Genomic DNA, 72,089 nt, shown 5'->3' with positions numbered 1-72,089 from the left:
TCTTTCTCCGTATCAGGACTTGTTCAATTCTTTAAGTTAATCCATGAACTTTCATTCATAGATTATGATCTTCTTGTTCAACTAAGAGATATTTATAATTCATTTCAATTATCCAAGAGATTTTTTTTTATATAAATTTCCCCTCAATTCATCGATGAATATTCATAATGAGTATCTTCATTTGATTCTTCTTTCATACTTACTCTTCTCAGTCGAGATTGTAAATATCTAACAAATTGTTAAAAATATGGATGATCTAATATCCATATATTCCTCGGGAATCCTTTTCTTCTAATCGGGATGAAATTATATATTGAACTTTGAAATCATAGTAAGGGTATCAATTTGATATTGGTATTCCGAATTTAATTCTATTTAAAGATCCGATAAAGTATGTGAACTAAGGCACCTTGTACCCTTTATTTGGAAAGAAATAATTGATAAGAGGCTATCGATTGTTCCGATGCCAAGACCACTCGATTCATAGTTATAATTGTCTTTCTCGGCCCAAATTTAAAAACTCTTTATTTCAAAATCGTCATCCAGGTAGCCACAATTTCTTCAGTGGTTACGATGTTGAGATTTTTTTTACAAACAAACTGAAATATGCCTAGTTGCATATGTTCTCATGAATGACTAGTTAATTATCCTAACTAGTCAAAATTTTAATTAATACGACGAAAGCCTAGCTAATCGTCCTAGCTACTGGCTATGGGCCAAACCAATTGTGCTGGCCATTTTCTTAGCCGGTTGATAATATTTCTTGATATGGACTAGCTATTATTTTGCTAGTTCCACTTCCAATCAAATTTTTATTATTTCATAGTGCATTATATATGCAAAATTTAATTGTTGACGAAATTTTCAAAGAATGATTTAATTGAGACCTAACTAGGTCGCCCACTCAAACGAGAATTCATATTCAGTTTTATGAAATATTTTGTTTAAGAAATATTCTATTCTTTCGTTTATATAAAGAATAACCAAATAAATTTATAAAGTGATTGAAGAACAATATACTTCCTTATTTGTTAATCATTGAGTAAAATTCATTCCTTCAAAATAACATCATTTTGAAACCTCAATGATTAACCTTTGGTTGAGAATGTTATCTCAAATTTCCTTCGTTATTCGAAAAGAAAAGTATTCTTTCAATGGGAAAATCTTACAAGTATCATTAGTATGATGTTATTATTCAGCAATCATTGCTTTCAATGGATATTCTCTATAATATCACAATATAAAATTTTAAGGACATGGAAGGATAATCCTTGTTATATTCTTCCTTCCAAGTTATAAATTTTCTGAGTGTTGTGACTCTTTTATTCAGAGCTCATTATTTGTTCAGATGTTAGATTTTGAAATCTTGTTAAGATTGTCTAAATTTCATCGATATCGTGAAAATCATTTTTCCAAGGCTAATTACCTTCCGAACAAGGAGATGTATAATTGAGAACCGATTATTGTAATATGAGACTGAAAGCTCAGTGCTATGTGGTGCAATCAGAGCATCGTGATGAGTAAGTTGCTTTAAAAAGGGAATACCATGTTTAGTTATTATCATAAGGATCTTTAACATGGTTATAGAAGAACGATAATAGAGATATAACGTGATTAGTGAGGTACGCTTCTGTGAAACACTATTGGGATAAGAACTAATGAATTCGGGAAAGACCAATCATGTATGAATTCGAGGAATAAGACTTTCAAAAAGTGAACATAAGATTAGTAATAACCTCTTGTTAGAAATACTCGGCGATAAAAACAGGATTTTGTATGAAATGTAATAATACAATACATCTACGCAGCTTAAGGACCGTGACATAAGGCATCCTAATAATGATCTAGATTGTGATAAGATTCGCACTGAAAGGAACAAGGTGTTTTCTTATGAGAAAATTTTGGAATTTTTTTTCTTTTTTTTCTTAGACTGAACACGAGATAGAGGCTATAGTCAAATTGATCAAAGGCGATGATTGAGAAATCTATTATCATCAAGGAAAGGCCAATATGGTGGCCGACACTTTAAGTAGGAAAATATATATTGAGGATGATAAATCTCAGAATAACTAATGAGAAGGATCGCATGAAAAGAACTCTTTATTACTTAACAGGAAGACTTAAAGATGTCTAAAAACGTAAAAGATATTGGTCATGACCGAATAGGAAAATGGATGTTATTGACATGGTTGAAAATGAAAACGGAATGCCGAGGATTAAAATTTTGGCGATTGCGGCCTGTAAATGACCCGAATGGGGGTAAGAGTTTATTATAATAAATTCTGGAGGAGGGTTATCAAGAACCAAGTAGGCCGTCGTGCTATTTTAGGATTTTTAGTAATACGGTAATTAAGACCGCTTATTTTATTATGAAAATGATAGATCTCCGCTCTATAAAATTGTTATGAACGCAGAAGAGATAATTGGTAAAAGAGAGACCCCGTGATATCGCACCACGCAAGGACCCAAGATATTTTGCGAGAAGGGATGAACAGAGGCACGACTTAGAGTTCTTAAATCGACAAGTAGAATGAGAGGACTATCCGGGCCATTGAAGATACGTCTAGCGGCTTACCTTTTATTTGGAACGGTTAGGGGAATCGCTTATTGTTGACAGAAAATTCGTGTAGATATACTTACCACACGAGCATACGAAAAATAGTCGCCGATATCCCTTATGAAGGACAACATGGAAGAATGAAGGTGTCATTGTCAGAGCTGATAGAAGGAAAATAAGATCGTACACGCCCTATAAAGGCCACAGATAGCAGGTACCAATAAACGTGAATATGTCTAAGGCGCTAGCGATAATAACAAGTATGACCCAGAAGGTATCGTAGTACCATAGATATCATACGGGGAATGATTAAAGAAGTCTGAACGATGACGGAGGCTGAACGTTCCACGATCCTAAAATATGTCAATCAATTGTGTATAAAATGGTGCTTCCTTCAAGTTGGCAACCGGACGATGATGTGCCTTACATTACTACAGGAAGAAATGTTAAATCTGACACTAAGCATGTAACATGAGACGAGCGTGTAGAAATGCGATGAGAACTTCATACATAAAATAATCGACAGAGATGATGCGCCAAAATGGGAAAACGTTAAGGAACGAAGCTCTAGCACTAGTAGGAGCGCTGGAGGGGGAAACGAATAAGTTGAAGCATGATTCTAAACAAGATGCGCTAATCGTCCACATTATAGATTTTAAGGGAAATGAAGCGACCAGTTGACATTAATCGAATTATCGACAATAACGAGTTATCATGCGTGCATTGGAATGGCTACAAAGCTTTGTATGGAAGAAAGAATCGTTCTCTCTTAGGTTGGGAAGAAATTGGTAAGCGGAGGATACTGGACCATAGTTGAGTCAACAGACTAAAAGAATTCCTAGAACTTATCAGAACCCGGCTAGTGGCAGTCCAGGATGAACAACATAAATATACGGACTAGATCTATAAAGACGAAAAGTATGAAGTAAAAGACCAAGTATTATTGAAAGTGCCTCCCGGGGAGGGAGTGATGAGATTCGAAAGGGAAAGAATGTTGAACCAAGGATTATTGGACTGGTTGAAATCTATAAAGGAATAAGACATTTGGCGTATAATTAGCACCAACATCGAACAGTCACCAAGTTAAAATGAGTACCCGGAAATATATTTGACGGATGAGTGGAAATTTTATGAAGAGATCCAATACTGTGAAGTTAACGTGAGAACTCGAGGTGGTCCTGTGAGAAGGGTGTCCCCGCCTATTTCTGAACTGATTCCGGGATAGAATCCTTTTAAGGGGGAAGACTGTAAGAACCCAAATTTTTTACGTTAGTAAAAGACCTTTAGGAATAGTAACCTTGCGGTTTATTAAAAACTTTTGCGACCACAGCATATACGAGTGTTTCATTTAAGTTTCCAAGTTTATATTGTGGTTATACGTACTAAATGAGTGTATGCAAGAGTCGTGAGTTTTTGAAGAAAACCAATAATCCAAATGATATTATTTTACGAGCCATCGAGGAACAAGAGAATTATACTACGACCAAGAAAATCTTGAGAATTATAATTTCATAACTCATAACCAAGTACGAGCACTGGAAATGGTAATGATTTACGATTAGCGGAATTCTTCGATGTAGCATTTACGGGAATCGATTTAAACGTACGTGAACGAAAGCGAGATAATGTAGGATGACAAAATCAAGTGATAACGTAGGAAATTAAGTATTTTATAAATTTATTCAACAACTAATAAATTAGGAAGCTAGTTAAAAAATTAATAAATAATAAATTTTGATAAACATAAATTCAAGGAGCTTATCATGCAAGCTTTGACAAATGAGACACCTAGCTAAGCCTAGCCTTTGAAAATTAGATGCACCTTGTCCTACACACTTTCTAAAGTCACAAAATCCTATTTCCACCACATTTCCAAGAAACAAGCAAGGCAATTCTCCCTCTCTCTCCAAAAACCCAATGCTAATTTCCAAGAACACCATGGGAAGAAAAATTCATATCTCACGATCTATTCATTCAAAAATCACCAAATTTTAACCAAAGCTTCATCATACCATATACAAGGTACGTTCAAAATTTAATGGCCATTGAATTAGTATAATAGTCAAATCCTTGCTCAAAATTGGTGGTGAATAGTAACTCCGAAAATCACTAACTTGTTTTCTTGATTTTTCATGAAAGTTTAAGGCTCCTAAAGCTATACCAAGGCTTCATCAAGGATCTTAGGACTTTATTAAGTATTAACAAGATTCAAGAAAGGTATAAACATTCGTCCAAACTTTGTTTAAGTTTTAAGTTTCAAGAAAAGTAAGGATCTTGGATATAAGTATGGTTTTGATGATTGATTTGATATTATCTTGATGTTTAGTTAATTAGTTTTAAGGTTAATGATTGTAACCTCAAGGACATGATGTTATTGAGAGTAGTTAGTATTTAGATGATTATTTGATGATTGTTGATGGTGGTATAATGAATTAAGTCGTAAACGAAACTCGAATCGTAATCGTAACCTCGTTAAAATGAACAAAACTCAACTTAAGTTTCTGCAGAAGTTCCTAAATGTATAAGCTGTAGTTTCCTAAAATTTGAGACTTGATTATGATAGATAATGTTATGAGGATTGTTTAGGCTCTTGAATTGCTTGATTCCGATTTACGGATCAAAAGTTATGACCATTTTAGTAAAAGGGATTTACGCGACAAAACTACTACAAATTACGAACTTTGTAAATATAAATGATCGACTTAAAAATATTTAAAAATTATAAAATTTTTACAGAGAGAACGAAATAGAGTTTATTATCTGCCATAAAATTTTCAAGTAATAATGTTGATTTATCAATTTTATAAAAATGTCGGAGCCGAGGTCGCGCGGAGTACGAATGTCAAAAACAACCCCCTGCAAGGAAACTGCCACTTCGGGATTTTGACCCCTGTTACCAGAAAACCATTTTCAAAAATTTGTTCTAAATTTTTTCTAGATCGCGCATGCGGTGGCTCCAACGAATGTCCTATTCTTCCAATTAAAATTGTGATGCAATACCGTAACCCGAGCCTAGGTGTTGGGTTTACCATTAAGGTATTCGCATGATAATAATCCATTAAATTTTTTTTTTCAAAAGAAGGCGTGTATCACCAAGGAAAACTATTTTTTTGAATAAAATATATTTATCATATATGACGTTTTACTTGAGTTTATCATACAGTCATTTTATACTATACATTATTATGTTGGGCATTATAGCTCACTCTTGCTTTCTTTTAAATGACACAACACAACAGACAATCAGTATGCCGGTGTGGGACTTAGTCGCTTGCAGTAATGGGGAGAATCCCTGGCAGCTTTGTCTCGGGTGGGCAAGAGTATCAGATAGGTATAAAATATCAGTCGTAATTATTATAACTTCATGTAGAGGTTATGAATAATTGTTTGAGATCCTGTAAAGTACATTTGAGTGTAATAAAAGAAGATTACATTTTGTACATCGTTTCTAAGGCTATAACTTGTGTGTGTGTGCATGAGACTGGGGTCTGTTGGATTATTGAATCTATACAGGTTACACATGAGTGAAGGATGGCGTGACGACCCAGATTCCTGACCCCGGATTTGGGGGCTTTACAAACAACTAGGGTTCATTAGTATTTAATGCTAGGGCTGTTAGCTTCGAGTTTGAATGGTTGTTCTCGCGGTCGGCTCTGGTTGTCCTTACAAGATGCCTACGTATCTCTGTGTTGTAGAGAATCAAGATAAAACGTAGTTTTAGGTTGAGTGGTACAGTCCTTTATATAGAGATGAGTCTAGGGTTAGACTTGTGTTGGGAGACTTAGTGGACAAGTCTCCAACTTAGAAGATAATTAGGACTTCTGTAAGGCAAGGGATTTTAGATCCCTCCTTATAGGAATTTATGTTCGTGTTGGACACATGTCTCGCTCTTCTAGCCATATTGGGCATAGTCTGTAAACAGCTCATGTTCATGGACCTTGACGACCTCTGTTAGTGGGCCTTGACCACTAGGGCTTGTCTTTATTCTGTTACGAGCCTAGACAGGCTGGTCTGTATTGGGACTTGAACAAGAATTTCAAGTGTAATTAATGTGGCATTTAATGTATCTATAGAATATATTTTTTATCCATATCAGACATGTTAGGACTGGGGGTCACGTAAAATATAGAAAAAAATTAGAAATTAGATAAAATGTTGGACACACATGTATAAAATGTGTATCATCCTCGCTCAACTTTATTCTTGTTAATTTTTTTACAAATTACTCATTTTTCAAATGCTTATTAGTAATATCAAGTTTGAAATCAAAAATTTTAAATTCTTGTCGCATAATCTTAAAAAAAATGGTTTTTTTCATTTTTCTACCAACACGCGTCCCCATAAAATTAGAATCAAGAGTGAAGGAAAATTAATATTACGTCTTTTGAATACAAAATTAGATTACAACCCTGCAATGCACGATTGTAATATTTTTATGTTAAGATAGTGAGATAATAATTTTTATTGGTTTACACGAAGATGATCAATATATAATAAAAAAAACATGCATGGTTGAATTTTGACTTTTTTAACAGCTGATTCCATTTTGCTAACTTTCTCTATAGGATGTTATATTTGTATGGGTTGAATTGGAAATAAAACATTTGATATCTATTTTGATACATAATAAGTTGTATGTTGATTTTTGAGTGTTCGTTGGAGAGGGAGGTTTTCAGTCGTGCTGGTCTGGATCATGTCATTCCAGACCTGGCAAAGATAGACACACAATTCGCTATGTAATGTGTAAACACTAATTATTTACATTCCTCTTTCATTAAATATATATAATAGGGATTGATATAACTTTTTCCAAATCTGTATTCCCTATACTGCCCCACCTGCCCACTTGTAGAGTGTTCATTAAATCTGCTAGAATAGCAGCCCTGACTTTCTCAATCCTCAAAGCATAGACTATTTTGGTTTTGGTTTTTTCTTAATCAATGATATGCTGACTCAAACTTTCTCACCTATAATATACCATTAACATTAATCTTAGTTTCATTTATTTTCTTACAACGAGAGAAAATGGAATCTCCCATTAAATTTTAAGCATGCCCGTGAATTATTTATTAGGTTGTGGAAAATGATACTTAGTCCGATCAAAAACTGGTACAATAACACCAACAACAACAACTGATTACCCGATAAGATATCGATTTTATTCACCATCCTAAATGACATAATTATAAATTGTTTAAAATACCGCTTTAACAAATAAAAAATTGAGTTTAGCAAATTTTCGAGAACCACAAATTATTTTTAAAGAAATTATTATCTCATTCACTATGTTGATATGCGGCAATAAATTTTCAAAGATTAAACAATAAAAAAATACCTATATCATTATTCAATTATGTTTAACGGAGACAAACACATCGGTTTGGTTAGTGACAAATAATCGAATATAATAAAATAGGGTTTTTTTTATGTATCTTCCCTATAGTGTATTAAGATTTATATAACCTTCGATTACAATCCAATTAAAATATATACGGGTTTTTTTGTTATTTATATTTTTCGGATTAAATTATATTCATATACATGAATTCAAATTATAACTGAAATAGAAATTATTAAGTAAATAAAAAATATTGGAGCTGCGTGATTTCGAGATACCGCGGAAAAGCTATACAATTTTTTGTGGTGACACATTGTAACTAATAAAATTTTGAGATAACCCTGCAAACTTTCGCACCATGTAATAGGAAAATTATATAAAATGTACAAACTTTTGCAATGACGCATACTTAAGTAATAAAATCACGAGATATCGCGTGAAAACCAACCTAACAAATTTTCGCATTGACATTGTAGTAAAAAAATTAATGAAGTCCGCTAAGTCACCCTCTGTGTAAGGCAAGTAAGACATTCACTCACCCAAATCGCAATTTAACCTAACCAAGGTTGAATCAATTAAATGACAACGAGCATGCCCTAGGCCCACACAAGCAATTTGCTTATTCTAGTATTTGTAAAAAAACAGACATTCACTCAGCGTAATTTAACCCAACCAAGGTTGAATCAATCATATGACAACGAGCATGCCCTAGGCCCACACGAGCAATTTGCTTATCCTATTATTTGTAGTAAACATTAATAGTGTGGGAGGTTTCAAATTGTATAGCAAAATTTGGTCAGAAATGATGTGGTATTGGTAACTTGACAATTTAAGATGTTTTTATCGATGAAATTTATGTGAATGTAAGGGGTTCTGTGATGTCCTCCAAATTCGGGGTCTAGATTTGGGATTCAGTAACTGATAAATAATACTATAATATGCACAACAGAATAAAATAATAAATATAACATCTGCATACAACTGGATCGATCACAGGTTATATTATTGAACATGCACTACTGCAAACCATGAGTTATTATAAACCATAAGTCTATTTAGTTTTACAAACTATTCAAATTTTATTACAAACCACTATACTAGTCAATCGTCTCAAAACAGTCTACCTAGGAAGGTACACCAAAAACTACTTACATGCAAACGACTCCTGATCAAAAACCTTCTCAAAATGAAGGAACTCAAACCTGCTCTGGCCTAGATGAAAGATCAGAATAATAAATAAGTATGAGCGAATGAAATGCTTAGCAAACAGTATAAAACTTATGCTTGTAAAAACAACAACAATATATCTGAAGAATAAAACTGAAAAACAATATCTGAGCAAAACCAAAAGTTAATATTAGCTTTAATGTTTAAACAACATTTTAATTAAACTTAATTATACACTATGTTGTTCCTGATGACCAGTCCTGAAACAGCACTGGTATCCCGTAGTCATACCGTAAATATAGGGAATCCTAAAAGGCATATATCCGCCTTGTAAGATATTATATTTTCATATAATAACTCACGTTGGACTGGTGTCTCGGCCGTTTACGCTAACCAGTCACCAATTCGTAAAACATTTTTATTAGCTGAGTCGTATCAATGACATCCTTATCAATTTAACTCCCCATTTCACGTGATCCGGACTAACCACAATAACTGATGGCGAAATAACTAGAATAAATGGTTATTCGTTAAACTCATAACAAAGTTCCACTGTATAGAGTATCTCTGGATAGTATAGTTATTCACTATCTATCAAAATGGAAGATTCGTTCTAGCAGAACAATTACTAGAATAAAAGGATTTTAATAAATTACTGATTGTCTCCAGGTAATGTATTACAAGAATATTTAAACAATTCTTACAATTGGCATATATAAAACATTCATCTATTCTGAAATTAGAATAGAAAATGGGTACTTGCATAATCAGTATAAACATTTTACTTGCATAATCAGTATAAACATTTAACTATTCTTAAATTTAGAATAGGGGAGAATACTTGTGGTATGCACAATAACTATTCAATATAAACTCATCTTACAACCGTTGGCTACCAACTCAGTCTAAAACCTGACAGCACTTTTGGCCACTCGATTTTATAAACAAAAGTACTATTTTAATCAGCCAAACAAAACTCAACCGACGTAACAATACGTCTCGACGTCTACCCGACTACTTATATCTAATAATGGCATTTAAAGCTGTTAAACCAAATAAACATGATTCATATAACACGTAAACACATAATTCATGTAACATGTAAGTCAGATCGTCAAAAGAGAAGATTCAGTATCTTTGAAATCAAAATTAGGTCAAAACATGCCTTTTTTTTGGCAATTATCCGACTCAGAACGACTTGAAACATAAGCGACCTTTCGATACAAAAATATTTATGTCTCGAAAGTATTTTTATTAGAAGCGGAATATTTTTCCGAGTCTAGACGCGCTCGTTTCGTATTAAACGGATGAACGCTCTATTTATTACGAATAAAATATGAATAATTAAATTAATAATAATATTAATTGAATATTCAATACCTTTATATTTTTTTAAAAGCTCAAAATAAGTATAAAATATTATTTGGCTCAATTACAAATAATTATATTTCATTTAACTGTTTATAGATAAAATTAATTGATTAAATGAATTAATCAATTATTGAAATCATAAATAATTAATTAAGATAAAATTATAAGTAATTAAATCAAATTATGATTTTTGAAAATAATAGAAAAAAAATATTTTAGGGAATTAAACAATTCAGTTAATTATCTAAAATAATTAGTTAAAATAAATCTGGAATTAAAAACAATTTTTGAAATAAAAGATATGAATTTTTAATTTATTTTAAAAACAGAATTTGCACAAACATAGTTTTAAAAATCATTTTGGGGCAGGATGCATAAGGGGCGGGGATAAGAAGAATAGCCACCGGAGTTCTTAAGAGCCACCGGAGTTCTTAAGATCTCGCCGGAGAAAAATACCCAGATTCCGGTCGTTGTTCCAGAACCCGACCAAACTTCGGGACCTCTGCTCTCGACTAAATCAACTCGTTTCGACGAGTTTTTGAATCCAAATCAAACAATCAACGACTCAGCAATAATATTAACACAACTCATAACTAGAATAATATCGAATTCTTTCCTTCCGGTCAAGAATAACGCAACCAATGGCGAATTCCCAACGAAACTTAAACTATACGGTTTCTTCACCAAAATCGATGATTAATATATGCAAACGAAGCTGTGAATCATATGAACATATTACTCTGATCAAAATTAACAACAACAATTTCTATAATCAAGAACATTGAAAAATAAAATGATTAAAAATTTTAAACTCGAGTAATCAAGTATGGCAATCAAACGATGCGATTTAAATCATGAATCGACTTTAAACAATGATCTAGACTAATTACAACATCATATCAGTTGGATAAACAACATAATCGCGACCCCCCTGAATCAGAGAAAATTTGAAAAATACGATAACTCGATTAAACAATCTTAAACGATGATTCTGGTATGAAAACAAAGGTCTCATTGAGAGCTTTAAATTGCTACCAATAACGTTAAAAACGGTTGATTATAACTCTCTGAATCAACTGATTACCCTCAAGAACGAACCCTTGGTATAATTTTTTGATAATACAGATTTTTCTCTAATTATTCAGGATAATTATGAATATAAAAACTGAAAATCAAGCTATTTATAATTTCAGAAAATTACTATCCTTAAAATCAATTAAGGGTGTTTTTATCACTTAATTAAACTAATTAGACCCAAAAATGATAATTATGGAGAATAATAATAAAAATAATATTTTCAAATAAATACAATATTAATGCCAAAATTTCCCAAAAAGTATGAATGTTTTAAAAATATAAAAATAATGGATATTTGAAATACCCCTGATTTTATAAAAATAAAAACATGAATTTTGTGGCTTTGACGTACTGGTAGGGTCCGGTCCGTTATTTTTTAAGAAATCAAAATATTTTATAAATTAACAATAAACCAAGAAAATACATATAACGCATGCAAATATATGTATAACGAGATAAAACATGTAATTACATAATAAACACACGTCCATATCGCTTATAATTTCATATGATTACATTTTAAATACGTAACAAATAATTAAAAACCTTTTTGGTTCTTACGGGACTGCAAATAATAAATACTGCATGACATATCATGAAAATAAACATTTTTAGCCTCCAAGGGTTGACTCAAATATTTAAAGAGAGAATAATTATCTTATTGGTCACAGTTTCGAATTTCACGGAAGGAGAATTTATTATTATGTCTTCAGAGCCCGAGCCTGCCGCTTAAATGCGGTTTACCTTGATTCACGTGATTTGCAGGCTATTGCGTGAGCCCGTGGGATTTACCCAGTGCGCCCCGAAGGGTAGCGGCTGCGGGTTCTCTACGATAAAAAAATAAATATTTTAAACTTATATAAACACATACTATTTATTTATTTATCACAAAATAGTTACAAAATTTCCCCGGTTATTACAAGCATGCTATTATTAATTAATTTGTAGTCAATGAGACCACAATACATGATATTTGTGATCCATTTCGGCACAAATTTGAGATCTCCAAAATTATTCAAAAAAATTAACATGAAATGCAATACAAACTCATTATTTTTCCTTAACAATAACGATGTAGGACATAATCCAAATAACCTATTTGAAGCAAACATTTTTTTTAATCGTAGGTAACCCGCAGCCATTACCCTTCGGGTGCTCACTGGGTAAATCCTACGGGTTCACGCAATAGTCTGCAAACCACGTGAACCAAGGTAAACCGCATTTAAGTATCAGACTCTGACTCAGGAGGCATAATCATAAATTCTCTGTAATGAACTCACTACGTAATTTAACAATAACACGTTGAATTAACCGATAACACAGAAATACTCGGTTTTAATTGAAATGAAAAGTACAAAATAAATACTGAACATTCGAGAGGTCCAGTGCTCTCCTAGACATAACGTAAAAGATATTAACACAACTTTTCATAACCTAACATCTGACTCTCCTCCTTTTATCTTTTCCCACGCCATATTTCTATTGTAAGGACTAATGTACCCTTCTATTTTAGAATGACTGTCTTGCCCTTCTTTTGACGTCTCTCATACATTTTCATTACTTGAGGCGCATGTTGATGCATCACATTACCCTGCCCCCAAAGAACCACCTTATCCTCAAGGTGGGAGTGAGGGAATCTGGTTTGAAATGCCGTGCAGACTGATAATTGGATTTTATATCCACTTGGAACGCTTTATTACAAGCTTAAATTGGTGTTTTGGACTCAAGTTGTTGGTATTTTGATGTGTTTTTGTGTTATTGCATTTCAGGTATCAGTTAAATGAAGAAAAGAACTTTTAAAGGAAATATGATGAAAATTGATCAGAATTGGAAGCCAAGGCTATTGTCAAGTTGTAGAGAATCTCAATAGCTTCGCGTGGGCAGTTGAATCGCCTAATTCTGACGAGTAGAACTCAAGTTATGGCCAAAACAAGTTTCATCATAATAGTTTTTCCAGTCAGTAGCTGCGCGCCCGCGCAAAGAGCTGCGCGCCCGCGCAAAGAGCTGCGCGCCCGCTCAGCGAGCTGAGCGGCCGCTCAGGAGGCGGCTGGTCGCTGATTTCGCTGAAAAAGCCTTTTTTGAGTAGAATTTGACGATTTTAAGGGTCCAGGTCCACTAGGGGCATATATATACTTAAAAAAAAGGGTTTTCATCATCCGGGAAGATTGGGATACCAAGGAGAAGACCTAGAAGCACAGAACAACTCTGAAAAAGAAGATCTTGTTTTCAACTTGTGATTCTTTGAATTAGTTGTAACTTTGGATGCTCGTTTTCGTTCTTGTTGAACCTAGATCTCGTTTATTCATACTTTGATTATTATTTAGTTTATTAAGACCTTGTTTATACCATGCTTTCATTGGAACCCATGGTGACGATGAGTTCGATTATGGGCTAATCGTTGTCATGGGATTCTAGCGGATTTACTTATGGATTTCAATAGTTAATTGTTTCGATATCGTGGTGTGTGGTTATTGATTGATATCCTAGTATTGGTTGTGCTTATTCGTCTTATGTGCGTAGCTAACATATAAGATAGTGTGTTAATCTCTATTGAAGCGACAGTGAATATAGAGGTTTAGAACTTGCCATGCTAGCATAGGTTCTTGTATGTGTATACATGATTCGTAGGTAACTCTAACCGTTTTACTTGCCCTATGTAATCAAGATAGATAACTTGTTCTTAAACCGTTATGTTGTCAAATTCTATAGACATATAGGGTCTCAATATAATTGGTGCCTATTCAGCTTCTATCTCTTTTGTGGATGTCTGGTAGAATGGTACTCGTGCAACGAAAGTTGGCGTTTATCAGTTTCGTGTTATCTGATTAGTGTCATCACTATCGTATGCTAAGGTTAAAAACAATAAGGCTATTGAATGAAGTATTTAATGAAGTTAGGATCCCATGTTTGTCATATATAGTAATTTAACTTCAATTCTCTTAGTTAATGTTATTTAGTATAATCTCTTAGTTTAATAAAAACCCAATTTGTTATTTGTCTTAGCATTGAGCGATAACCATACATTATTGCATAGGTGCATAAATTGAACTTAACCTAAACTAGTCTCTGTGGGAACGAACTAGAAAATATTCTATACTACTTGCGAACCCGTATACTTGCGTGAATATTAGCGCGTGTTTTCGCCCTAACAAGTTTTTGGCGCCGCTGCCGGGGACTCGGTGTTAATTTTTAGTTTATGTGCTTGTCATCAGTGGTCGTTAAAGTTCACTGACTCGGATTCTTTTACTTTCACGATTTATTTGTTTGTGTTTCAGGTACTCATTACAATGGGAGATCCAGCAGCACGAACGAAAGCCTTGATGGATTTTTCTCAACCCAAGATCAATGACATTCAATCTAGTATTGTCTGGCCAGCTATCACATCTAATACCTTTGAGATCAAGCCATGCATAATTCAATGGGTACAGACTTCAGTCCAGTTTGGGGGTTCTCCAACGGAAGATCCCAATACACACATTAGGGATTTCATTGAAATATGCGACACCTTCAAGTTCAACGGTGTTTCTGAAGATGCTGTGAAGCTGAGACTGTTCCCATTCTCTCTGAAGGACAAGGCTAAGAGCTGGTTACACTCTCTACCAGCTGGTTCGATTACTACTTGGGAAGATCTTGCCCAGAAGTTTCTTACTAAATTCTTCCCTATGGCGAAGACAGCTGCACTCAGGAATGCTATTACTCAATTTGCGCAGTAAACGGGAGAATCGCTAAGTGAAGTGTCCTCATCATGGAGTGCCTGATTGGATGATCATCACTTGTTTTTACAATGGGTTGGGAGCACAGTCCATACACATGCTCGATGCATCATCAGGCGGAGCTTTATGGGCAAAGAGCTATAAGGAAGCTTATGATCTAATTGAACTGATGGCTGCTAATGAATATCAGTATCCAACCCAGAGATATCCACAGGGCAAGGTAGCAGGAGTTCTTGAAGTGGATACAGCTACGGCTATCACTGCTCAACTAAAGGCGTTGTCTATGAAGATCGATTCTCTGCTAACAATGGTGTTAAGCAGATAATTAGTGTTTGTGAGCTGTGTGCAGGTCCGCATGCGACAGAACAATGCGCTATATCTAGTGACTCAGCTCAGTTTGTGAGCAACTTTCAGAGATCGCAGCAACCAGTTCCAGACACTTATCATCCTGACAACTGGAATCATCCTAACTTCAGCTGGAGCAACAATCAGAATGCGATGCAACAGCCATTCCAGCAGTTTGCAAATAAGCTATTTAACCCTCCTGGTTTTCAGCAACAATTTACACCAAGACAACAATTCCAACTTCAACAACAAACTAATGATGCAGGTTTATCTTCGAATGAAAAATCTGAATTGGAGGAGTTGAGGCTTATGTGCAAAAACCAGGCTCTTATATGCCAAAGCCAGGCTGTTTCTATCCAGAATTTGGAGAACCAAATAGGGCAAATTGCTAATGCCTTATTGAATCGACCACCAGGAACGCTTCCTAGTGATACAGAAGCCAATCCAGGAAAGAGGGAAGTTGAAGAACAGGTGAACGCCATCACCTTAAGGTCTGGAAAGGTCGCAAGCCCCCAAATTCAGCAAGACGAAGAGCCTGAAAAATCTCAAGATTCAGAAAATGCAGTTGTGGCTGAAGAAGATGTGCAGAAGGAAGTAGAGGTGGAACCAAGGAAGACTACTGTGGAACACACTCCTCCTGAGGGTAATACAGGGGAGAAACAAATCTATCCTCCACCTCCTTTCCCTAAAAGGCTGTAGAAGAAAAAGCTGGATAAGCAGTTTGAAAAGTTTCTGGAGGTGTTCAAGAAACTTCATATCAACATACCTTTCGCTGAAGCTCTTGAACAGATGTCTAGCTATGCGAGGTTTATGAAAGGTATTATCTCTCGGAAAGTGAAGCTCGATGACTTAGAGACCGTTGCTCTAACGGAGGAATGCAGTGCTGTGCTGCAACAGAAGTTGCCTCCGAAGCTTAAAGATCCTGGAAGCTTCACTATTCCTTGCACCATCGGAAACTTGTCGTTCGACAAGTGTTTATGTGATTTAGGAGCTAGCATCAATCTGATGCCCTTATCTATCTTCAAGAAGCTTGGTCTGCCTGAGCCGAAACCAACATACATGTTATTGCAACTAGCTGACCGTTCCATCGCTTATCCACGAGGTATAGTGGAGGATGTCTTGGTCAAGGTGGATAAACTCTTCTTCCCTGCTGACTTTGTAATTCTTGATTTCGAGGAAGATAAGAAGATTCCCATTATCTTGGGAAGACCATTCTTGGCTACAGGCCGAACTATGATCGATGTGCAAAAAGGAGAGCTTTCGATGAAGGTTTACGATCAAAAGGTCACTTTTAATGTGTTCAAGGCAATAAAGTTACCCACAGAAAAAGAAGAGTGCTTTAAAATAGAGCGGGTCGACTCAGTTTTTGAAGATGAAGGAGTAGTGGAGCAACTGCAGGTTTTGAATGCACCTCCGTGGAAGAGGAAGTTGGATATGCCATTCGATTCTCTTGGGTTAGCAGAGCTGAAAATTTCTCAGGAGCGTTTTGAACCATTTACTCAAGAAGCTCCCACACTTGAGCTCAACCCACTACCAGATCACTTGAGTTATTCATTCTTAAGTGCACCCCCTGACAAGGGGTTGGGATATATCTTTGATGTTGTAGAGGGTAGCCGAACGGATCCTCCAGTGCCTATAGAGGGTTCTTCTCATGTGCAGCAGGTAGTTGATAGGATTGGTGTTGGTGATGAGCAGTACAGGCGAGTAACTAGGCGTATGGAGGCCATGCATGACATTCACCATCATTTTACGACATATTTGACACATGCTTTCGGTACTGTTGTTCGAGACACTGGTGGCGAGGTTGATTGGCCACCTGATCCTCCACCCGAAGAGGGTGATCTGTTCGACGACTAGGTATGCCTGAAATCCTTATTATTACCTTCAATGAGGACATTGAAAATTTTAAGTTTGGGGGTGATAATGTAAGGATTAGTAGTGTGTGTCCATATAGATTCATATAGATTCATGTTGCATGTTTAGTTATAGTTCATTCATATTTTTGCATGATAGTTCATTTAGGACATATTTGTTTGTTTTTATGTAATTTCAAATAGTTGCATTTGCATGCATATTTAGCATGATCCCTTAAGATGAACTATGATATTTGATAAGTTGATGTTGATTTGAGTGTGGTGATGAGGAATAGAGGGATGTTTAAGTCCTAATGAATTGATTTGTATGCCGGAAACAAATATTTTCACAAAGTCTTATAGGGTTGCTTTTGATCTAGATCATGATCATACTTGTTTGTTGTTGAGATTTAATCACTTGGTTATATTTAGAATTTGTGATATTCTCGTAGTGACATAAAAACACTGATTCTTTTTATCTGGAGAAAAACTTAGATTTCATTGCTAGTTGTTGTAAGGCTAGGTGTCAAATGGCTAGTAGCCGGCTCATATTTTTATGAGTAGTCTAGGGTTGAATGAGATGGAGCGAAACACACTCATTCAGAAATTGTTGAAAAAAAAAGAAAAAAAAAGAAAAAAAAGGAATAAAAGAAAGAAAAAAAAAGTATGTGTTTATGCATAATTGATCAAGAGTGAGCTCTTTAATACTCGAGTTATTAAGTTCTAGGGGACTTTGTGCCTAGTGACCTAAGGCTTTTATAGTCTGGGATCCGCTAACCTAACGCTCGCTACATGGGTATTATTGTATAAGTCTTTTGGGACCTCATTCATTGCACGATCAAATAAGCATCTTTGCTATGTGTTCAATAATAGTGTGAATCCTTGTATAACTCTAGTAGAAAGTAGGTGTTGTGAGTCATAATGCGTTTATTGTCTATTCTGTTTATAAACTTTTGATTGTTTCGATGATAGATAAGTTATGGTTATTGATCTAGTATCGAGAGTATATCTGTTAAGCATCCACACATGCACGTTTCTGGTTTGTGAGTTGGTTTGTGGGATTTATTCGAACTCTATTTCAAGTTATTGCATTCTTAGAGGCATTGGTTTATTCATTTGGTTATGGTTATTCTGAAGGGATCGATTGCATTATCATTTAGTTACATTCACATAGTTGCATTCATACATTAGGTTTATTTTGTAGTTTTGAGTCTGTTTATGCTTGAGGACAAACATCGATTCAAGATTGGGGGTGTGATAAGTGGATTTTATATCCACTTGGAACGCTTTATTACAAGCTTAAATTGGTGTTTTGGACTCAAGTTGTTGGTATTTTGATGTGTTTTTGTGTTATTGCATTTCAGGTATCAGTTAAATGAAGAAAAGAGCTTTTAAAGGAAATATGATGAAAAGTGATCAGAATTGGAAGCCAAGGCTATTGTCAAGTTGTAGAGAATCTCAATAGCTTCGCGTGGGCAGTTGAATCGCCTAATTCTGACGAGTAGAACTCAAGTTATGGCCAAAACAAGTTTCATCAGAATAGTTTTTCCAGTCAGTAGCTGCGCGCCCGCGCAAAGAGCTGCGCGCCCGCGCAAAGAGCTGCGCGCCCGCGCAAAGAGCTGCGCGCCCGCGCAAAGAGCTGCGCGCCCGCTCAGCGAGCAGAGCGGCCGCTCAGGAGGCGGCTGGTCGCTGATTTCGCTGAAAAAGCCTTTTTTGAGTAGAATTTGACGATTTTAAGGGTCCAGGTCCACCAGGGGCGTATATATACTTAAAAAAAGGGTTTTCATCATCCGGGAAGATTGGGATACCAAGGAGAAGACCTAGAAGCACAGAACAACTCCGAAAAAGAAGATCTTGTTTTCAACTTGTGATTCTTTGAATTAGTTGTAACTTTGGATGCTCGTTTTCGTTCTTGTTGAACCTAGATCTCGTTTATTCATACTTTGATTATTATTTAGTTTATTAAGACCTTGTTTATACCATGCTTTCATTGGAACCCATGGTGACGATGAGTTCGATTATGGGCTAATCGTTGTCATGGGATTCTAGCGGATTTACTTATGGATTTCAATAGTTAATTGTTTCGATATCGTGGTGTGTGGTGATTGATTGATATCCTAGTATTGGTTGTGCTTATTCGTCTTATGTGCGTAGCTAACATATAAGATAGTGTGTTAATCTCTATTGAAGCGACAGTGAATATAGAGGTTTAGAACTTGCCATGCTAGCATAGGTTCTTGTATGTGTATACATGATTCGTAGGTAACTCTAACCGTTTTACTTGCCCTATGTAATCAAGATAGATAACTTGTTCTTAAACCGTTATGTTGTCAAATTCTATAGACATATAGGGTCTCAATATAATTGGTGCCTATTCAGCTTCTATCTCTTTTGTGGATGTCTGGTAGAATGGTACTCGTGCAACGAAAGTTGGCGTTTATCAGTTTCGTGTTATCTGATTAGTGTCATCACCATCGTATGCTAAGGTTAAAAACAATAAGGCTATTGAATGAAGTATTTAATGAAGTTAGGATCCCATGTTTGTCATATATAGTAATTTAACTTCAATTCTCTTAGTTAATGTTATTTAGTATAATCTCTTAGTTTAATAAAAACCCAATTTGTTATTTGTCTTAGCATTGAGCGATAACCATACATTGTTGCATAGGTGCATAAATTGAACTTAACCTAAACTAGTCTCTGTGGGAACGAACTAGAAAATATTCTATAATACTTGCGAACGCGTATACTTGCGTGAATATTAGCGCGTGTTTTCGCCCCAACACAGACCTTTGCCTCCTGCCACTTTACTAACACCTCTGGAGCTCCGGGAAGACCTTTAACTTTTGAAGTAACATTTAGCAAAGACTCGGGAACACTACGACATAAACGGCCTTCTACCGCATAATTATGTGATGTTGCCGTAGATAATGTTGCAGCAGCTATATAAAATGTACCATACTGCAACATGTTTTAATTATATTAGCATAGGTCTCGAAAAGTGTTGCCAGTACATATATTAATAAAAATATTCAATTTTTATTAAAAAATAAATAAGTAAATGCTGATGTGGCAGAGCTGGTCCCCACACTACTGACGTGGCAGGTGGTCCCTGCTGACGTGGCATGTGATTCACCGCATGTGGGTCCCACCTTGCTGACGTGGCAGGTGGACCCCTGCTGACGTGGCAGGTGGCCCCCCATGTGGGCCCCACTCTGCTGAATAATAATTATTAAAAATTATTAAATAATAATTTAATTTTAAAATTATTTATATATATTTAAATTTATTTATTTATCAAACAGTAAGAGGTTTGAAGATAAGTTAATCAATAGTATTAAATATTAATTAAGATTTTGTTTTATTAAATTTAAACTTTATAAACTTTTTTATGTTAAACTTGAAATGAAGATTTATTTGACTACACAAAAATGATTAAATCGCATAAAACTATACAAGTAATTAATATTTTTTGAAAAAACAAAATATTATTAGATAAATGATTATTACATAAAATTTTAAATTAAGTACTAGTAAAAATATATACTTATTAAATTTAAATTTATTTAAAAATATATAGAAAACAATAATTTAAACTGAAAATTAGAGAACACATCAGGAATTGTGGTCATGAAATGTTGGAGCGGCAAAAACCCGCTCATTTTTTTGCTTTATCTTTATTAATCCGCTCCGCCGCTCCTTATTCACTCTCCAGTAACTCACCTCACCCCTATCTCTTTCTCACCACAACGGCGGTCTGACTCCTCTCTTCAATTCCACCTCTCTTCAATCTCAGCGCACTCTCTTTGCTGCCTTACCTTATATTTAAGGCTCAATTGATTAAGACTTCTATTAGGGTTTTTAATTTTTATTTTGGGTTCTTCAAATCACGGCTTTGATTTTGAGTTCTAAATATGTGCTTCTCCAATTAGGGCTTTTATTTACATAAATTCAACTAATCGCTCTCTACTTTTATTTGCAGGGCTTCTTTGGGTTTTCGATTTAAGGTATTTTAGCTCTGTTTTTATTGTTTTAGTTTTAATTTGATTCTTGGTTTTGTATCTTGGTCTGCGTGTAAATTCTGGTTTGGCTTTGACATGATTTTCAATTTTTGATGGATTTATGCTCTATATCTCTGTAACTTAACTAGTCCAATGTTATTATATGCTCTTTAGAAAATTGAATCCAATGTCTGGTGTAAAGTTTGTCCAATATTTTGACTTACTTGTTCACTTGTTTTTGTTCATATTTGGACAAGTTAATATTTATTGTTTATGGATTTTTAGAGTTAAAGGATATATGTTGTTTTTATAAAGTTATTGTTCTGTTGTTCATTGCCCTGATTTGCAAGGCTGTAAGTACATATTAACAACTGTATATGTTTTGCATTGAGTACAATTATTTAGGGGTTGTAGAAACTTATCATTAAAAATTACAAGTTTGATTTATATACCCCAGGGAGGAGAACAACCTGAGCACGCAGTGTTTCATCAAGATATTTACCACGTACAAAATATAATAAACAATAACTAAGGAGCATTATTAATTTACACCATATTTAGCAACTAGTACATAAAATTAATCAAGGAAAATCACCTGCAGTGTGGACATGAGAAGTCCCATGGCATCTACTGCAACATAATGCCCATGGTTTATCTAGGAAAGGTATAATAGCTCAACTGTCTTCAAATGTGGCTATTTTATCATGTGTCTTATTGGTTACTATCTTAAAGGAACATGAAGCTAATAGAAACAGTGCTTTCAAGCCTGCAATTAGGAAACTCATGACAATTTAAAGTCGAGACAGAAGTGTAAGAGTTGAGAAAAATTTTGGTGATTAAAAGGAATAAATAGATGTAGGTACAAAATAGGTAAATACTTGTTATTGTAAGAAATACCTATAATGATATGTAAATAACCAAATAACAACAATACCTTGAACAATTCCAAAACAACTGAACTACTTAATACATTCATGGAAAACCCAACTTTTTAGGCTGAAAGAGATATATAATATATGTACAAAGCATCATGCTCGTATGTATGACACTTAGCAGTACTTCAATTCTTTCTTTGGAATGTGATTAGATGTTGATTTATGTACTGATTGTAGGAGAAGTATGGCAGTAGTATTGCTGGTAGCAGAGAATTTGGTAATCTTTTGCAAATTAAAGGATTGTGTATGTGATTTTCTTTATATATTATGTTGAAAGGCATCAGGCAGACCTTCATGTTACAGAGTATGTGGGATTATAATATTATTCGGACGATAAAGCGAAACTGATATTTAGTTATATTAATTTTTTATATATGCATGGCGATTCACCATGGCACTTCTCATAAATGCAACATTTGACTAGTGCAGGAGGCACAAAATTTGCAAATTGCTTCATCTGTTCACAAACTTTTTGCTAATATAGTTTATCTGGACTCTTGGTGTCAGTGAGAAAGAGTCAGGGTGCTATGATGTGTATGGTTTAGATGAAGAACTCCTGGAAATGGTACCCAAGCCAGTTCTTGCAGTGTTGTTTCTCTACCCCTTAACATCTCAGGTTTGTTGTTTACGACATGGAAATGATTTCCCCTATGTGAGTCTGGTTTACAGGATCTTGGTTTAGATTTAACATGATATCCTTTTGCAGAGTGAACATGAGAGAATACAGCAAGACGCGGTCACTAAGGTCAGTCTCATAAATCATCTTTTTAATCGTGTACAAGTGGCAATTAAGATTCTTTTGAAGTTTATAACTCAGAATCTAAATAATTTGTTTAGTAAAATTGTCTTTGCATCTTATTAGATGGCCTTTTGTAACTGCATTTGCTCCGAAGAAGGGGAAATCGAGTGTGGTTATGTAACTGCATAGGGATCTTTTAGCTTAAAAGGCATATGCTCATTTTCTTATTCTTTTTTGTTAAATAGATAAACAGTTATAGTGTTATAATGTTTCAGCAAATAGAGCTATGTCTGCTGAGGCACGGTTAGCAAAGGTCAAGGTGGATTCTGATTTTATCTCTCCTTGTGATACTTCCATCCTTTATCCTACTGACGGGGGTAATATGTGAAGCTAGTGTTTAACTTAACTTTAAATGCAGTGCCTTCTTTCGAAATTGTATTGACGTATTTGCATTATTGATCTCTCTTGTTCTATATTTTCTACGTACCTCAAAAATTTAGTTTCTTTTATTTTGTGATTTTAATCATTAAAATTTAGATCCACCACTAATGTTGGTCGATTTTCCTGGACTGGAAAAAGGATATCTTGATGATTCATTGGTGAGTTTCTGCATTTGACAATAAACTGGATCTTTTTTCTTGACTTGATGACTTTATATTGAAATTGCAGATGGTTATAATTTTCTGCTAAACGGGCGCAAAACATATCTTCTGCTAAAGCCTTGGGAATTGTAAAGGATTCGATAAATTAAATAGTCCAAATCAGATGAGGTATGTAAATTAATTAATTAAATTGTTCATTTACATCTCACATTTGCAACTTTTGGTTAGGAAAATTAAACTTTTGATACACTATGTTGAATGCAAGAGTTCTAGTTATGTGCTTACATAACTTGTACTAACGTAATAACACAGATTTATCTAGTGAACTTTACTTTACAGGGAGATGTCAAATTTCTGAAGAAGTATTGTATCTCTGAAGTAATTGAACGGTGTAGTGCTGAACACAAGGCTTATGCAAGCCAAAATATTGTAGTTGATAACAAGGTAAAATAGACCAAATCCAGATGGATTCTCTTGCTTCGGATAGTGTTTTCTTTTCATGTGGTCTGATTTACTTGGTAAATCTTGAGCAGTTTTTTTTAAAATGGTCAAATCTTTTGGGTTTTTATTTCTGCATTATTTACATGTCATTATTCTGAGTTGCGTAATCATTTCTTATCTTAGCTGAATATATACGTGAAATTTCTGTGATGTAATACTTCTATGAATAAAGCATGAGTATTGTTTTCACACCTTTCTCATCCAAATCTTGTTAAACTGGTGGGACAATCTCATTGTCTTCTATGCTGCAAGAAAGGCAATAGTAAGTCGGCCTTTGTGTCTTTAACCAGAGTCTGACAATCTCATTGTCTTCTATACTGAGCAGGAGGATGCTCTATGCTGCCACTTCCATCGGAAATACGCTTAAAGATTCTGATTGGAGCTGCTAGAGGTCTGGCATTCTTACACGCAGCAGAAAAAAAGATAATATATAGAGACTTCAAAGCCTCAAATATTTTACTGGATGGGGAAGTATAACTAGTACAGTAGGTTGGTTTGTCCGTGCCAACAGGGGCATAGCCAGTGAAACCAATTACTCGGGTCAAAAAGTCAGAAAATAAATTCAAGTATATTTAAATAATTAATATATAGATATAATTGCAAGACAAATTGTAATATTAATAATATATAACTAAGTACATCAATTCCATAATTATATTACAAGCAACAGAATGACAAGTTCAAATTAGGCAGAGTGACTACATAATAACATCCATTATATTTCATTTATCTTGCGAATAGAGAATTGGCTAAGCAAGTTACTTTATTAGCATAAATAGATCAATTTTTTGTCTGGGAATCCTGATTACTTTAGATTGTGACTTTTTGCCATATTTGAATATTAGAATCCTGATTAGTATTTTTACGGTCATTCACCTAACTATTTTTTTCCGATAGTTCCTATAGTTTGCGTATTATTGTTTTATGTCATACAACATAGCAAATCAAGTCAGTAACTAATGTCGGTAATCAATTTCAGCATTGTAAGCAGGAATTCCAGTGTGCTGAATTGAAAAAAATATCAGAACCAATTGAACATGCTTTAAAGACACAATAGCGTGGATTGGATCCTGATTCTGATAATCTATCAATTATCATTGAGTCCCTTAGTTTGACAGCTGACCTGAAAGAGAGTATTGAATTAGAAAAGGAAAGGATGAGAGCTGTGACTAATAAAAGCCAAGGGGATATAGATATTAGTAACCAGCTGGTTCGTGGCAGAGCAGTAACAAGATTCTACAGAAATGGGTAAAATGGACGTCAAATTTGTTAGCATAGCTGAAGAATCTGAAATATGTGCTCTCTTTTTTTCCGTGTTGCTAAAGTAGCTGCCAGATTAATTGGTCAAGTTAATTGTGATTCCTGTATAATAGACTTGTAATGTTTGTAGATTAGTAGATTAGTTCATCAGTACTGGTGATATTGTATTGTGTTTCTGTTGATTTTGATTGGAAAAAAAGTTCTATATTAACTGGGATTTAATGTATGCAGAAAGTATATTTCAAATTTTGTCCATTGTTATTGTGTTGCAATAGGTATTAAAAATGTTGCAAATAGGTACTAAAAATTGTTGCAAAAGGGCCATGTGTCAAGCTGGACCCACATGTCAGTGGGCCCCACTTGTCAGTATCCCACATGTCAGTGGGCCCCACAATTGCCACGTGTCAAAAGCCACGTGTCAAAGTGCCATGTGACAGTCCATGTGGCAGTCCACGTGTCAGTTTGACCCCATTTTTTTTGCAATGTCATTGCTTTTTGCAACATAATTTTTGGTGTTGCCCATGATAAGAAAATGTTGCCTTTGAACCCTAAGGAAACGCCAAAAATACTAACATTACAAAAGTGTTGCCGTAGAAAATTTTAGGTCTGTTACAACATTTATTTGACCTGTTGCAACGTTAATAAACCTGTTGCAACGTTTGTGGAATGATGCAGAAGGCCACTTTTGGTGTAGTGGAACGACCACTAATTCCAAGTTTGGAGCAAAATGCACAGGGAGCGACAAGGACACCAAAGACACATGTGTTGTCCCGGTTGCTCTTTTGAGTTCTGACACGTGAAAAAACGGGGTGGATTCTGATGTAAGAAGGGAGCTGTAATTGATATGCCACCTTGTCTATACGCTGGAGAATAGTAAACTGATAGTAAAACCTCGCAACCAGCTTCTCAATCGGCCTTCTAGCTAACAAATTATGTCGATATAGCTGGAACATCACATGCACACATATCCCCAGCTGGAATGCATCATCCCTCCTCTTTTTATCTGCATTGTCTTTCATAATATTACCAAGATAAAATAGTTTAGCATGTCAAATGATCATCAGTTCTGAGGTAGGTGCATTCACTTCAAGTATTTGATCAACCATTATCCTCGCATACATCTCCGTTACAACAAGCTTAAACTTTTTACATGCTGGTAACAACTGAACTACCACAAAAACTTGCTTATAAAGATATAGTCTAAGAAATCTGTAGAAGTTTATGCTCTGTCCATTAATCTTATACTTAGTGTTAGTTGGACATGTCTTCATCACCTTATCACCCTTTACCCAATTAATAAAAAGAAGATCCTTGATATAATTGTCAGCTATCGAAAATTTCGCAATGAATACGGGCTGGTTAACCATTTCATCGGGCACATCAAAATTCAGTGATAAACTCTTCTCAGTACTGCAATAATCTAAAGCAAGTCTATCACTACCCATCACTCCTTGCACCCTCCCCTTAAAACCCTGATACAAATTCGGTTCAACAGTTTGAAGATTAACATGCCTCTTAAGCTTAGTTTTAGCCTCTAAATTCAACTCTGGTCCTTTTTCTTCAGGTAGCTTATAATACATTGTTTCACCTTCATCATCCCACACTAAAGCTTACTATTAAATAAATTGCATCCTCTTCTGTTATCGAATCTATACACCAAACTCAACAAAATTATCGTCAGTGAAACCTCCTCTTTAAAAGACAATTCATCTACTTTTATCACTTCATGTACCATCCCATTGCAGGCCTGATACAAGTCATGTTCACCAAGTTGAAAAATACCAGGGCTCTTATTCCCATCATATTTATCTTTATCCCCCTCCTTATATCTTACTTTCATTCGATACTTACCATACTCATCTTCGTGAAGTTGGTAAATAGGAACATTATCATACTCTTTTTCATGTAGCTTAGAATTAATAATCATATCATACTTGACAAGTTATTGAGAATGTATTTTTAAATCCTTTTCACACATCACAACAGGCAACACGATAGAAGAGAATAACAGAGCTTTATCTACTTGCACCTTGTCAGGACTATCATCAAACATTTTAAGGGCCGACCTTGCAGGTTGTATCAATTGTGACTTATTTGAATTCTCACACTTTTCATTCACAGGTTTCTCTACTCTATTCAAATTATCCACTTTATCAACAACCGCAATATGAGTAGGAGCATTAAAATTTTGACTTGTCCGATTTATGGACAACTCCCTGGAATGAGAATCATCTTCACTATCACCCTTCCTAATCATCTTCGAAAGCGAATGATGCATCGCTTCCACTGCTTTATCTATTGCCTTAGACACCATCTCCGAAATCGCCCCTCTACCTTGTCGATTCTTTGAAGCTGTCGTGTTTTTGGTTGGGGCGCCATGACCGAATCGCTCTGATACCACTTGTAATGAACTCACTACGTAATTTAACAATAACACGTTGAATTAACTGATAACACATAAATACTCGGTGTTTAATTGAAATGAAAAGTACAAGATAGATATTGAACATTTGAGAGGTCCAGTGCTCTCCCAGACATAACGTAAAAGATATTGACACAACTTTTCATAACCTAACATTTGACTCACCCCCCTTTTATCTTTTCCCTCGCCATATTTCTATTGTAAGGACTAATGTAACCTTCTACTTTAGAATGACTGTCTTGCCCTTCTTTTGACGTCTCTCATACATTTTCATTACTTGAGGCGCATGTTGATGCATCACATTCTCCTCCGGTGGGATTCGAACATGTGAACATTTTTGCCTTAATTATATATGGATTCCTCCAGAAAAAATGTTTTAATCCGAGTATGAAATTTTAAGTACTTATAACAAGAAACAAATTTTAATTATTAATTTCAGGAATTAAATCAATATCCTATCGAAACTAGGCCTCAACATTTCCATTTCCTGATACAACCGCTATTGCAGGAGTCCCAGTTGTAAACAGGCCTTGTGGTATATACATGACTAAATGTTACAGATAAGAAGGCATGTCCTCTGTATGATATACTACTGAATCTACATTAACACATATAGTTAGATAGGCAGGTACTGTAGTAAGAGTATGAAAGATGCAGAAGTTGTTATCGTTGTAATCTTCTCTGCATTAAAGCACATGATTGCATCCATAATTTTTGTGCTTCAGATTCATCGTTTGCCAATCCTGTGCAGCGAGTCTCATTACAGTCTGTAAGGTATTTCCCACTAACCCCTTCCATTTGTGGACTCAGTGCAGCATAGCATGTGGTGGATGCACCCTTCAATAAACATTAACAAAACACCATGAATTGTAAGAAATTTTTGTATGCTTTTTGCAGGAAACAGGAGTTGGATTTATCATTTATCAGACAGGCATGCATGCAGTGATGCAGACTGTTTACCTGTGTTGTCGACTTTAAAAACTTGGAGGCCATAAAAAACAGGGAATCTGAATAGAGATAACAAGGTTAAGTCAGTTTTCTTCTCTTTGTCGCTCTAGTAACCACCAAAAAGATATGTCATAATGTCATATGTTTATATATGTAAAAATACCTGTGAAACAGCCTTTATGATCCCTGATGATTCCAGTCTTAACAATGCCTGGGTGCACCGCATTGGCAGTAACATTTGCTTTCCTTTCCTGTAAGATTCCAACAAAAACATTCTGAGGAGATCCAGTAACATTTTGCTTTATGTCAGCACAAACTACTTATCATTCGCTTCTTGGATATCAGGTACTGCTATAAGTTTGTTGTTTAAAATTTTGAAGATAAAGCCGCCAGCATCTTAAGAAATATGATAGATGTATAAAGCTAACAAAGTGCTGATTCCATTTTTACCTTTAGCTGTCTTGACACTTCCTTTGCATGCAATATATTAGCCAATTTTGATTGGGCGTATGCACGCGTGCTATTGTATCTGCATAGCGTATATAATCCATAAGGTTTCCAGTTAAGATCAAACTTTAATAAGTCTTGCTTAAAAATAATATTTACAATGTATGAACTCAATGTGCCTTCTCACTTGTACTTTATTTAAGATGTTTGACAAGTTATGCATAATGTTACCCTCCTCGGGTGTTTGACTAATTTAGCAACTTCAGTTGGCAAAATTTTTTATATCTGATATCAAGATATCGGGGCAATTTCCATAGTAATGCTAAGATAGCTGTTTTTTTCTTTTGAAAAAATGCTAAGATTGCTATTGCGTTATATCATCAGAATTTGGATTTTGTTGTAAAATAAAACTTAGGCTTCCATGCTCGACTTCATTTAAAGCTGGTTTTTGTTGCTATACTTCAACTCCAATTCAGTCCTTGGCATGGATAATAACCATCTTTGGTTCTAAAATTGCAATGGACTTATCAGTTCTAGATCTACTTTCACATTCTAATTAAGTCAAGATCACTGCATAGGACTTGCTGTTAATGGATCTAATAGTCTTACTTTTCTGGTTGCAGCATTTGCATAAAGTGGAACTGTTCTCTTTTCACCCAGCCATGAACTACAGAAGAAACATTGACTATTCTTCCTTGGATCCCCTCTTCTGCCGCTGTCTCCACCATTTTCTCCATAAGCAGTTCTGTAAGGAAAAAATGGCCTGCACAGGAAGCATAAAACCATTAGTTCAGACAAGATCAATCACAAATTTCTTTTGTAAATAACAATACTAGTGGCTGCAATGTTAATAATTTTTACTACAGGGAGAAAAAAAGTCATAAATAGATAATAGTGAACGATCAGGAGGCATAGGTAGATACCCAAGTAATTTGTGGCAAAGGTCATTTCAATTTTGTCATCAGAAAACTCCAACTTATTAGAGAATTTCCCAGCATTATTTCTGCATGATTAATCCATATATGTAGTTTAAAATCCATCACCAGTTATTAGAAAAATTCATGCAAACAACAGACTAAATTTAAATAGGTTACGGTTACAAAATATGAACTCTAGATGAAAGAAGAATACTCACATCAAGATATTAAGGGGTAATTTTAGAGCCAGGAACTCGGTGCAAAATCTCTTGATGGAAGAAAATGAGCTTAAATCAATCTCCAGTATTATTATTTCAGCATCAGGACTCCCCTTTTGGATCTTTTCTTTCACTTCAGAAGCCTTTTTCAAGTCTCTTGCAGGAATCACTATTCTTACTCCTCTTTTAGCCAAAACTCTAGCAGTCTCTTCTCCGATCCCAGAGGTTGCTCCTGACAGATATTACACAAATAAGACGTATGTATGTTTATGTGAATTGTTGCATTTCTTGATATATGTCTGATAAACAAGAAGATAAAATCGACAACATATTACCAGGGGTGGATCCTGTAAGTCGCACCGGGGACACGTATCTCCCATAAAATCAAATTTTACTTCTTTTTACCCTTAATTTTTTTTTGAAAATATATGAAAATACCCTCATAAAATTAAAATATATATATATATATATAAGGGTGTCTCTCCAAAATGTACTCAGTGTCCCCCTAAAGAATGATTCATGGATACGCCCCTGTATATAACAGTCATGCTCATGGTATATATTAAAAAAATCAAGGTAAAAATTCTTCTTATCTAACATAATCTGCGGAGTTTAAAGGAACAAAGATAGGCAATCATTTAACAGGAAATGATCTTGTATGATCGATTACTGAGAGGAAAAAGACGATGAAAAGAAACAAACTAAAATATTAGGTTATACTTTAAAAAGCTACATATGATTATACAAGATAGTGTGTTACATTAGTGAAACTGTTATGGAAGAAAAACTCTGTTTCTTTTTAGAAAAGGCCTTTCTCTTCAGAACAATCTGTTCTAGTTTCTTAATCCATCGATTTCTAATACGAAAGACTAATTTAGCAAACAAAAAAATGAAATACTAACAGAGGACAATGTAACCTGAAAAACTTATTAATATGAGAAGAAGAAACATTTGGTCACAGGTAATAGATTCTTATTAAATTTGAGGGCAATCCCTTCAATACGTTGCACAGATATGAAAGCAGTAATCTGAAACAAAAAAAGATATAAGCAGAGAAATTTGCACGAATGCTTTTTCAACGAAAACACAGAACTTTGGATGAATGTACCTCTATATACACATCAAAAAATTCTATCAGTTTGCGACTGTTATCACTATGGTCTACAGCCATGCACAGATAGGACGACATGAAGATTTCAGTAATATGGCTAAAGATTATTAAATAAATTGAAGTGCTAACCGGTGATTATAGCAGTAAGATGGCGAGAAGAAGAAGAATAATGTTGTGTGACCTGATCAGCAGTTGATTTTGATCCATAACCACTTGGACCTGCAGAGCCTGCTAAATACTTTACTGTATCTTTAATCATCTTATATTTCTTATGTATAAGAAGTAGCTTGAATACTACTATAGATAGAAAGCAAGAATGTTAGAATGGATTACTAATTCCCACAATCCTCACACATATATATACCAGATAACAGACGGCTCATATAGTGTTCTAGCGTGAACGATAAGATTTGTATAGACCCTCTTTCTTATACTGTTTCACTCGGTCAATTTATTTTCATTTTTTTTTATTTTGACAACAATTATTTTGTCTTATGTGTCCACTAGTTTGTGTATCTTTTTCCATCTTTTACCCCGTGAAGTGTGTTGCTATTTAATTATATTACCAACCCAAACTGCCGAAAGAATGGTACTAGCAACAATAATTTGAAATGGCACGATAATATTCGTATTTGGAAAAATTTTAAAGTATGTTGTTGGTAATATTCAACTTATAACTTATAATTCGATTTATAAATTAAATCAATAAGTGGACTTATATGTGATTAAACCGTTGCGGACGTAAACCGACTTATAAGCCTCAGCCAAACAGATCAATGTACGAGGAGAAATACAATTAATAAGGACCCGCATGAATGAACACGCATTGTGTTTGTTGTTTGCTAAGTGAGAACATATTTTCCAAACAAGTTCTCTTTAATTAATTTCAGATGAGGGAAAAATGAAAAGAAAGAGGATTGCGTTCGTGTGGAAAATCAGTGCACGTGTAGCTGTGGGTAAACAACTTAAATACTTAATAATTGGTGTCTGCTGTGAGAGGTAAAATGTAAGGAAAATATTTGAAAAAAATAAACTTTAGTTGAAGCAAAGTATTGATGTGTTGTTATACAAGTTGAAATTGTATGGGGAAACAGTAAAAAAAATAAAAACTTTTGGATGTGGCAAGAGAGCATAATAGGTTGTGTGTTTGTGAACCAATGAAATTTGGAAATTCTGTTTGAAAAATGATGGTATGTGTCGGAGACTCCAAGGACCAAAAGTTAGATATTGAGATCGACTCTTGTATTTGTGTTTTCTAAATTTATGAGATTGTGATGTTATGTATTAGCATGGACTGAGTAAACAATCCTTCAGTATTTTCATCTTTATTGAGGCGCAAGTTTTTGAGTAATCCTGGTGAGGAATGTACATCACTCAATAACTTAACTTATTATAATAGTTTGAATTGAGCAAGTTCTGATTTCATCATTTTTAATATTTATTATTTTTTAGATATTGTATGACATTTTATTCATTACCTAATAATATTTTAAAAACAGTTATCATATATTATTCTTTTTTTTTAACAATGTTCTTTTATGAAATTATAAACTCGTAAATAAAATATCAACCCAACATTTAGCAAAAAAAATCAATTGAACTATCATACATATATTTCATTGCTTATTTGTTTATGAAACGCATATAATAATATAAAAAAAATATTTGGCATTTGAATTCACCTAAAAATCTAGAAAAGATTTGTCGACAACAGAATTGATGAATCGGGTTTGCTTGGCTTGACATGTAGCCTTATCAATGGGACCCCCCCCCCCCTATCCTCGTGGTCTCTAATTGTAGTGCACACTTTCATCAATTTGCCTCCCCCTCCGATTTCCACATTGTTTCCTACTTTTTTCTCTTTTTATTTTCCCAGACAACTTAATTACTACTCATCTTCACTTCTTGTTTTGCATGCCCACAATTGTCTCCACACAAGAGTTCCAAAAACCAACGTGTACGCCCTCAATTTGCCATTCAGATTAAGTTTGATTATAACTAAAGCCTCAACTAAAACATGATTAAATTCAATAAGTCATCAGCTTAATTAGCTTTTAGTCATGGAGCCCAGATTTTTAGTATTGGACTACATTATGGGGTTTTGGTTTAGTCACGCCTAACAGAATTAAGGGTGAAGATTTACACTGTTGGAGAACAATGGTTGTTAAAGACCATCTTTAAATCAACTCTAAATATTTATTTTTATATTATTTTGACGTAAAATTCTTTTTTAACTCAATTCTAAAAGTTACACTATTTTGATTGATGTCATGCTAAAAGTTACATCAAATTTGATATCACACTAAATTTATAGTTTTTGTATATTCTCATGTCATCCTTATACTACTTTAATAAAACAATTTTATTTTATTTATATCTCACCACTTTATTACTTTTAACTTAAAATTTGGCGTTAGTGAGTTGGAGTAAAATTTGAGAATAGTATATTTTTTATACTATTTTAATGTAAAAATTATATCAAAATAATGTAATGGGTTGAAGATACTCTAAAAATAAAATTTATATGGTTGATAACTTTTCTTTAATAACGAATTAATCTAACATACTTTATAATTGAGTACATATTTTAATAAATTTCAGGATAAATAACGATATCCAAAATATGATATATTAACACATAAATCTTAATAATTTGAGGTATCTCAGCACGTGATTGATGCTAATCACACACGGAGAACATGTTAATCGAATTCAGAAAAGCAAGCAGGACTTTTAACTTCCTGAAAACATATCGGACCCAGCTTATACAATCTTGTCTCTTCTTGTCCATGAAATTTCTTACCTAAAATGATGTAACATCAACAAAGTTTTTGACACCCTTGCTGTACATACGTAAACTTTTGATTTTTCTTTAATCAATCCACGCACCTAACTTATTCATCTCCGATATATACCAAGGACGATCCACTGCCAATATTACTGTACTTTGGCCTCCATATCTCTGAATTTTCTCCTTTGTAGTATTTTTTTAACTAAAGTAACAACTCAATTACTTGAGGTAGGAAATTACCATATGTTTAAGAAAACTAATTAAATAAGTATACTGATAGTACATATAGCTTCTGGGAGGACTACTTCTAGGCTTTTAACTGTATACAGCTCCTAGAAGGACTACTCCTAGGCTCCTAACTCCATATATCTCCTGAGATGGCTACTCCTAGGCTCCTAACTCCACGCAGCTCCTGGAAGGAGTGGTCCTGCACACTACCACTCCTAACCAGCTCAGTCCCGCAAGCCTAACCTTGGTAGATTCCGGCACGTGAGACGTTGGCCCAGGCACGTGATGGGGGCGACTGTCACACATCAATCATGGAAATAATCAGGGCACGTGTCAAAGGATCCTCAAAACATTACTCAACCAGTCCCGCGCTGACACGTATAAAGCATCCACTCCAACCAGGTGTCCTCCGCTCCCAGAACCAATGGCTATGATATAAAGGTACTTACCCCAAAACCCTACCCTTGGGCTATAAATAGCCCAAGAAGGTGAGGTTTTGGGGTTAATCATTCTTTCACACTCATATACACACACAACCAACTCTCATTCCCTTCTATCTTCATCTTCCTCAAAAAGCGAGTTCTTATTCTCACACCGGAGGCGCCGCGGGACCCAAACCCCCCTTCCGGTGTTCTTTTGTAGAAACCCCACCACAACTACACCTCTACAGCGGCGAAAGATCCAGGACGGCGTCGAAGGAGCGGCCCCGCCACCAGGAGTTATCATTTGGCGCTAGAAGGAGGGGCTCTCCATCCTTGGGTCTCGGTGCCCCTGGATTCACCTTCATCAACAAGCTCTTCAAAGAGTCCATTTATTCAAACTTGTAAGAACCCAAGCAACCAACCTCTTCCATAAGCATGAATGTTGTTTATTTCAGCCACGTTTGTGTGTGCTCGTTATTTTAGGCCACGTTTGTGTGAGTCCCTTCTGTTGATTTAAGCCACGTTTGGGTGAGTTATCGTTGGTTTTAATCGTTTTTGCTCTAGTTTGAATATGACATTTGCGTTATGCTACATCATTGAGTAGTCCCAGGAAATTATTTAAACTGCTCCCAGGAAGCTATTTGTTAGTGTTTGTTGTTATTCTGGGTAGTTTCTGCAAATTTCATAAAGCAACCTTAGAACAATATTCTCTATAGTATATTGTTGTTATTTGTTTTTGGTATTGTTGAGAAATGGCAAGACCAGGAAAGAATACCTCTGGGAGACCATCTGCTAGTGCTCAGGTACAGGAGCCGGACCACTCCCAGGCCCTTGACCCAGGAGCCAAGAGAGAAACATTCAAGGAGCAACCACTACACACTCCCGTAGTGGAGAGAATTGTAAACACCAGGGATGCCCGAACCCTCATAGAGCTCAATCAGTACAAGTACACGAATGTTCCAGTAGCTGAAGAACACATGGCCAACCTTACAAGTGATGAACTAGCGGAAGCAATCAGACTATACAGGCAGGAGCAGACCCGACTCCAAGAAGAAGCCAAACTCAAGGAGGAACCGGAGGAGTCCGGGGACTCCCAGCAATCGAAGAGATCGGTGTTTGATCGAATTGGAACTAAAGGAAAGAAAAGCAAAAAAGAAGCAGAAGCTGCTAAATAGAGAAAGTTGGAAGAGGTCCGAGAGCAAATCAGGAAAGAAGAAGAAGCAAAACTTGAGCTAAAGATCCAAAAGAGAATGCAGCTAGAAGAAGAAAAGCTATTGGCCAAGTCTAGGAGTAAAAGAACCCGGAGAGATCCTACTCCGGAGCTGATTTCTGATGATGAAGAAGAAGAGAAGCAGAAGGACCTGGAAGATATGATTTATGAATTGCAAAGAAAGATGGACAGAGATTCAGGAGTAGAAATTGGAGAAACGTTAACTCCGTTCAGTTACTCCTTGGAAGCCATTCCCCGGCAGCGGAACTTGAAGCATTACAACTTTGACTCCTTTGATGGACTAGGAGACCCGGAGGAGCACTTGAACTACTTTGAGCAGATAGCGCAGATATATTACTACAACGACTTAACGAAATCAAGGTTCTTAGCTTCAACTCTTAAGGGAGGGGCCTAGAGATGGTTCAGCAGAATCCCATCCCACAGCATCCACTCTTGAAAGGAATTTCGAACCTCCTTCCTTCGGAGATTTCGGGCAAACAGAACGCACGAAATGCACATGTGTCACCTGGAGACAATCCGGCAGCATGACAATGAGTCCCTCTCCGCATACATGCGCCGGTTCCAGGAAGCAATCAATAAAGTTTCAAGTTTGGATGAGAGGGAAGCTTTAAGCATTTTCAGGAGAAACTTGGACCCAGAGCACAATGAGAGGTATATAGTGGAGCTAATCAATAAGGAGCCGCAAATTCTGACAGCAGCCTACTCTATGGCTGCCGGATTCATTAAGGAAACAGATGTGCTCCAGGCAATGAGGATGACCCGGAATGGAGGGTCCAGGAGTAAAAACACTGATGACCGATCGAAAGGGGGTTACCATCAGGATAAGAAATTCAAGCAAAGTAACCAAAGCCAAGAAAGACAAACTACTCCAGTTTTCCAAAGACTTGGTCCTAAGAAGGAGTCGAGCAGCGACCCAGGACCCACGAAGCAACCCCGAGAGCCAAAGTAGGAGCCGGACTGGACTCCTCTCAACATGACCCGGGAGGAAATCTTGAAAGAGGTAAAAGACAAGCCTTTTTATTATCCTCCGAAACCAATGCAAACTCCTCCGGAGAGTAGGCCTTACAATAGGCAGTGTGATTACCACGAGACCCATGACCACAAGACTGAGAACTGTTTATCACTCAAGTACTTCATCGAGGACCAAGTGAAGAAGGGGAACATGAACAAGTACTTAGTCCGAGACAGTAGAGGGGAAGCGCAGAATAAAGGAAAGAATGTAGTCAATATGGTCCTAGGTAGATCATACTCCCCACCCCGGAGCCCGGACTTCGGCGAAAAAGTGCTCTCAATCCAATCACTCCCAAACCTGGTGATATCCTTCAGCAGCAAGGACTACAAAAGAGTCAACCCTCATCACAATGCAGCTTTAGTTGTCACTCTGGACATCTTTGATAATGAAGTAAGAAGAATGCTCATAGACAATGGCTCCTCAAAAAATATTCTCTTGAAGCACACAGTGGATAGAATGCAGTTAGGGAGCGTCCGCTCAAATGAATGCCGGGAGGACCCACTATATGGCTTCGGACACAACTTAGTCCCGATCTAAGGAACTTTATATCTGCCAGTCATTTTCGGATCTGCTCCTAACCAAGTGACTCATGTCATCAAGTTTTATGTGATCAACGCTCCTTCTTCATACAACAGAATCATTGCCAGATCAGCTATAACCATGATGCAAGCAATAACTTCAATCTCCCATCTCAAGATCAAATTCCCAACCCCGACAGGAGTCGGGGAGATTAAAGGAGATTATGGAGTTGCTGAAACATGCTACAACCAGGGGTTGGTTATGGCAGAAACCCATCAAGATAACAAAAGGAAGGCTACGGTCCTTCGCAAGCAACAAAGCATGAAGAAACACCGACCCCGGACAAGGGAAGAAGCAAACAAAACAAGTCCAGAAGGACTGGCAAGCAACCAAGTCATGGTAGTGGACAAGACAAATCAAGTCCCAGACCAAGCTAGTCCTACTATGCAAGCAACCAAAGAATCTGAACAAGCAAACTTCAATCTAAAAAAGAACTCTGAAGCCCGAATTCATCAAATGGTTTCAAACAAAGAGCAAGCAAAAATTGAAGCTGCAGTTGAAACAGAAGAAGTCCAGGTAGATGAAAGCAATTCTAGCAAAAAAGTGAAAGTTGGGTCAGGACTCGAGGAGTCCTTCAAGGAGAGATTAGTGTCCTTACTCCGGGAGTACAAAGATGTTTTTGCCTGGAGTCCAAGGGACATGCCAGGACTACATGAGTCCATAGCAATGCACAACTTGGATGTCAACCCCAACAGAAAACCAGTCAAACAGAAGAGAAGAAACTTTATCCCGGAGAGGCAAAAAGCCATTGACGAAGAAGTGGAAAAGCTACTCAAAGCAGGAATCATCAAAGAAATCAAATATCCGGAGTGGCCAGCTAATGTGGTCATGGTGAAGAAGTCCAACGGCAAATGGATAATGTGTGTGGACTACACTGATCTGAATGATGCATGCCCGAAGGACCTGTATCCTCTCCCAAATATTGATCAACTGATAGATGCCACCTCCGGACACATCATGCTAAGTTTCATGGACGCCTTCTCCGGATATAACCAGATAAAGATGAACCCAAAGGACATCCTCAAGACAACATTCATAACTCACAGAGCAGTCTACGCTTATGTGATGTTATCCTTCGGGCTTACCAACACATGATCCATCTACCAAAGAGCAATGAACAAGATATTCAAGTCCCAGGTTGGGAGGAACTTGGAGTGCTATATCGATGACATGATTTCCAAATCAACAACTATACCAGGGCATGTGGAAGATCTGAAGGAATGCTTTGAGAACCTAAGGAAGAACCAACTCAAGCTGAATCCAGAGAAATGCACCTTCGGAGTAGGAGCAAGCAAGTTCCTAGGATTCATGATCAGCAACAGAGGCATAGAAGCGAATCCGGAGAAAATAAAAGCAATCCAGGAGATGAAAGCTCCCGGGACACAAAAAGATGTACAGAAGCTAGCAGGATCCCTAGCAGCACTCAGGAGATTAGTCTCAAAACTAGCAGAGAGGTGCCTATCATTCTTTGATTTACTCAAAGGAGCAACCAACAAGAAAGAGGTGAACTGGAGTCCGGAGTGCCAAAAGGCATTCAAAGAAATTAAGTCCTACCTCTCTCAGCCACCGGTCCTAACTAAGGCTCAACCAGGAGAGCCTCTCTACTTATACTTGTCAGCAGGAGCACAAGCTGTAGGAGCTGCCCTAATCAGAGAAGAGAATGGAAAACAACAACCGGTTTACTATGTAAGCCAAGTCTTAAAAGATGAAGAAACAAGATACCCAAGATTTGAGAAGTTTGCCTTTGCCTTAGTCACAACTTCAAGAAAACTCAGGCACTACTTCCAAGGGAGAGAAATCAGAGTAGTAACAAATCAACCACTAAGGAAAATAATTCACAAGCCAGATGTCTCGGGAAGATTTGTCAATTGGGCTGTGGAGTTGAGCCAGTTCAATTTAAGCTTCGTTCCCAGGACGGCAATCAAAGCTCAAACTCTTGCAGATTTCATAATCGAATGCAACTTCCCAGAAGAAGAACCGGAAGCAATGGACATGGATCAGGAGCCAAAAAAGGAAATAAGTCCAGGAGCCTGGACCTTAAAGGTAGATGGTTCTTCAACAAGCGAGAGGTCGGGAGCCGGACTCATTCTCAGAAGTCCAGAAGGATTCAAGATACAAACAGCTATATCTTTCGGCTTCCCCGCAACAAACAATCAAGCAGAATATAAGGCATTGATCACAGGACTAAAGCTCTTCAGGACTCTAAAGATCCAGGACTTAAAAATTTGCAGCGACTCCTAGATAGTGGTCAAGCAAACAAATGGAGAATACATAGCAAAGGACCCTACTCTGGAAAAGTATCAAGCCTTGGTTCAAAGCTACTTAGCTTCAATACCAAGCCATCAATTCATTCAGATATGTCGAGAAGAAAATGAAAAAGAAGATATCCTATCCAAATTAGTCCGGAACTCATCAGATCTAGACTGCTCAGTTTATTTCGAAGAACTCCTCAAACCATCCATTGAATCCGGAGAGGTCTTGGAGATAGAAAGCAGCCACAACTGGATGACTCCCTTCATCAAATACTTGGAGAATGGAGAGCTCCCGGAAGACAAAGGAAAAGCTCAAAGAATGAAAGCAAAAGCAGCCAAGTTCTTCCTCGAAGAAGGAATACTCTACTGCATGACCTTCTCATCTCCTATCCTGAAATGTATTGGCCCAGAAGAAGCAAAGTACTATTTGGCAGAAGTGCATGAAGGGATATGCGGAGACCACATGTCTGCAAAGGCCCTAGCTCATAAGATTATAAGACAAGGCTACTACTGGCCAACAATTCATCAGGATGCAATAGAATTCGTCAAGAAGTGCAAAGAATGCCAGCTTTTCAGCAATGTGTCCCGAATCAACCCTGTCCTACCATCCTCAGTCCTGTCACCGATCCCCTTCGCTGTTTGGGTATTGACATCATGGGACCCTTCCCCCGGGCCAAAGGAGACCTCAGGTGTCTCTATTGATTACATGACAAAATGGGTTGAAGCAAAAGCAATGAGGACAATCAATCAACAAGACTGCATAAAGTTTATGGAAAAAATTTTGATGAGGTTCGGGATACCGCGAGTCCTAGTATCAGACAATGATCCCCAATTCATTGGATCAGAGTTCGAGTCCTACCTCCAGGAGCGCGGGATCAAGCATAAAAAATTATCAGTGGCATATCCCCAAGGAAATGGCCACGTAGAAGTAACTAACAGAATCCTGCTCCGAGGTATCGAGAAAAGACTCAAAGAAAGCAAAAGCAAATGGTCAGAAGAACTACAAAGTGTACTTTGGTCCTACATGACAAGCCCAAGGACAAGCACCAGAGAAATTCCATTCAAACTAGCTTATGGAACATAAGCAATGCTTCCTATTGAAGTGGACTCTCCTTCCCACAGAGCAATAAACTTTGAAGAAGAAGCAAATGAAGAAGGACTCAGAACAAACATGGTGCTAATTGATGAGGTCCAGGACCAAGCTGTAGAAAGGATGAAAAAATACATGGAGAAAATAAGAGAGCACTTCAGTAAGAAGTCAAGAGTCAAAAACTTCCAAGTTGGAGACGTAGTTCTTCGAAACACTGAAGCATCAGATCCCACAAACACTGGAAAGCTAATGCCCAAATGGGAAGGACCATACAAGATCAAAGAAGTCCTCAGGCCAGGAACCTACAAGCTCCTGAACATGGATGGCTCAGAAGTCCCAAACACTTGGCATGGACTAAGGCTAAGAAAATTCTACCAGCAGGAGAACAAACAAAGCAAGCAAAAATCTTGTAGCCAATATGGCAAGCAACCAATTTGATTATCCTTCTATTTTGTATGAATGATTAATGAAAAGCTTTTCCCCCTTTACATTCTCTTCAAAACTAACCACTAGTCCGGACAAGCTATTAGTCAGGACTAGAGCAACCATTTTTACTTAGAATTAATTTTCTAACAAAAAGTCATCACTAGTCCGGACAAGCTATTAGTCAGGACTAGAGCAACCATTTTTACTTAGAATTAATTTTCTAACTAAAAGCCACCACTAGTCCGGACAAGCTATTAGTCAGGACTAGAGCAATCATCTATACTTAGAATTAACTTTCTAAGCCAAAAGCCACAACTAGTCCGGACAAACTATTAATTCAGGACTAGTGCAACCATTTCACTTAGAAAGAATTTTCTAAGTGAAAAAACTAACTACTAGTCCGAACAAACCTATTAGTCTGGACTAGTACAACCATTTTATTTGGAATAAATCTTCTAAGTAAAAAAGCTAACCACTGGTCCGGACATGCTACCAGTCAGGACTAGCGCAACCACCTTTACTTTGAATAAACTTGCCAAGTAAAAAACCTAACCACTAATCCGGACAAGCAATTAGTCAGGACTAGTGCAACAATTTTTACTTGGAAAAATATTCTAAGGCAAAAACAAACTACAAAAACAAAGCAAAATAATAGCAAACATTAAAAATTTACCGGATTCAAACGAGCCCGGAGCAAAGTACGAATATTAAAAAAATCAAATTTATCAAAAGTCTTAAATCAGTAGCAAAGTTACAAATCAAAGATAAAGCAGGACTCCGGAGCACTAGGAGGCAGGAAGCTGGGGCAGGGCCCGTCGAACGGCTCTGGCTCCCCTAATCTGAGCTCAATATCTTCCTTGGCCTTAATAAACTCTGTGACGAAGCTGTCCTAATCGGCCTCTGGATTGGTCTTGATATGTCGTTCAGCAACCAACCATCAACGAGCTATCTCCGGAGCACCAGCATTAGCAAGAGCTTTATCATACTCCTCAGACCTTTTGAACTCCTCAATAACCTCGGCCTCCGGACGCACATCAGACATCTGCCTCCGGAGCTCAGCCAGTTCGGATTTCAGATCTGAAGCTTCTTTTTCAGCATGCTGAGCCCGGGTCCTGACATCATCAAGCTGCTGGTTCAGTCCGGAGAGAGAAGTGTCTTTAACAATGATCTGGTCCCGGAGCCGGCCAATCTCAGAGTCCTTATCAATAATGGCAGTCTGGGAATTTTTGAGATCATTGTAGGCCAGAGAGGCTGATCCGGCCATATACCCACCAAGCTGCAAAAAATAGAGAAACTTAGAAAAATATTCTAAGGTGAAACAACACAAGAAACGAGAACAAGAAGAAGAAATACCTGACCCCAGAGCCGGGAACACTCCTTCATTGTTGCATCAAATTCGGACTGATTCATCCTCCTCCAGTCGGCTTGAGTGGGAATCTCAGCCATGAACCGAGCAACTTTTTCCTCCAGCCCCGGACCACGTGCATCCGGACTCTCTTTGTCAACAGTTTTTCCTTTACCAGCCCCGGACCCAGAGCCAGCTTCAAAGTTTTCCAGCCCGGGGAGGTTTTGTCCCAAAAGTCCGGAGCCTCCTCCTCTTCCGTCCAGTCTCAACATCCGGAATTTCACCAATAGGGCCAAGATCCTCAAGATTATCAAACTCATTGCCGATATCTAGCTCAACATTGTGCTCCGGAGTAGACTGGTTCACGTCAACTTCGGGTTCTGGCCTCGGAGCCACATTACTCTGGGATCCTTCCTCCACAGAGGCATTGGATCCGGACCCAGCACCAGCAGTTTTCTTTGGCAACTTGAATGCTTTGCCAAGACCTTTTAATGCATTACTGTATTCCGAAGATGACATATCCGGATTATAGTGCGGCAAACCTGCAAAGGAACAAAGCAAAAACACAAGTCAAAACCAATAAAGAATCAAGGCAGATGAAGACAGATAAGAAACATATAAGAAGTCCGGACAAAAAGGAAAACTACTTACACCCTAGTCTATGCATAGTTCTATGATTCATGAAAGTGTCCCGGGTCATTTGAAAACCCAGACACTCACAAAACGCAAACATCAACCGGATAGCTTCACCCCGGAGTACATCCCTACGGAAGCGAGTCCGGACTCCATCCGAGCAATATAGGGAAGATAGTATAAGTCTAAACCCCGGAGCATGATCAACTCTCCATTCCAGTACTTCAAAGAAGATTGCTGGATTACAGGCCTGTAGGAGCCACCATACCCGCACTCAGGAGCCCGGAACCGAAGTTCATAGAGAGGAAACTGACTGGACCGTACCAGGTGAAAGATATGATGCCATAGCTTGAACGTGGGCTGCACCTTGAACTGATTGCAAGTGGCAATAAACCAGGTCATCCACTTTATACCATTAGGTGTTATCTGCATCGGAGAGAGCTTGTACACGTACTTGCACAGATGCTTCAGGAACAAATGCCAATATGGATTCCATCCAGACCGTAGATGCTCCAGCCATACTGGAACAAACCCATCAGCCGGCCTATGATGAACCCGCTCATCCGGAGTCGGCCATCTCCGCTCGATCTGGGGGTCTAGTTGAAAAGCGGTCCGGACTGCAGAATCCTGAGCCGCATGATCTAAAGCAGCGTACTCATCCTTGAGCTCATAGTGCTCCTTTGACACTATGCTATCCGCAAACTTCCTATCGAAAGCTTCCCTATTATAAGGCCCCGGACCGGCATTAGGCTGCCTAGCGTACTCGGACTTAATACTCCTATAATAAAAGCTATCTTCTATCTCCTCACTCTTACTAACAAAGTACCCCAGATTCTCCACCCACAGACCCTCCGGATTGCAAGGTATTTTTCTGGAAGAAATCTTAGCAACTGAAAGCTTCGTTATGGCTTCAGAGTCCGAAGTGGAAGCCTTCTTCCCCATCCCAGCTCGTTCAGAATCAACAGAAGACTCAAGATCCGAACCAGATGGCCCCGAATAGCAAGTTATGTAAGCTTTGGCACGCGCCTTAGTCCGGACCATAAACCTAAAACAAGTGATAAAGGTTAGTCTAAAAACCCTACAGTTTATTTTGAAAGCTATATGGTCCGGACTACCCTATGTTCAATTTTATTACAAGTCAAAAACAAACAGTCCGGAAACCCAAGCCCAAAAGACAAGAACAGAAACCCAACACAAAACAACCACTCCGGACTCAAACCTAGCCTATTACCCCGAACCCAAAGGCCTAAATAACACAGAAACAGCAAATTACAAATTCCAAAAAACAAAATCTCCAAGTCCGGACTAGTTAACCAAGTCCGGACCCAAACAAAAAACCCTAACCCCAGAAACACGATTGAACAAAATCAAAACACCAAAATATGCCAAAAAACTATATACATACAGATATACACAAGAACATTCAACCAAAAACAAAACACAACAAAATAAACAACCCACATAGACATAAACAAAAGCAATCCAAACCCAACAATATCGAGCCAAATACTAAGGAGAAAAACAAAAAAACAAAGAAGAAAGCTTTAAAATTAGAGATTACGGAGAGATTGAGAAAACCCGAACAACAGCCGTGAATTTCGAACTTCTGCAACGAACATCGGAAAAGCTCCAAAGAAAAGAGAGAAAAAGAGGAGAAAATCAGAGAAAGGTAAAAAATAAAAATAAGAAGGCAGGGCCTCCTTTTATAGAGGCAGTAAAAAACCCAACAGCCACACCACGTGGCACAATCCCAACCACTCATCTCACGCGGTGTTTAATGCCAATCATAATTACGGCACGTCTCTCCACATCTCCAACAGCTGTAATAATTCAAATAATTGGGGGGAAATTCCCCAAAACCGTTTAGACTTCCGAGTCCGGACTACTTCGCTCGCCGCAAACCGGACTGGGGAGCAAGAAAAGCTCAACTCCTGCTAAAGACAACCACCTTAGTCCTGATTAGCCGAACTCATCGCAATCCGGACTGGGGGGCAAGAAAAGCTCAACTCCTTCCAAAGACAACCACCTTAGTCCTGATTAGTCGAACTCATCGCAATCCGGACTGGGGGGTAAGGAAAGCTCAACTCCTTCCAAAGACAACCACATTAGTCCTGATTCGCCGAACTCATCGCAATCCGGACTGGGGGGCAAGAAAAACTCAACTCCTTCCAAAGACAACCACCTTAGTCCTGATTCGCCAAACTCAGCGCAATCCGGACTGGGAGGCAAGAAAAGCTCAACTCCTGCTAAAGACAACCACCTTAGTCCTGATTAGCCGAACTCATCGCAATCCCGACTGGGGGGCAAGAAAAACTCAACTCCTTCCAAAGACAACCACCTTAGTCCTGATTAGCCGAACTCATCGCAATCCGGACTGGGGGGCAAGAAAAGCTCAACTCCTTCCAAAGACAACCACCTTAGTCCTGATTCGCCGAACTCGACGCAATCCGGACTGGGGGGCAAGAAAAGCTCAACTCCTGCTAAAGACAACCACCTTAGTCCTGATTCGCCGAATTCCAGCAATCCGGACTGGGGGCAAGAAAAGCATAACTCCTTCCAATGGCAAACACCTTAGTCCTGATTCGCCGAACTCAGCGCAATCCGGACTGGGGGCAAGAAAAGCTCAAATTCTCCTAACAAAACAATCAAAAGCTCATGTTCTACAAACAAACCCAAATTCACCCCCCCATCCAATAAAATCTGCATAAGGGAGTGGGGGGCACATGATAGTACATATAGCTCCTGGGAGGACTACTCCTAGGCTTTCAACTCTATACAGCTCCGAGAAGGACTACTCCTAGGCTCCTAACTCCATATAGCTCCTGAGAGGGCTACTCCTAGGCTCCTAGCTCCACGCAGCTCCTGGAAGGAGTGGTCCCGCACACTACCACTCCTAACCAGCTCAGTCCCGCAAGCCTAACCTTGGTAGATCCCGGCACGTGAGACGTTGGCCCAGACATGTGATGGGGGCGACTGTCACACATCAATCATGGGAATAATCAGGGCACGTGTTAGAGGATCCTCAGAACATTCCTCAACCAGTCCCGCGCTGACATGTGTAAAGCATCCACTCCAGCCAGGTGTCCTCCGCTCCCAGAACCAATGGTTATGATCTAAAGGTACTAACCCCAAAACCCTACCCTTGGGCTATAAATAGCCCAAAAAGGTGAGGTTTTGGGGTTAATCATTCTTTCACACTCATATACACACACAGCCAACTCTCATTCCCTTCTATCTTCATCTTCCTCAAAAGCGAGTTCTTATTCTCACACCGGAGGCGCCGCGGGACCCAAACCCCCCTTCCGGTGTTGTTTTGTAGGTACCCCACCACAGCTACACATTTACAGCGGCGAAGGATCCAGGACGGCGTCGAAGGAGCGGCCCCGCCACCAGGAGTTATCATATACAATTTCGGCCAGAATATATTCTGCCCGTACCGTTGCTTTGTAGTGTTTTTTAGCTAGAGTAACAACTCAATTAGTCGATGTAGGAATTTCCCACCTGATTAAGAAAAATTAATTAAGCAATGCAATCTTGGCGGAAAATATTGTGTCCGTTCCATTGATTTTATACGAATAATTTGAGACGGAGGTTAAGGAAAAAATGTAATTTATAAGGAAAAAAAAGTAAAATGAGGAGATCGATCGATATATTTAATATATAATATAAGTATACTGAATGCATGAATGTAGTAATGGAAGAATATAGTAGTGAAAAAATGAACGGATATAATTAATTTTCTATTCTAAAATTTACTCTAAAATTTACTATATTAAGGTCCATTTGTTTACCTGTGAACAACTCATGAATGGGCTTTTGGCTCTTATTACTTACTATTTGAATGAATCTTACACAATTCAATCGTTTATGGGTAAAATTCTAACAGAATGATTCATGAAAAATCTCATCTAACCATTTCATTTTATTTCTTTGAATTTGCTTCTCCTTATCTTGCTATTCTTTTACTTTTTTTCCTGTAAAGGCTATTCTTTTCCATTTATACAATCCTATAAAACTTTTTAAAAAAATAGTAAAAATTCAGGACCATATTTACTATTAAGAACTAGTAAGTCATTCCTATCATGTATGACCAGACTTTTTTAATAAAAATTATATCCAAATGAACTAAATTGATTTTAAAACAGTTATATAGATCTTAATTAGAATTTTTTTTAATAACTAGTCTATTAAATCATGTTTAAATTAATTGAGTCTTTATTCGGCTCAAATATCCATTATCGATAGATCAAAATTTAAATATTTTGACTTTAATAACATATTATAGATTTGTTATTGACAAATTTAATATTAAACCTTTTTTTTATTATTTAAGTTTAATAAATTTCCTAATGTTATGTAATTACTATTATAAAATTTCATGCCGATATCACATCAATTTATTTACTAAACAATATTATTTATTTAGAATTCTTCTTAGTTGTCCAGATATATTAATCATTCATATATAAATTATTCAGATTTGTCAAATGACCTTTCAGTATATTTTAAATCAATGATTTGATTGGATGTAGTTTAATTTTAAATTATAAAAATTATTACTTTTGTTAACTTCTGGAATGTATAAAATATTGAGAAATTCAAAAAATTAGATAGAAATGTATGATACTTGGAGTATGTATTTTAAATTTATCTATACTACCCTGTGATTGGTGCAAAATATGGGCCAAAGTATGTCTTATATGAATAAGAATGAATCACGAATAATATTTAGTAAAAACAATAAATTTTTAATAAGTAAATATTACTTGATTTATTATATATATTTGAGAATGGATATTTATAATAAACTATATTGAATATGTACATCAGAAAACTAAACCTAAAATCAGGTTATAAGTATGAAGTAACTAAATCTATCTATAATATATTATTATAAGCTAAATGTAGTTGATTTGTTTGTTTGTTTGGTTAAGACCTTCTTAAATAGTATGCTAATATCTTTTAAAAAAAGTTTAAATAAATATAATTTTATTAAAAAAATTAAATTCTGTATCTAATATAACTACAAACTCTATGAATTTTTATCTAACTTAATTTCTAATTGCACTCAATTTATTTATTAGCTATTTTGTAGGGAACCAAACACTTCCAAAATTAATATTAATAATTTAAATTATAATATAACAAAACAACTAATAAATTAAGAAAATTTTAAAACAATTAAATCATGTATTTAATATAACTACAAACTCTATGAATTAATATACAACTGCACTCAACTTCTTTCATACCTACTTTGTAGGAACCGAACACTTCTAAAATTAATATTAATAATTGAAATTATAATATAACAAAAGAATTGATAAATCATGAAGATTTTTTTAAAAAATAATACATAATTATCCACATACACCACTATTATTCAAGACTCCCAATTTCTTCCTATAGGATCTGGACCCGCGGAGCTAAGAGAGACGACATATAGGATATAGTAGGAGGAAATTTTAAAATTTGAACTATCTAAATTTTAAAATCCTTTAATACTATACAAAATAATACTATCTTAATTTTAAATATTTTAAATTCATTAATTTTAATAATATATCTATACTATACTCGATTAAACTCGACTCGAATTACACATAATTCGGAATTCCACTCGCTCGGCCTGAAAGAGAATACTCCCTTCGTACCTAATTACATGTCCATTTTGTTATTCTAGTAGTCAAATTGACCAATTTTTGACTTAATATTAAGAATTATCGATTGATTATTTTTAAAATCTGAAAATTATATTTTAAAATAGACTAAATGCACCTTCTAATGATATATTTATTATTATAATTTTTAATTATATAGTAGGTATAAATTTCGATCAAAGTTTGATCAAATTGACCTGCCAAAAGACAAAATGAAAATGTATTAAGTGACCAGGGAAGTACTAGTTATTAGGGATAAACAAAAAATCGAATTAAAACCGAAATAAAACCGGTAAAAACAGCATATAACCGAACCGCACAAAATCGAACCGAACCGAAATCGAAAATTAAAGTCGAACCGATTTTAATGATTTCAGTTCCGATTTTAGGTTAAAACCGAACCAAATAAACCGAACCGAACCGATTACTAAAATAAAGAAATATATATATGAATAGTTCATATATATATATATATTAACATAAATATTATATACATATATTATATTATTAATATATTATAAACTATAATTTTATATGGGTGGGTATCAAGAGTCATGGATACAATAGGTTCTGACTTGATATTATTGCAACTCATTTTTATTGAGTGTGTTAATAATATAACTTTGAGCGGAGAAGTTCTTCATATGTTGTGTAAGTACAATTTCTTGCATGCTGGGCATGGGACTAGATCATTTAACAAAATGAGGTTGTATCCGACATGATACTCTGATGCAGCAGTTTGTTAAACAAGGAGATCCCGTCTTGCTTTCTTTGTTCCGGTCTATGACATAAAATTAGTTTTTCTTTTATAGTTTGGGAGCTTTATTATTATTTTTGAATGATATATATATATATATTTTATTTTTATATTGTTCACGATTTTATAACCGAAACCGAATCGATTAAAATCGAAACCGAGATTTTTGAAATCGAAACTGATTCGGCCGTTTGGTTGCAGTTTCGATTTTTAATTTTAAAAATCAAAGATATGTAGTTTCGATTTCGATCTTAGAATAAAATCGTACCGAAACGAACCGTACTCTAAGCCTATTATTTATCATCAAATTAACTAAGAACCGAAGATTAAATGCAAAAAGAGCAGAATCCAGTGTCATGAAGACATTGGGCCAAGCCCAATGCTTTACAAGCACATTACTTATTCAATTCTAGTGACTTGGGCTCGGGGGAATTAAAATCACACAAGCCATACCATACTTCATGTTATAAAAAAGCAAATGCGAGTATTAACAGTCCAACTTTACAGTTGTTTGATTTTTTGGCGCGGCACATGCTAGGGTAAGCTATGAATTTTCGCATAATGTGAAAGTTGAAACCAGAGATGTTTAAAAAATCCGAAATCCGAAACCTGAAATCCGATCCGATCCGAAAAACTCGTTTCGGAAAAAAACCCGGTTCGGTTCGGCCCGGCCCGCGGGCTTTAAATGAACCTCCTTTTTTCTCAAAAATCCGGCCTGGCCCGAAGTCCGAAAAGCTCGGATAAAAATCCGGATTTAAAAAAATCCGGATAAAAGTCCGGATCGAAAAAAGTTCGGATAAAAGCCAGGTTCGGCCAGAATAAAGCCCGGCTTTTTGAAAAGCCCGATTAAGAATCCGAATTTTTTATATAAAATTTGAAAATATACAATACTTTTTATGATTTTTTAAATATTTTATTATAATATTAGAAGAAATTTAGGTATATATGATTATTTATATATTATATTATTTATTTCAGTGTCTAAACTAGTCTATTTGATATATCAAGATATTATTTTCTCCGATATTTAAACTACTCATAATTCGAGTTATAAAATATTAAAATATTTTTTAATATATAAATAAAAAGCCCGGATAAAACTCGGTTCGGCCCGATCCGGCCCGGTCCGCAGGCCTAAAACGGGCCTTATATTTCTTAGGAAGCCCGGCCCAACCCGAATTTTTATAAAAACCTGGCCCGATCCATTTTTAAAAAAACAGGGCTTTTTAAAGTCCGGATAGAGCCGGGCCCAATGGCCTTTTTATGCATCTCTAGTTGAAACAGAGTCAAAACTATATTATTTCCTCTTTTAAAATACATGTTTGCTTTAAAGAAAAAGATATTATTTTAAATTGATCATTAATTTCAATTTTTATATAAGTTTATTTTTTAAATATCAATTTTATTTCAAATGTATCTAATTTATATTTTCAAAATCAATCATATACCTGATAGGGAATAAAATAAACCCCTGATTGCGTAATTAATATCGCATTAATTGTATTAACATTGGGCTGACAGTTAAGCCCATTAGAAGAGGCCCAAGACCTTTGAATAAGGGCCCAAAAATAGCCCAGGAATATAATTGGTATTAAAGTTAACTAAACCAGATAAGGTCCAACAATGAAGCCCAGTTAGAAAGGGTCCAAAACCCTGATTATTAATTAATTTCGTAATTAATTAATAAGGGAAAAATCAGCTATTAAGAAGAGTCCCAATAAGGACATAAATCCTAGTAGATTAGCCTCCAAGGGATCTAAAAGGATAATGAATCAGTTTCCTACCACTTAGGACTCCAAGTCCATTCTAATTCTGAGACTTGCCCACCAAGTCTCCTAACCCAAGTCCAATTCAAGGACTCCCAACATCTATATAAGGGGCCTTACCCCACCAATAAGAAGGAGGTTTTAGACTTAGTCCTTGGAGGACATGAAAGTCACTACGTCCTTGGTGAGCCCTCGCCGCCATATCCCCGATGGCAAGTATCACCAAAAACTACGTTTTTGACTTGATCCTTGGCAATCAGCAAGGTACGTAGGCATCTTGTTAAGGCAGATTGAGTCACGAAGCACAAGAGCAGTCAAATCGAGACTCGAAACTCACGTTCCTTAGTAATAAATATAGCAATCATATACCCTAGTTTTTGATTCATAACATTTGGTGCCGTCTGTGGGAAAACACGGCAACAACCATGGCGAAAACACGGAGAACAGTTAGATCCCTTGAAGGAAGAACACCAACGGGGATAACCCAAGTGATTTCTTCAACTGTGGAGGTACCTCCTCATTCAACTTATGCAACCACGCAAGGAGAAGCACAGATAGGGGCAACTGAACCTCAGCAACAAGGGACGATTCCCTCGGCTATTCAAGGTACGAATCCCAAGTTCAACAACTACATGCACCTGTGAATTCTCGACCCATTGGGTATGAGTATTCAACTATTGTGAATACTAACCCCCCATATGGGATGCCCCTTTACCCCGAGGTTGGAGGAAGCGGACATGCTGGGCGGAGTGAAGCACGAGGGCGATCACCCCCTATATACAAGATGATGGAGTGGTCCCAAGAAGGAGGCGTGCTGACAAAGAGCCGATGGCTGATGGTCGCCAACGTCCTAGGAGCATCCAAGGGACGAATTCCCAAGAAGTGCAGGAAAGGATCAGGGCTCATGAGGCTGAGATTCAAAAGCTGAAGCGCGACTTGGAGTCACACCAGAATACCAGACCCCCATTACCCCCAAGGGGGAGGAATCCTCCTCCTATCATAGACCTGGATGGTCCAATACAGAGAAGGGCTGTTGTCCCAAGGGCTGATCCAAACAATCTTCTTCCCCTTGGAGATCCTGATGATCTTACTCCGCCATTCACTGAAGAGATAATGAATGCCCATATCTCAAGGAAGTTCAAGATGCCCACTATCAATGCTTATGATGGCACGGGAGATCCCGCTAATCATGTCAGGACATTCTCTAATGCACTGTTGCTGCAGCCCGTGAATGACGCTATTAACTGTCGGGTCTTTCCTCAAACCCTGTCGGGTATGGCTCAAAGATGGTATAGTCGTTTGCCCCCGAACTCTATTAGGTCCTTCAGAGAATTAAGTCAGGCTTATATTAAGCAATTCATCAGTGGTAGAGTGCATGAGAAAAGTTCGGCATCCCTCATGAACATTGTGCAGGGGGCGAAGGAATCCTTAAGAGACTACTTGAATCGTTTCACGAAGGAAGCTTTAAAAGTCCCGGACCTTGATGACAAGGTAGCCATGACAGCACTGCAACAGGGAACTAGGGATGAGTTTTTCAAGATGTCCTTGGCCAAACGCCCCCCTGAAAGCATGTTGCAGCTCCAGGATAGGGCAGGGAAGTATATCAAGGTGGAAGAGAGTATGAGGAAGACAGTTGTGAGCAACGAGCCCGTAGGAGGCAAGAAGCGGAAAACTGATCTGGAATATATTGCTAAGGACAAGTATCCTAGAACTGAGGAAAATCATGACTCAACTCCCAAGAGAGGAGGACCTGGACAAAAATTTACTGAGTATGCTAAGCTGAATGCTCCAAGGAGCCAAATTTTAATGGAAATCGAGATAGATCGAGATATTCGCTGGCCTAGCCCTTAAAGGCCGACCCTGCCAACTTAGATAAGAGCAAGTATTGTAGATTTCACAAGGATGTTGCTCATGACACCGATGAGTGTAGGAAACTGAAAGATGAAATTGAGTTCGTTATTAGAAAAGAGAGGTTGAACAAGTACACTGGAGATGGAGGGGATAAGAATAACAATGGAAGAAAGAACTTTGAAGATCGTAGGATGAACCAAGACGATCAGGGGCGGAATCCCCAACCTAGGGGACCGGTGATAAATACAATCTTCGGAGGACCACGACCCCGAGGGCCTGTGTTAAACACAATTTTTGGTGGACCAACTGCTGCTGGGTTATCCAAGAACTCCAGGAAAGCATATACTAGAGAGGTTATGCATATTATTGGAGAAGCCCCGAAGAGGGCCCGGACAGGAGTAACAATGATTTTTGATGATTCTGATCTAGAGGGTGTGAAATTTCCTCATGACGACCCGCTGGTCATAACACCAATAGTAGGAAACAGCCCGGTGAAGAGGGTCCTCGTAGATAATGGTGCTTCAGTGGATATCTTGCTCCATGACCCCTTTTAAGGATGGATTATAATGATTCACAATTAACCCCGACCGATATGCCGATATATGGATTTGCTAGAGTAGAGTGCCCCGTGGAAGGGAGAATTAAGTTGCCAACAACCATAGGTTAGGAACCAAGGAAAGCAACACAAATGTTGGACTTTGTGGTAGTGAAGGCTAGTTCGACTTATAACGCTATCATGGGAAGAACATGGATACATGCCTTCAAGGCAGTCCCTTCTTCCTACCATTCAGTTATGAAGTTTCCCGCCCGGGATGGGATTGGAGAAGAGAGAGGAGATCAAAAAATGGCTAGAGGAGATCAAAAAATGGCTAGAAGTTGCTATGTGGCCTCACTGAGGGCAGATGGAGTTAGGGGGCAGGTTCTGCCTATTGAAGATCTGGATATTTGAGAGAATGATGAGAAAAGAGGGAAGCCAGCAGAAGACTTGGTTTTGATTCCTTTAGCTCCCGAGGATCCTGAGAAGGTGACTTTCGTTGGAGCCACAGTAGAGGAGCCCCTTAGAGGGAAGTTGATGAAATTTTTGCAAGAAAATAGTGATGTGTTTGCTTGGACAACATCTGATATGCTAGGCATAGACCCGGAACTGATTACTCACAAGCTGAATGTGGATCCAAATCGGAAGACAGTGAAGCAAAAAAAAGAGTTTTGCCCCAGAGAGGCAAGAAGCTATAAAACAGGAAGTAGAGAAGCTCTTAGAGGCTGGTTTCATCGAGGAGATACAATTTCCCGAATGTTTAGCAAACCCTGTAATGGAAAAGAAGGCTAATGGAAAATGGAGGATGTGTGTGGACTTCACTGATCTGAACGACGCATGCCCTAAGGACTATTTCCCGTTGCCAAGGATAGATACTTTGATAGATTCCACTGCTGGGCATGAGATTCTGAGCTTCATGGATGGATTTAGTGGATACAATCAGATCAAGATGCACAAGGACGATATCCCAAAGGTATCATTCATCACTGACTTTGGTGTTTATTGTTATCTTGTTAGGGCATTTGGTCTCAAGAATGCAGGAGCCACCTATCAAAGGTTGGTAAATAAAATTTTTAAGGATCTTATTGGCAAGACCATGGAAGTTTATGTTGGCGACATGTTAGTCAAGAGTCTAGTGAAGACTGGCTATATAACCCATTTGAGGGAAGCTTTTGAGGTCCTGAGATATCATAAGATGATGTTAAATCCTACGAAGTGTGCTTTCGGAGTAGGGTCTGGAAAGTTTTTGGGATTGATGGTCTCCAAGAGAGGAATCGAGGTCAATCCCGATAAAATAAAGGCAATCCTGGGCATGGAGCCACCAAAAACTATCAAAGATATTCAAAAGCTAATTGGAAGGGTTGCTGCGTTGGGACGATTCATCTCCAAGTCTGGAGACAAGTGTTTGTCGTTCTTCAAGTCCTTAAAGAAGGTTAAGGAATTTGTATGGAGTGAGGAAATCCAGAAGGCATTCGAGGAATTAAAGAAATATATGGCCTAGGCCCCGTTGTTGGCCAAGCCAGCTTTGAATGAAGTCTTGTACTTGTACTTGGCCGTTTCAGAGAGTGCCTTGAGCGCTGTATTGGTTAAGGAGGAACTGAAAATCCAGAAACCCGTATACTATGTCAGCAAAATTCTGCATGGAGCAGAGTTGAATTATTCAACTATTGAGAAGTTTGCTTTAGCCTTGGTAATGGCTTCGAGAAAGTTGCGTCCTTACTTCCAGGTTCATAAGATTGAGATGCTAACAAACCAACCCCTGAGAAGTATCATTCACAGTCCCACGGCTAGTGGGAGGTTGATCAAGTGGGCAATGGAGCTGGGAGAATTCGACATCAAGTATAAGCCACGAACGGCAATAAAAGCCCAGGCATTGGCTGACTTCATGGTGGAATGTACCATACCCAACCAAGAAGTCGGGGGACAGGAAGATAATATACCTCAAGAGAAGGAGGTTGATAAGGGGGACAAAGAAAAGGATGATAAGGAGAAGGAATATTGGGTCCTCTATTTTGAATTTTGATGGAGCATCAAAAACAAATTCAAGTGGAGTAGGTTTGGTTTTACAAAGCCCTGATGGGTTCTTAATTGAGTATGCAATGAAGTTAGATTTCCTGGCCACAAACAACGAGGCAGAATATGAAGCTCTGATAGCTGGCCTCGGCCTAGCAGGGACAATGAGAGTCAAGAACTTGAAGGTCTGTGGAGACTCGAAGTTGTTCATATCCCAAGTGAAGGGAGAGTTTGAGGCAAGGGATGATACGATGGCTAAGTATGTCCGCCTAGTAAGGGCTGTGATGATTCAATTCAATGAATGCCATGTTGAGCTCATTCCAAGGGAGGAAAATGATAAGGCAGATGCATTATCAAAGTTTGCTTCATCTGAGATAGAGGAAAGTTCAGGAAGTGTATACTTCCGCGTTCTGAAGACACGGAGCATTGATGGTAAGCTTGTAGCTCCTATAGGTCTGGGGACGTCATGGATAGATCCCATTAAGACCCATATTCAAACCGATTGGTTGCCAAATAATGCTACTGAAGCACGGAAGTTGGCTGTTCGAGCACTAAGATACTCCTTGATAGATGGGATTTTATATAAAAGATCTTATGTAGTTCCTTACTTAAGATGTCTCAGGCCCGATGAGGCATGCTTGGCTCTTGAAGAAGTGCATGAAGGTATATGCGGGCAACACTTCGGGGGCAGAGCACTAGCTCTCAAGATAACCCGTTTAGGCTTCTATTGGCCAGAAATAATGGCTGATGCCAAAGAGTATGTGAAGAAGTGTGACCACTATCAGAAGCATGCACCTGTCATTAGACAACCCCTCGAGATGCTGACCTCCATCAACTCACCCATCCCCTTTGCTATGTGGGAAATGGATATACTTGGGCCTTTCCCCATGGCCATGACATAAAAAAAGTTCCTGATTGTAGCCATTGATCATTTTACTAAGTGGATTGAAGCCAAGCCTTTGGCCAAAATCACAACCGAACAGGTTGCGCAATTCTTGTGGAAAAATATCATGTGTCGATATGGAATCCCACGCATCCTTGTCACGGATAATGGGAAACAATTTGATAATACAGAGCATCAACGAAGAACCTCCCTCTATTTTAATAAAAGGGTTAAAGAAAGGTTCTTTTACCAAAGAGGCTTGATCTTAAGAAAGATCGAGGCTTCAGGAGTTGAAGAGAAAGAAATGCTAATCCCTAACTGGGAAAGACCGTATAAGGTCAAGAAAACATGAGGACGAGGATCCTACAAGTCAGAAACCCTGAATAGTGACAAAGTGCCTCATACCTGGCGCGTTTTGAAGCTGAAGGTTTAATATGTTCAGGACATGAAAGACATGTTCCTGGTACTTAGTAGTAAATGGAGGAATAAGGTCGACCAGTGTACGAGCATCCAATGAATAAAATTCCCGAAGGACCAAAGTACCGAAAATAAAAGACGAATATGAAATCAAACTACAAATGCAGGAGATCCTGAAGGATCAGAAATCAAGTCATGATGAACAATTAGGTTACATACCGAAGATGTTCAAGTCCACGAAGGACTGCAAATAGATAAAAGCCACACACGGCAAACAAAGCCATGCAAGGCCTAAACACTGAAGGACAATCTATAGTCCAAAATCAGAGGATTGGCCAATAATGGCAACCTCAGAAACAATCCAAAGGCTAGGAAAGCCCCGCAAATTTACCATATCCGGGTAAGAGCTATGAACAGAGCCAATGGACATATTAATGCATCATCATGGGTGTCCATCATCTTGAATAAGTCTTCCGACCGTCGATAAACGCTAAGAGAGCTCTAGAATCCCAGTCCTGAAACTTTCTCTCAATTTTCTTCATCAATGCCTCCAAGGCCATGTGCTCACTCCTTCATTTTGCACTCCTGTGAAAGAAGCTGCGAAGTAGGCGTTGGCCTAATAAGAAAAAGATATTAGAAATCTAACTTCACGAAATGTATATGGTCAATTGGAGTCCACATTACAAACTCCAGCCTACCAAAAAAGGATGATCAGCCTCAAGAGAAAGCCTTTGACCAACTGGAGATCCCTTAGAAAGGGCTCCGGCAGACCGGCCTCCAAGGGATGCCTTAAGCCAGCCAGGCTCCTCCTTTAATTTGTGAAGTACTGAAAGTTCTAAAAAGAATAGATGTACCAAATACAAGGCATGAGCCCCACACATCCCCGCCTCAGGAAGCTGTTTGCCTAATTGGAACAAACTTAACCAATGGAAAGATAAGAGGGGTTAGGCCAACTTTAACAAGGTTCCTTTGAATTATGAGGACCCATCAAGAACAGAACGTGATAGTTTATGTTCGAGGTCCATCAGGACATATTATCCAAGAAAGCAAAAATGTTTCCCTTTGACCAACCAGAGGAGGCCGAGTAGCCATCCACGAAGATCTTTGACCGTCTAAAGGGTCCTTGGATGAGGTCCCCACCCGGCAAGGCACTCCCTCGAATAAAAAAGAGAGAAGTCAAATCCACGAATTGATATTGAGAATATTGAAGTTCAAGAACTTCCATGAAATAGGATCCCGAAGGGCCAAGAAGCTCTAGACATTAAGGTTACGGCCGACCAGGGCCTCAAGGGCTTGGTCTCTATGGCCGACCAAGAGTCCTTGAAGCTGACTCCTCCACATGGAGGGTTAGGCCGACTAGGATGTGCTCAAAGGAACGTCTACAGACGTCTGGAACTAATAGGGATGGCCCCTAAGAGAAGGTTCCAAGAAAACCATGAACTAGAGCCTAGGGATGCTCCTAATGAAGACCAGAACTTCCACGAAAACAAGTTTCGTAAAGACTAGAACCCTTACGGAGGGAAATAAGTTTCACGAAGAGTAAGACGCTCACGGCTACCAAGAGTCAGTGACGCCTAGTCCTCCACAAGGAAGGATTAGGCCGACTAGAACCTTCACAGAGGAAAATAAGTTTCGTGAATAGTAGAACGTTCACGAGAACAAGTACATAACGCTCACTAGAAAAAGGGCCAAACGTCCAAAAAGAGCAGAATTGGCCGACCAGGCCACATGAAGGCCTCATAGCCGACGGGAACCCATGTAGGGTTGATCCAGACCCTCCTAAAGGTTTTCTGGTGGAACTCCTATGAAATTCCTTGAGAATTCTTGAAAAATTAGGCGCCCGGCGAGAACAAGTTTCATGAAGACTATAACGTCCATGAGAACAAGTTCCGCGAAGACTAAAGAGTCCATGAGAACAAGTTCCGTGAAGGCTAAAGAGTCCATGAGAACAAATTTCGTGAAGACTAGGACATCCACGAAAACGAGTTTCATGAAGAATAGAACGTTTACTAGAAAACGATCAGAAAAGCCTGGCTGAGGCTAAACACAAATCGATAGTCTTAAGGGACAAAAAACCCAGTAAGTTTAAAAGCCCAAAGAAGAAAGCCCCGAAGTGGAACGTTCCAGAATACTCCAAGAAATTCTAAAGGAAATAAATGAACAGGGAAGAAAAATTCAAGAATATTCCCAAGAATTCTAGAGAATTCTAAAGGAGGTATTTAAATATATTAAAGTCCAATTATAATTAGGAAGAGGCCCGATAAAAGGCCCAAATCCAATTAGGATTTGGAAAAATAGAGGCCCAAATCCAATTAAGATTTGGAAGGATACAAGCCCAAATCAAAGCCCAAATCCAATTAGGATTTGGAAAAAGAGAAGGCCCAAAAAAGGCCCATTCCAAGTTGAATAAAGAAGAAGCCCAATAAAGACCAGGATTGAGGTCGAATTTGAGGTCGTGAATTCTATTCGAATTCTTTCGAACAGACACCCGAAAATTACGGGTAAAAAAGACCAGGATTGAGGTCAAAATCCAGGAAAATAAGACCAGGATTGAGGTCGAATTCCCAAATCAAGCACGATATTTTTCGAGGAAAAGGACAAAATTTTCGACCTAGATCCAGGTCGAAGGTTCGACTAGGATCCTGGTCTAAATCCAGGTCGTGAATCCTAGTCGAAACCTTACGACCAGGAATCAAAACAAGAACAAATTTTCGACCTAGATCCAGGTCGAAGGTTCGACTAGGATCCTGGTCGAAATCCAGGTCGTGAATCCTAGTCGAAACCTTTCGACCAGGAATCAAAACAAGGACAAATTTTCGACCAGGATCCAGGTCGAAGGTTCGACTAGGATTCTGGTCGAAATCCAGGTCGTGGATCCTAGTCGAAATCCTTCGACCAGGATTGAGTGGCTAGCCCAAAATTCGACTAGGATCCAGGTCGAATTTTCGACTAGGATCCTGGTCGAAAAAGGGCTGAAAACTAAAAAAAAAAGTTTGTGAAAAATTGCAGAAAATTAAGGAAAATTCCCAGAATTAAGGGAAAAATCCCAGAATTAAGGGAAAAATCCAGAAAATCAGGGAAAATTCCAGAAAATTAAGGAAAATTCCCAGAATTAAGGGAAAATTCCAGAAAATTAAGGGAAAATTCCTGGAAATTAAGGAAAAATCCCAGAATTAAGGGAAAAATCCAGAAAATCAGGGAAAAATCCAGAAAATTAAGGAAAATTCCCAGAATTAAGGGAAAATTCCAGAAAATTAAGGGAAAATTCCTCGAAATTAAGGAAAAATCCCATAATTAAGGGAAAAATCCCAGAATTAAGGGAAAATTCCCGAAAATTAAGGAAAAATCTCTGAATTCAGGGAAAATTCCAGAAATTAAGGGAAAATTCCTGAAAAATACCAGAAAATTCCTAAAGAAAGGGAAAATGGTAAGAAAATGATAGGGAAGTTCTAAAAAACAACCCTGAAGCCGTGTACAAGGCAAATCGTTGTAAATGTGTAGGTCGCTACACACTTTACGCCAAAACGATACCCTATAAGGGAACGAATGAACTTAACTTCTGTGAAATCTTTTACGATTTCCCAGGAGTTGGGGGGCAAATGATAGGGAATAAAATAAACTCTGATTGCGTAATTAATATCGCATTAATTGTATTAACATTGGGCTGATAGTTAAGCCCATTAGAAGAGGCCCAAATCCTTTGGATAAGGGCCCAAAAATAGCCCATGAATATAATTGGTATTAAAGTTAACTAAACCAGATAAGGTCCAACAATGAAGCCCAGTTAGAAAGGGCCCAAAACCCTGATTATTAATTAATTTCGTAATTAATTAATAAGGGAAAAATCAGCTATTAAGAAGAGTCCCAATAAGGACATAAATCCTAGTAGATTAGCCTCCAAGGGACCTAAAAGGATAAGGAATCAGTTTCCTACCACTTAGGACTCCAAAGTCCATTCTAATTCTGAGACTTACCCACCAAGTCTCCTAACCCAAGTCCAATTCAAGGACTCCCAACATCTATATAAGGGGCCTCACCCCACCTATAAGAAGGAGGTTTTAGACTTAGTCCTTGGAGGATATGAAAGTCACTACGTCCTTGGTGAGCCCTCGCCGCCATAGTCCCGAGGGCAAGTATCACCAAGAACTACGTTTTTGACTTGATCCTTGGCAATCAGTAAGGTACGTAGGCATCTTGTTAAGGCAGATTGAGTCACGAAGCACAAGAGCAGTCAAATCGAGCCTCGAAGCTCACGTTCCTTAATAATAAATACAGCAATCATATACCCTAGTTTTTGATTCATAACATTACCATATATTATAGACATTTAATGTAATTTGTACAACATTTTCTTATCAATATTCACTTTTTAATATGTACTCCCTCTGTCGAATTAAAGTCACTACGTATTTTTTCAACACTCAACACGTATTTTAAGGTGAGTATAAAATATATTTTTCTAATTTATTTTCAATTTTTTTTCTGTGTTAAACCTTAAACATTAAATTTTTATTCAATAGCATTAAACTCCCCATCCCCCGTTGGGGCAAACCCAAATAGAGACAGAAGGAGTACGATTTTTAAAAATTGACATGTAATTTGAAACAAATGGATAAGAGATGTTATATAAGACTCCTTACGTTCAACAATACAAATTTCTTTTGAAAAATTACACATATTAATTTTTTTTTTTATTTTCATGTTATATTATCACCTATACCCCTCAACAAACTATTACTCAACTCTCATTAATTATTTTATAACTTTCAAAAAGGATAGTTCTACAATAATGTCAATATATTTGTATCGGAAATTAAAAGTGAACAGTTATTATGGGGAAAACAAATTTCTCTGAATAGATTATTATTGTAGGAGGAAGGGATTATTAGTTTTTTTCTAGTAGAAGGTTATCAGCACTCATTAAATACTTAATTTTATCAATTTAGCTCGTGTAGTTGTTGTGAATGCAGAGATCCATTATTATTAAGAAATAGAAATGAGACATAATGAGTTAAACTCCTAACATTTAGTATTTAGAGTTGGATTACGAGTGTACTTTTTAGGTGTTGTATTAAAAAATTTCAAAATAATTTAATTGGGTAGGGTTGTAAAATTGATCCTCGACCTGATTTAAACACCCTAGCCATTCGACCCATGAACACACTCGGTGTAGATGTTATATAGTTTAAGTGTAAGTCGAAGAAAAAATAATTTTACTAAGTTTCTGTAGTTTGTCGATTGTCGATTGTTAGTATTGTTAGAATTTTATGTTTGGATATTTAAATTTAAAAAAATATCATAATAATTAGTTCATGTTGATCAAATATTTAGGATTTAATTTTGAATTATAATTATAGTATTTTTAGGAGAGATAATTTTTTTAGTTATGTATTGGCTTATATAAAGGCCATGAGATTATTATAGTAATACTAGCTTAAAACCCGTGCGGTTCACGAGCTTTTGATAATATTATATATATATTTTAAATTTCAATCTAATTTTAATTCTTTAATTTGATTATTTGATATTTTAAATTTAACAACCCAACTAATAAAATTTCTCAAGATAATACTTATTTAAATCCAAACTCCATTAAAATCCGATAAAACTTTACAACTTCTCAAAAATACAATAAAGTTACAATTCTTGAATTAAAATACAACTAAATTACAACCATGCCAACAAACTCTCAGAGAAATCTAAGAAATGCCAAACTACTCAAAGTTCCATAACTCGCACCCTTCCCATAAGTAGCCCGCCTACGTAAGAATACCTGCCGGAGGAATACAAAGAGAATAAAGGACCGTCAGTTTCGCTCATATACGGATATAAAACAAAGCATAACTGAACAAATATTAAAAGATGACGAGGCTAAAGTACAACCGAATTTCTGAATGAAGATCAATAGAAATAATGAATGAGACAATCAGAAAATGGATACTCAACTCACATATCAAAGCAATTGTTTTTAAACAAATTAATCTTACCACTTACGCATAATATAATCACAATAATAATATAACCGAAATAGTATTGATAAAATGGAATCATACCCTTACACATACTCTTACACATATTCTCACACTTACAAAGTAATACACAAAATAGCTTACATACGAACATGGGATACAATCTTACACTTACAGGATGTCCTACATTTTCGGTAATCCATAAATATGTAGTCATCAAAACTTGCAGGGGCTTGCACAGCACAAAGCAAATGCTACCCAATATCTTACAGGGGCTTGCACGGCAATAAACACGTGCTACCCAAAAGGCCAAATCATACACATACTAGCCATGGCTATACGTGTCCCACAACTTCGGCGACACGCCCATACAATTTAAGTACACCGCATAGGAGGTGCCAAGCACGAGATTATCCACTCGTGACGGATGTCTTACAAACTCCCAAGTCATACAAATAACATAAATAACTCAAAATAAATACTCAAAGATCACACACTCAAATATCTTACATCTCCAAAATCATATATAAATTTATCAAATAACCTCAAGACACTATAACCAACATCACGGAACAAAATAACATAACAAACCACTAATTATTGATAAGCTCAAATCTGATCAGTTTCAAAGAATGTCAAATTACTGCATAAAGATGAAGTCAACTGAAAATGTACGAAACACGAAAGTCGTAGGAAATTCCGAGACCTTTCCAGAATGGTAAGGCTCGTCAAAAACGAACAAGTAACGAATTCAGAAAAAAAATAAATGCGGATTGTAGAACAGAATCAGCCCCTGATTACAATTGTATTTTGATGTTTAAGACATCAAAATCACAGAATTTAGCAGCAGAATGTAAACGCAAATTGTAGATATCGAAAAGAGCTTTCCAGAATGGTATTGCTCATAATATTTGAACAAATATTCAATTTATACTGAATTTATGAAGTTAGGCCGAACAAACAGAAATTTCAGCAATAGATTACACAAACAACAGTTTTTGACATATTTACTAGCAGAATTTCAGAAAATACATAGCTGGGACTTTAGTTCAGAATATATGGACCCTTATCAAGTCAGAATACAATCTTTTGATTAGAATGTCCCAGAATTTATATTGCCCTATGTCAACAGTGTAAAAACTGTATCAAGTATAAGGTATTGATATAAGATAATCAATAGTTTCAAATAAGATGTCTTTGTTGAAAATATGTACATGGTATTTGGTATCACAGTAATAATCAGCAAGCTAGATGTGTAAATATATGGTGATAGTTTGTAAATGTACTAGAAATGGTTACCACTAGTTTATTTACTGTTGTCCTTGTATGTTAGCAAATCAAATAATTAAATTCAATTGTTAATACAACACCAAAATATTGTGCTCCTTAGTGTGTCCTTAGACACAATGTTGGATTTACATGCTTTATGGGGATTCCGTTGTAATGTCTTCTGGTCTATAGTTACGGCTGCTTTATTGGTTATGTTTTTTTGAGTAGAAAATGTGCTTTGTACTGAGTTGGAGCAGTCACATGTACAAAAATATCAGTTATGCAGATTTTATTGTTCGTGTCATTTAATATTTCAGTATAAATGGCATCTGGTGCATCAGTTCCCTGATTCTCCCAAATGCTTAACTTGAACTAGTGTGCCAGTCGGCAGGAAGTTAGCTGCATTGCGTTTAAGTGATTTCTTGATTTGGTTATTTTATTAGAAAACTCTTTGGAAAATTTAGTTCTATAAAAAACCTAGAATGTTGTGTATTATTTTGTAATAGAAAAACTATACTAATACTCAAACTGCATAGAGGTAGTTTTAATGCCTGTTTTACACGTGCCTATATAGCCGACTAGCCATTATGCATAAGGGAGTTAAAATCTGATAAGGGTCGTTCCCAACAAACTTTTCATTTATCATTGATTCGGAATATTGTGCAGGTCAATAATGCACCATTGAGGGGAGGTGTCATAGACGAAAAAGCTATTTCAGTCCAATTGTCCCAGAATAATGGGGTGAGTCCATTTAAGTAATTTATGTATATATAACTTCATTTTAAATGGCATTTGTAGTTAATTTTGGATTGTGTTTTAAAATTATGCTTATGTAACCTGACTAAAAAAAAGTTAGATGAACTAATTTGTGTGCTTTATGTTTCTTTTTGTTTGTGTAATAAGTAAATCTTTTTTCATTAAGTTGATCATCATGCAGGCAGTAAGCTTGGAACATAATAAATTTCTTCCTAAGATTTTTGCACTTTTATCTTATAGCTAGTTATATGCATGTTTGACCTTAGGAAATGCCTCCACGAGTATGTCTTGTTCTAGGTGGAGTTACGCTAGGGCTAGTGTTATTTGAGAAGAAATTGTTGACACACGTATAATGTATATGTGCAGTATTATTGCTAATTACTTCAGAAGTATTATGATTAATCTAATATTCTAATATCAAATGAGAAGGTGTTCGCATAGTCTATAGATAATTACTTACAGCTGACGAGAGCGATTATGAAAAATCTAGTACCACTGCAGAAGATTTTGGTAGTTAGAAAGGCTTCACCTAGTGTTAAATAGATTCCCTTCTTTCTCACACATTCAGGCGCATACAATCATTACTGTTTTGCAAAAATTCTGATCCTCTTTATCTTAAACTTTATGGTTCTTCAGAAAACAGGGATCAGATTGAATGAGATTATCAATGACACATACGAGTTATCAGAAAAATGCATCCAAATTGGCCTATTCAGCCTGATTACAGTTCAACCTTGTGGTTATATATGTTGTCACTACAACTAATTTAAATCACAGTGACACGATCCATCTAAATGGAGTTGTGGCCGATTTTCTTATATAAGCTCATGTAGTACTCCTAGACAAAACTAACCATTATGCAAACCGCAAATTATATTAATTTCTTTAATTTCAGAGCTCCCTGTTCACAATATATAGCATCATTTTAGTATTATGTGGAATATGTAACCTATTGGGTGCAGGACAGTGTCTGCGATGTTTACTTGTTTTAATTTCTGAATTTTTTTATAATAAATATACAATTGAATGGCCTGTGCAAGCTGGTTTTCTTAAACCATTCTCCTCATCTTTATCGCATATTTTTCATCCACACTATCACTTACTATTGTTTTTTTCTCAGAATTTACCAAATGAACGGACTAGGGGAATACTAAATGATGAGCAAAACCTTACAAAGGCAAGACTGGATGAGGTGCTAAATGAGTACCTTCAAAAAATCTTTGAGAATACAAAAAATGTATTTGCAAGAAAGATTTGACGTAATTTTGGTGTTTTAAAGTTAGAATTGTGTGTATGTAGTTTGGTAGTTTCTTATGTTTAGAACTTGTTGGATGCCTGATAGGGCTATTTTTGTTGGATGCCTGATAAGGCTGTTATTGTTGGATGCCACTTATGGAAGGTATCATGTAAAAATAGACCAGTTATGTCCAAAATTTTATATTTGCAAGTGTTGCACATGATTATAATATTTTTGCGTAATTTAAAAATGGTGTTTCATAAAGTTGTATATACTGTTACAATTGAATGAAATTGATGTTGCATATGTACTAAAATGGTATTGCATAAACAAAGTGGGCCCCATAGATGACGTGGCAATAAGGGTGCCACTGTTGACGTGGATTTGTGGGCCCCAGTGACGTGGTAAATTGGGACCCACAACTGACATGGCTGGGTAGGACCCATGCTGACATGTCTTGCAAATGTGGCATGCTGACGTGGTTATGTGGACCCCCTACTGCTGACCAGGCATCTGATGTGTCACTTGCCACGTAGGACCGAGTGTAAGGTCCCATAATGCCTTATGCAACACTAACTGTTGTTTCCAATATTTGCCTCTAATGTTGCAAAATCAGCATAATGCAATACTTACAGGTGTTGTACAAAGTGTTGCATTAGGGGTCTACGGCCACGTCCACATTGACAACCCCTCCCTGGTGTTGCCTATTACCTTATGCAACACCATTTAGGCCTTATGCAACTGTATAGTAGGGGTTGCCTATGTGCACTTATGGCGTAGTGAAGCTAATCTATGCTTTATATAGAGCACAACTACACAATGTATAAGGAATCTTATTTTATCAACAACAAGGAAACCTATACAATTGTTTCTGAGATAAAGTCCTTCACCGCCTTGAGTTCATGTTTCATTTTTCTTATCAAAGATCAACTGATGTGACAAATACTGATTTCATCATCCGTTAACATAATCATCTGTCGATATCATTATCCGTCCATTATCAACATCCGTCGATGTCATCATCATTCGTCGATGTAAGTTCTGAAATGAACTTCTGATAGTTTCAACTTGATATCGTCAATTGCTCCTAACACTTTTCAATTACACTCATAACCTTGAACTTTTCAGGGAGGTCCATTTAAGACTCCTTCAAAGTATGCACTATCATCTCGAACTCATGCACTTGCTCAGTCATGGACTTATTATCCACCAGCTTGAATTCAAGAAACCTAGCCATATAATACTTTTCCATACGTCAGTATTGTGTGTCTGGTCCAGCTTCTCTCATAAGAGTTTAGCGAAGCAGGCATCAGAAGAATAAACATCAAACAAAGTGTTCGTCGAGCAGCCAAAATGGCCACCCTAGCCACCCCATCCTTCTCAGCCCACTTCGTAAAAACCTTAAATATGTCAGCCTTTTCTTGATCCACAACCGATTTCTCATTCTCCACAACCGGCTGTTAGGGCTGGACTCGCACTAATAATTCACGCAAGCATATGCGTTCGCAATTAATATAGAATAAATTCTAGTCCGTTCCCACATGGATTGGTTTAGGTTAATTTCAATCAATGTATTTATGCAACACTAGTATGGTTATTACCCAATGCTAAGACGAGTAACAAACTGTGGTTGTTTATACTAAGATTAACTAATATATTATACTAAGAACATAAATTAAGAGATTAAAGAGAATTGAATAATATATGACACAAACATGGGATTCTAACTTCATTAAATACTTCATTCAATATCCTTTTCGTTCTTAACCTTAGCATGTAATGGTGATGACACTAATCAGATAACATGAAACTGATAAACGCCAACTTTCGTTGTATGAATACCATACTACCAGACATCCACAAAAGAGATTGAAGCTGAATAGACACCAATTATATTGAGACCCTATATGTCTATAGAATTTGACAACATAACGGTTTAATGCACAAGTTATCCCTCGCGATTACATAGGGCAAGTAAGATGTTTAAAATTACCTACGAATCATGCATAATGATAACACATGAACCTATGCTAGCATGGCAAGTTCTAAATCCTTAAATTCACTTTCGCTTCATTAAAGATTAACACACTATCTTATAAGTTTGTGATGCTCATAAGACGAATAAACCCAACCAATACTAGCTAGGATATCATACAATCACCACACACTAAGGCATCGAAACGAATTAACTAAAGAAATTTATAGATAAATCCGTTAGAACCCCACGATAACGATTAGCCCATAATCGGACTCATCATCAACGTGGGTTCCGATGAAAGCATGGTATAATAAACGTAGTTTTTATACTTAATAAAACCAAGTACGAAACAAAAGTAAAGGTTCAAGAATAAGAAAACTAACATCCAAAGTTACAACTTAAAACAAAAAATCACAAGAATAAACAAGATCTTCTTCGCCTTGGTTGAATTATGCTCTACTGTCTTCTTACGCCTTCTCCTTAGCTCTGGTACGTCTCCTTCTGAAAAACGAGCTTTATTTATGTATATATAGCAGCCCATGCATAGTAGAAGTCCATCCAATCAAAAGTCCACAAGAATCAGGATTTTAATTCACGACCTAGCGCGGCCGCGCGCTTGACCAGCGCGGTCGCGCTGTGTTTCTGTTCCTCGGGCGCGGGCGTGCGCTACTTCAGCTTGGGCGCGCCACTTCAGCGCGGGCGTGCCGACCTTTTGGAAAAAAAACTTCTTTTTCTTCTTTTCTTGCTGCAATGAGTTGGTCTTCATGAGCCTTTATTCTTTAGATACCATCCTAACACCATATTAGCATCAAATCAATGCTAATTTACCTGAATTCTGGATTAATGCCTGAAATGCAAAAACACTACAAAAACACATTAAAACACCAATAACTTGAGTACAAACACACCAATTCAAAACTTTACAGAGCGTTATAAAGTGTCATAAATGCCACTCAACATACCCCCAAACTTGAATTAATGCTTGTCCTCAAGCATAAACAGACTCAAAGAACAAGAAATAAAAATGCATGAATGCAACTAAATGAATGCAACGATCCCATAGAATAACTAAACCAATCAACAAGCAACATCTCCGCAAATGCAGTTATTCGCATAAAGATCAATCAAACCCCACAAATCAACTTACAAGCCAGAAACGTGCGTGTGTGCAAATGCTTACAGATATACTATCACAACTAGATCAATAATCATGACTCACTACTCATCAAAGCAATCGTAAGGTTATAAATAGAATAAAAGCTAGACTCTATTACACTTCAATTCGTATATCGGAGGTTACATGGATTCACACTTTTATTCATAACACATAAACAACACAAATATGCTTATTTGATCGTGCAATGAGTGAGGTCAACAAAAGACTTATACAATAATACCCTTGTAGCAAGCGTTAGGTTAGTAGATCCCAGACTATAAAAAGCCTTAGGTCACTAGGCACAAAGTCCCCTAAGAACTTAATAACTCGAGTATTAAAGATTCAACTCATGATCAATTATGTATAAACACATATTTTTTTCTTTTTTCTTTTCTCTTTCTTTTTTTTTTCTTTTTTCATAAATTTCTGAACGAGTGCGTTTCGCTCCATCTCGCTCAACCCTAGACTACTCATATAAAATGAGTTGGCTACTAACCAGTTGACACCTAGCCACAACAACTAGCAATGAAATCCAATTTTCTCCAATTTTTTTAAATATCCATGTTAATTTATTATTAAGAGAATATCCTAAATTCTAAATATTAACAAGCGATTAAACCTCGACAAACCAATAAACCATGACCATGATCTAGCACTCAAGCAACCTATAAGACTTAGTGAAATACAATTATCTCTAGCATGCAAATCAACTTGATAAGACTTAACATCACTAAATACGACATCACTACACTAGCATTAATATCACAAATCAATCGGAAAAATCATCTAAGGGATCATATTATAATGCAAATGCATGAAACTATATGAACAAACTATCATAAAAACTAAAAAACAAAAAAAACTACTACATGGAAAATATGCAACTATATGAACTAAACTAGCATGAATATGCAAACTACATGCGGCTCACACAAAACATACTCCTTAACTACTACCCCTAAACTTAAAATATTCACTGTCCCAGTGAAGGTAATAGCAAGGAATCAGGCATACCTAATCCGAACCAGGATCATCACCCTCAAGAGGTGGAGTGTCAGGAGTGTCTGGAGGTGAATACACTGAATCCTCACCGAATACTGGCCACTGGATGTCAACTCATGTGGCTCTGAAAGCAGTCCCCAATACCTGGGTGAGATCATGTGCAAACCTGCTATGGATGTCATGCATAACATCCATCCTCCTAGCTAGACGCCTATACTGTGTCGAACTCAAACCAGCACTGCCCTGTGCTTCCTCCTCCTGCTACTGCTGCGATCCCGAAGGACCAGCCTCCTCTCCCAATTGAGATCTCCATGCTGCCTTACTTTCCTGCTGCGTCCCACCAGCATACATCTGATCGCGAGGCCTTCCACCTGGAAGATGGTCAAAAGAGTAACCCATCCCCTTCAAATCAGGCTTTCCTCCTCCCCACTCTGTCATGTTGAACATCGTCGAACTATCAATCGGAGCACTAGGGAACTGTAGCTACTCATGTGCGGGCCAATGAACTCCAACCGCCACGTACAACTTCGTCACAATGGACGCATAGGGTATCGAACCCGTAGTACTCCCTCGCAAGAACCTCATAATACCCTGATGGATCACCATCCCAAGATCCACATAATCCCCCTGCAGAATACCCCACAACAACCGAGCACGCTCCACAATAATCTCATGCACATGAGAAGATGGCATGATATTAGCACAAATAAAAGAATTCCATGCATGTGCAAACCTGTTCATGCACGAAGCAGGGAACGTGGTATACTCGTTCGTGCCCTTCTTGAACTTCCAAAGCATCTCACGCACGCACAGGGTAGCAACAATCAAATCCAAGTTAAACTCTTCCGGAGTCTTCTCGTTCCAGTTATCCTGATCCTCCTCCTTCTCTGGATGCTCAATCACCCTTCGAATGGCCTCAGGACTATAGTCCACCATCATCCCCCTCATCACAGTGAACCCGTTCTTACCAGCCTTAGCATTAGCATAAAACTCACGTACCAAACTCATAGGCATAGCAGTGGGTGTCTTGCAGAAAACCACCCAGCCCATCTCCAAGATCATCTCCAACAACTTACCATCTATCCCCGATGGCAGAAAACTATGCTCCTTCGATATAGGCTTCGAATGCAGCCTCACATACTCCGCCTCGGCCTCAGAAGTCAAAAGTCTAGGCCTCAGGAGTCAAGAATCAGTGGTACGGCTGCTAACTTGAGTTCGTTGTCTTTTTGGTGTCATTGAGATTGAAAGAGAATGAGAGAATATGTGTTTGTAAGAGAGATTGTGTGTTTGAGAGTTTTGAGAAGTGATG

At 37.2% G+C, this 72,089-nt stretch overlaps 2 protein-coding genes and 1 long non-coding RNA gene across 11 annotated transcripts; 2 read left to right on the top strand and 1 right to left on the bottom strand.

The window, feature by feature from the left end:
* Nucleotides 1–21,049: 21,049 nt before the first annotated feature.
* Nucleotides 21,050–25,720, top strand: LOC141683231 (uncharacterized). 9 transcript variants are annotated; one of them, XR_012560179.1, is made up of 10 exons: nucleotides 21,051–21,428; nucleotides 22,535–22,574; nucleotides 22,865–22,973; nucleotides 23,064–23,102; nucleotides 23,372–23,473; nucleotides 23,634–23,695; nucleotides 23,766–23,866; nucleotides 24,038–24,142; nucleotides 24,525–24,590; nucleotides 25,179–25,720. It is a non-coding gene; the product is annotated as an uncharacterized LOC141683231 (long non-coding RNA). The 9 variants fall into 9 exon arrangements; XR_012560180.1 differs by lacking the exon at nucleotides 22,535–22,574 and having other exon boundaries at nucleotides 21,052–21,278; nucleotides 21,404–21,428; XR_012560178.1 differs by lacking the exon at nucleotides 22,535–22,574 and having other exon boundaries at nucleotides 21,050–21,428; nucleotides 22,787–22,973.
* Nucleotides 25,721–25,993: 273 nt separating this feature from the next.
* On the bottom strand, nucleotides 25,994–31,906 carry LOC141682562 (short-chain dehydrogenase TIC 32 B, chloroplastic-like). The gene is made up of 8 exons (XM_074487254.1): nucleotides 31,652–31,906; nucleotides 30,412–30,643; nucleotides 30,200–30,279; nucleotides 29,886–30,039; nucleotides 29,280–29,358; nucleotides 28,993–29,080; nucleotides 28,842–28,888; nucleotides 25,994–28,718 (listed from the first exon to the last, which is right to left on the bottom strand). Exons 1-8 carry the CDS (start codon nucleotides 31,779–31,781, stop codon nucleotides 28,545–28,547), a joined length of 984 nt encoding a protein of 327 aa, XP_074343355.1. The 5' UTR covers nucleotides 31,782–31,906; the 3' UTR covers nucleotides 25,994–28,544.
* Nucleotides 31,907–37,167: 5,261 nt separating this feature from the next.
* LOC141685154 (uncharacterized) lies at nucleotides 37,168–37,743 on the top strand. Its single transcript, XM_074490274.1, has one exon. It carries the CDS (start codon nucleotides 37,168–37,170, stop codon nucleotides 37,741–37,743), a length of 576 nt encoding a protein of 191 aa, XP_074346375.1.
* Nucleotides 37,744–72,089: the final 34,346 nt, after the last annotated feature.

The sequence above is a fragment of the Apium graveolens genome, chromosome 9 (assembly GCF_009905375.1).
Source record: "Apium graveolens cultivar Ventura chromosome 9, ASM990537v1, whole genome shotgun sequence".
NCBI classification, from domain to species: Eukaryota; Viridiplantae; Streptophyta; class Magnoliopsida; order Apiales; family Apiaceae; genus Apium; species Apium graveolens.
The sequence above is the reverse complement of the archived record's forward strand: the minus strand, read 5'-3'. Positions and strand labels throughout refer to the sequence as shown.

Excerpts from the sequence above, each read along its gene's own strand:
- LOC141682562 (XM_074487254.1), bottom strand. The coding sequence starts at position 31,781 with ATGATTAAAGATACAGTAAAGTATTTAGCAGGCTCTGCAGGTCCAAGT. Across the intron at positions 30,040-30,199 it reads CTTTGCCACAAATTACTTGG|GCCATTTTTTCCTTACAGAA; the intron begins GTATCTACCTAT and ends CTTCCTGTGCAG. Across the intron at positions 29,081-29,279 it reads AAGTGTCAAGACAGCTAAAG|GAAAGGAAAGCAAATGTTAC; the intron begins GTAAAAATGGAA and ends GGAATCTTACAG.
- LOC141685154 (XM_074490274.1), top strand. The coding sequence starts at position 37,168 with ATGACCCGGGAGGAAATCTTGAAAGAGGTAAAAGACAAGCCTTTTTAT.